The sequence below is a fragment of the Oncorhynchus keta genome, chromosome 26 (assembly GCF_023373465.1).
Source record: "Oncorhynchus keta strain PuntledgeMale-10-30-2019 chromosome 26, Oket_V2, whole genome shotgun sequence".
Lineage (NCBI taxonomy): Eukaryota > Metazoa > Chordata > Actinopteri > Salmoniformes > Salmonidae > Oncorhynchus > Oncorhynchus keta.
In genome coordinates, this window is record NC_068446.1 from 34,129,453 (window position 1) to 34,201,372 (window position 71,920).

General features: G+C 42.8%; 3 protein-coding genes across 9 annotated transcripts; 1 reads left to right on the top strand and 2 right to left on the bottom strand.

Moving 5' to 3' along the window:
* Window positions 1–1,582: 1,582 nt before the first annotated feature.
* On the bottom strand, window positions 1,583–8,689 carry tnnt3a (troponin T type 3a (skeletal, fast); the record flags this gene model as incomplete). The annotated part of the gene is made up of 10 exons (XM_035737757.2): window positions 1,583–1,873; window positions 2,873–2,913; window positions 3,412–3,502; window positions 3,789–3,901; window positions 4,048–4,161; window positions 4,271–4,348; window positions 4,696–4,812; window positions 5,951–5,990; window positions 6,503–6,521; window positions 8,665–8,689. Coding segments are annotated over 10 exons (672 nt in total), but the record flags the coding sequence as incomplete, so codon positions are not given.
* Window positions 8,690–12,820: 4,131 nt separating this feature from the next.
* On the top strand, window positions 12,821–20,621 carry LOC118359287 (uncharacterized). Of its 6 annotated transcripts, none has more exons than XM_052480585.1 (4): window positions 12,821–13,059; window positions 13,629–13,678; window positions 16,458–17,544; window positions 17,605–20,621. In XM_052480585.1, the coding sequence occupies exons 3-4, from the start codon at window positions 16,473–16,475 to the stop codon at window positions 19,893–19,895; spliced, it is 3,363 nt and encodes a 1,120-aa protein (XP_052336545.1). In that variant the 5' UTR covers window positions 12,821–13,059; window positions 13,629–13,678; window positions 16,458–16,472; the 3' UTR covers window positions 19,896–20,621. The 6 variants fall into 6 exon arrangements, with proteins under 6 accessions (XP_052336545.1, XP_052336548.1, XP_052336546.1 ...); XM_052480588.1 differs by having other exon boundaries at window positions 17,665–20,621; XM_052480586.1 differs by having other exon boundaries at window positions 12,822–13,059; window positions 16,458–17,484.
* LOC118359288 (non-muscle caldesmon-like) lies at window positions 14,814–57,158 on the bottom strand. Of its 2 annotated transcripts, XM_035737754.2 has the most exons (14): window positions 56,782–57,158; window positions 47,258–47,410; window positions 36,435–36,867; window positions 36,133–36,278; window positions 34,426–34,678; window positions 33,098–33,235; window positions 32,436–32,468; window positions 29,638–29,681; window positions 27,786–27,867; window positions 26,082–26,219; window positions 22,736–22,834; window positions 21,902–21,991; window positions 21,554–21,671; window positions 14,814–16,215 (listed from the first exon to the last, which is right to left on the bottom strand). In XM_035737754.2, the coding sequence occupies exons 1-14, from the start codon at window positions 56,838–56,840 to the stop codon at window positions 16,193–16,195; spliced, it is 1,809 nt and encodes a 602-aa protein (XP_035593647.1). In that variant the 5' UTR covers window positions 56,841–57,158; the 3' UTR covers window positions 14,814–16,192. The 2 variants fall into 2 exon arrangements, with proteins under 2 accessions (XP_035593647.1, XP_035593649.1); XM_035737756.2 differs by lacking the exon at window positions 32,436–32,468 and having other exon boundaries at window positions 56,782–57,156.
* Window positions 57,159–71,920: the final 14,762 nt, after the last annotated feature.

Genomic DNA, 71,920 nt, shown 5'->3' on the forward strand with positions numbered 1-71,920 from the left:
AAGACACAAAAAAGGAGAGCAACAGCGAATTTAGCAAACAAGGCATTTGTGGTAAGTTCATTGGGGCTGCCATATTTTTGCACCTCTGCTACTGAAGTGCGAATATTGAAAATGGTTAATTGAAATTGATGAAACGGTCATCAGAAATGTAAAATAAAATAGTAAATGGTCAACAGTAAATGGCAAATGGTTAACAGAAAATTAACACTAGGAAAAAGTTACTCATGGGCAATTCCACAGTAACAAAATGATGCTGAGACTCAGATTTTTCATTTTAAGTTAAACTTACAAAAACATATTTACTTGAAGAACAGTACAGATACCAAGTTTGGAACCAGATGCCGGCACAAACACCACAAACAATCATTCTGTTACCAAACTACGTCTACACTGTTCTTCAAGTAAATCTGTTTTACAATTTTCATTTCTTTATGGTTTATAAAACTTTTTTTTATTTTTATCATTCTGCTACCTTGGAATTGCCCTCATTACATGTGCATGGTCACAGAAACACTTCTTTCTGGTTAGTTGTTCGCATGATGAGTAACCTTGCCTGATACCTGAAAAGTTGCAATGGCTATAGGCTTTTAGCGGACTAATCTGCTCTTCTGATGTGCAGTACACCCTTATTATAACCCTGCCAGTCATATTTGAGCCATGGCTCAGATGGGTCTCTGTGAAGAGGAGATCAAAGGATGGTGAATTGTAACTGAGGTGATTCAGTTACCACACATGCATGATGAGTAGGCCTAAACTTGCCTGAGACCTGCAGAGTTGCATTGGCTCCCCGAGGATTCAGCTTAGCAGGTCTATGCTGCGTGTTGGTTACACAAGTCTAAAATCGATGAAAAGAGAGCTGACATGGCTAGTAGGTACTACTACATGGGGGTGCAGAGTTACGCTCCTGCTTCACACCTCCAAGAAGAAATTTGAATACAATTCAAATGGAAATTGAAAAGCGAAAATGCTTAATTGGCTAGTTGGGAAATTAAAACAGACACTTGAAATTCCACTTTGCATTTGCGATGCTTTGTTTACCATTTGGCTTTTTCTGTTGACCATTTACCATTTTTATTTAGATTTTTTTTTTTACAATTTCCAACCATTTTCTATTTTCATTTAAACTTTTCAATGTAATTGTGGCCTATTTAATGCGCAATGATACGATAATAAAAATACATTTATAATTTTCACAATCCTATTTAGAGTTTAAGCATTGCTTTTTCAAACTGGCACTCTCCACCCTCTATAGTTACATACCAGAACATTGTTTTCTCCTTTCAATCTAGGTTACAATATAATTCAATCTAATTGTGATGTCAATTCAAGTGTTTGCATTTTCTCTCAGAATGGTGGGGTGGGATGTTGAAGAAACCTTCATTATAATGCAATATTTCTTCTAACGTAGGGCTAACACGTTCCACAAGTTAATCTAGGTCTACTCTTGCAAACACAACAATATTATGCCTTTTATTAGAGTGGAAATTATTTTTAATATGAACAAATTACTTTAAAGTTACATGGCAAAAAATATTGTTTTTTTTTATTGAGGGTTTGGTTAATAACACATCTACAGACAAAGTTGAAGAGTCACACTTTATTTACAAAAATACTGAGAACCAAACAGTCCAGGGTGAGAAAGCAAGAGGGATAATTCCTACAACAGCAGCTAATGGCTCCGTGCTGTAGACTGAGGCACGTCTTGGATGAATCAGCAAACAGTAAAACTTAGTTGTCTGAGCCATGACTTTAGTGTAAGTGTGTGTTGTTGTTGCTGCATGAGGCCTGTGTCCGGTAGTACAGTGGCTGTCTGGGCTCCAAGCAGCAGCACGGGACCGCTTACTTTCTGCGGACGGTTTTACCCTTCTTAGAGCTGTAATACATCAGAAAGAGAGAGAAACAGAGTAAGACACCCAATGAAGAGACTATCGATGCCCATTTTTATCTGCAAATAAAGACTTATGTTGACTTTAGTTTACTAAATTCACTTGAATCTAAATGACTTTACATCAAAGTAAGTCATGCTGTTCCATTGTTAATATGACATTGGTCTAACTGACAATCATCAACCACATCACATACAATTACATCAGACCACTCAAAACAAATCATGGAGTTTTCATGCGTATCCTTTATGACACACCATGCAGCTGCTGTGTGAGAACATTGATCTTTTGTGTAGGCTTTCTCATCTACTTGTTTTATTATTTTTCTAGTATCATTTTGTTTTACCAAAGAGGGGGGAAATATTTTGAATTAATAAAAGTAGACTATGAGAGATTGGGAATAGTTAGGTTAACTGTCTGTGAGCTGTGTATGTCTTAGTATTGACTCCTCAACTTCCAAGGATAGAGAGTTTAGGAGATGAGGACATGTTGGAGACAATTGGCTATAGTTAGCGAGTTTCTGTCTTCTTTCAGTGGGAATGAACTCTAGACAGAATAACTTACCTGTGGAAACACACCATTTCTAAAGACTTGATTAGTGAACTGGCTTTTAGGACATACATTTTCTGTAACTCAATGATTGAGCATCAGTCAGGTGTCCTATTCTATAGACAGCAACTTTATATCGCTCTGCAACTCTTTTAAAATGACATGGTGGTGTCAGTATACCAGGTGTATTATCCTGTCTATAGCAGAGAATGTTCTCTTCAACCTGAATGAGTGAGATATAATCAATACTCAATAATATTTCATTTTGTGTCTTCCATGGTGTATTTTGTTGTGTCCTTGATCCATCATTGAACCTTTTGCATTGTTTCCATCACCTCCTGTGTGAATGTGCAACTTTTTCACAAAAGTTTCAGACCATGCACCACAGTGGGCCAGGAGAGCCCCCTGAGCTGTGACAACGGTCCAGCTCTACTTACAATTTACTCAGCTCCTCCACTCTCTTACGCAGGGTTGTGACCTGGAGGAGACATCAAAGCAGAGCTGTGTTCATATCTGAGAGGCCGTAACTAAGGCCACCAGGCGGATGGACAGACTCAGAGGCCCAATGTCATCCCTGATTTTACTCAGGTAAGACTTGGAATTTTACAGTGTATCTTACAATTATAATATATAACAGGGTGTCTTACATTAGCAATGTCTGTAAAAACCTACACTCTTAGAAAAAAGGCTTGCAATGGAGACAGCCAAATAACGTTTTTAGGTTCTAGATAGCATATTTGTTTCTAAGAGTGTCAGGAAAAACGGGTCATATTTTGACTGAGCTCGACCTTTTATGAGGTCATGGCTGATACCAGTACCACCCATTCTGCCACAGTGTAATGTATCATGTCCAGACATATCTGCTCTAAGAACAGAGCCCGTCATATTACCAGATGTGCATTGTCCTGTATGTGGTATTACTGGGATAGTGTACAGTATATTTCTATTTTCTTTAACCAGGACATTGGATACATACCTCATACTTCTGCCTCTTCAGCCTCTCCATGTTATCAAACTTCTCAGACTCCAGCGTCTTCATCCATTCATGCAGCTCCTTTGCCTTCTCCCTAGAGCAGAGCATGCAGAATGACTTGATGAGTTAATGTACAAATTCTCTGAGGAGAGTCCATATTCATACCTGTGGTTGAATACTTCATTCTGATTGGCTGAACGGTGTTCTTAGAGTGTGCATTCATATCAGATAACGGGACAGTTGCAAAAATGTTGTACAGCTTGGCTATACCCGCTGTAGGCCCATTTAGCCTTGCAAAAACAACACACTACACACAAAGTATTGTACATAAAGTAAAGCCCAAGTCTGTTACTCGTACTGGGAATTTCCCAGTCTCTTACTTCAGTTTTTCTTCATTCAGATGGTCGATGTTCAGGACCTTGCGTCTGCCTGCCAGGATCTTCTTCTTCTTCTCTCTCTCAGTTTCCTTCTTCCCACCTCTCTTTGAGTCAGCCTGTTACAAATGAATGGCAGCGTTTACAAGATCGATCTGACATGTACACAAATGATTTTTTGTGAAATATATGTTATATACTAGTAAATTATCTTTTATAAATTCATCATGTGAATTCCTGTGAAGACCGGTTGGTCACTGGTCACCTTCTGCAGATGGCTGCTGTAGTTGGAGCCCATGCTGGACAGGGCAGACTTCTTCTTCGCATCCTCATCAGCCTTCTTCTTGGCATCTGCCTCCTCCCTCTTCAGCCTCTCCTCCTGTTTTAGAGATCACAGCACAACGTCAGACATGTCCTATATTGACAGAACGCTGATAGTTGAGGACAACCCAGAGGGGTAAGTAGTGGTACTGGTGGAGGACACAAACCTCACGTCTGGCAGCACGCTCCTTCTCCTTCTCGCTACGGATCCTGTTCTGCTCGGCCCTCTCAGCCCTACGCTTCTCCTGCAGACACACACACACACACACACACACACACACACACACACACACACACACACACACACACACACACACACACACACACACACACACACACACACACACACACACACACACACACACACACACACACACACGGTTGGTTGTTATACCTTTGGCCACCAGTGGGCACTGCAACGTCTTATCGTTTTGTCATGGTTTTATTGACTAGGAACTAAATGTAAGCAAACAGGGATGGACTACCTGAACTTGTCCAAAAATAAAAGTTGTTTTAATTTACGACCTTGTTTATATTTTCAAATACGACCTATGTGTATGCAGAGTCATGTAATTTACTAATTCTCACTCACAATTCTTTCTTTGAGGGCGATGAGCTCCTCCTCCTCCTTCTTTCTATGCTCAAAGTGCGCATCGATCAGGGCCTGCAGCTCAACAAGATCCTTGTTCTGACGCTTCTTCTGAATGTCCTGTAAGGTTGGAAAATAGATCCACTTGTTAAGCACATGAAGAGTTCAAATTTGCAATATGTAACTTTCTGGGGCGACATGACCACGTAGAAATTCACGTAGAAATATGTGTTGTAGATCTGTCATTCTCATTGAAAGCAAGTCTAAGAAGCAATGGATCTGTTCTGTGTGTGCTATTTCTATGCTTCCCGTTCTTAAGTTTAGTTTTTTACTTTCGGTTTTGTACACCAGCTTTAAACAGCTGAAAATACAGTATTTTTGGTATGGAAAATATATTTCACAGCAGTTTAGATGGTACAATGATTCTCTACACTATACTTAGTTGTTTTTGCACATGAACTGAAATTAGGTGAACTATTAGAATTTTAGTGGTGGAGCGATTTCTGCATAGTGCATCTTTAATTCCAAAATGCTATATATCCATTTTCAGAAATGTTGATAAATCAGCTTTTATTGTTTAAAGAAATTTTGAAAGAGATTGGTGTTTTTCTAATCTTGGCATAGGGTTGTTCAATTACAGATATGTATTTGTTTCAAATCTATCACTTGATGAATTCATTTCAGAGACAAATAATCATGTTTTGTTTTGTCAAATGCTATATATGCGCCTCACTGTCAGAGAAATTAGTACTACTGCTAGATTTTACTCAGTCAAATGTAACAAATAACTACATTTTGTGTAAAATGTACAAATTATACTATTGCCACATCAATATATATATTTTTTAAAGATAATAATTCAATACAGAACTGTATGTAAAACATTTACATTTGACATTTTAGTCATTTTGCAGATTCTCTTATCCAGAGTGACTAAAGATAGCTATGTGAGACAACCACATATCACAGTCAAATATGTAGGATACGAACATTCCAATCCAGCTAAACAATGCATATAGCGATTTGCATAAAACCCCATTTTCATCCACATCTAAATCTGAGAACAGTGATATTTTACATACACATGAAGGTATCCATAAGCAAACATTTTTTATGAGAAAAAAAAACACAAATGTGAAAAATTGGTGGATATAGCGTTTTGGAAATAAAATGTTGTCATCTCTGACATTGGCCCTGGTATTTATCCAGCCAGCTGTCTCCAGATAGTCATGATGTATGAAGGACTATAGTTACTTACATCAAAGTCAACTTTCTCGCCATCAGGAATCTTTGGTGCCCTGAGAAGTGTCAATATAAAATAACAGTGAATCTATGGAAAATTTAAAGCATAAAAATAAATAACGTTTATTTTTACGCATGTAATCAAAGTGTAATAATGTGATTTATTAAAAAGGTTATATCATGTAATAATGTTAGGGGTAATGCAACATTGTAAGAGAGCAGAGAACTGAACTGTTTTATGCTGTGTTTTATGTTATGTTGTTTCTTGTTTGTATTCAAATGAATGCACATATTTATAATTTGATATGATGTTGACCTAAAACAAGGACAATGAAATAATAATAAGAATAATAAGAAGATATATCTGAATAAATACATTTCTGGTGGGCTAGGCCTATGTAAAATAAGACAGCTGAACATTTTGACTGCCACAGTTAAGAATATAGTATTTTTTAAGGAGAGATTGAAATGGAATTGGGAATAGGAATGCAGTCTTTCTATGCAGTAATATGTTTCTAGATATATATGTGTACAATGAAATGAGAGGTTACATGAAAAGATAACTTACTTGAACTGTGGCCTGTGGGCTGTATATTAAGAAATGAAGAGGACAAGTACATATTATTGGGTTAGAAATGCACACATCAGCAAATAAAGCAGATGAGTAATTCTCAGGCAAAAAAAGATTCAGGCATTACTTGGATGTTTTTACATTAAATGGAAAATAATGGGTCTGCAGGTAGATATTCCTGATTGTAGCCTGGCTTTTCTTTTGAGGTAGTCAATGTTCGTTAGTGATTTGAAAATCAAAAGAAAAATAACCACAAACGGACAGAAATCTAAATCTCACATATTTACTTAACATAAAAAACTTTGCACACACAGTTGGAGAATATAAACTTGTTTTATATGTGCAAGATTTAATTCTAAAGTGTGGTCTTGTTTCAGAATAAGGAAAGTCCACTTGTATATTTAATGACAATAATAAACTGAAAATATAACTCCCTAAAGACAGGCAAAGTGTTTAACTTTAAAATAAAAATGGTTAAACAGTATAGTGTTGACGGCTTGTCCCACACACAATTTCCACAAGCAAGACAACACATATGTGTTAGAAGATGGACTTTGAAGTTATCGACTTGTTATTTCTCTTGTTATGTGTTTGGTGCACACCATGCTAATATCGAGTGGTTATATAGCAAGGAGGGTTGAACAGTGGGGTCACTGCAGGGTTAAGCAAATGTTAGCATTTCGTATTCTTTCATCCTTTTTCTTAACCCCCCAAACTATACCATTTATAATGGATTTTTTTCCCTATCAGCTCTTAATTTTAATTTTGTTTAGAGTCAGCTAATTTCGCAGTGCTCCTTGATCTGACAGACAGGCATGACAACAGACATTCCCCCAATATAGTGAGACCTCAAACCTGGGATATGGACAATATAAAGCCGGTCCTGTATACCGACCAGAGTGACACAGATAATTCATCTTTAATCAACGGACCTTCCTCTTCATTGAAAGGATAAAAGGATGACAGAATACCACATGCTAACATACCTTCCTCTGCCTCTGGCTCTGGCTCTGGGGCTGCCTCTGCCTCTGGCTCTGGGGCCAATTCTACCTCTTCCTCTATCACTTCTTCTTCAACTACCTCTTCAACTACCTCTTCAACTACTTCTTCAACTACCTCTTCAACTACGTCCTCTGCTACGGCTACACAACATGCCTTGAGTAACCAGGGAGAGGAAGGGGAGTGGATATGTTAATGAATGGAATCATGAGAAAGAGGGTGTGTTCTTTAGAGAAAGAGGAAAGTAGTTCATGGTCGTGAACACCAGGTGGCGCTGCATGATGCATAGACAAAAGCAAGTAGGAGAAAGAGTTAAGTTGTCAATGACTAGATCTGCAGAGGCAATACTAGACATATTATCTTATCCCTCTTCTTAGGGTGGTAGGTAGCATAGTATTGGGCCAGTAACCAAAAGGTCGCTGGTTCGAATACCCGAGCCAACAAGGTGAAAAATCTCCCGATGTGCCCTTGAGCAAGGCACTTAACACACATTTTCTCCAGTGGCTCCATACTACTATGACTGACCCTGTAAAACAACACATTTCACTGCACCCATCCGGTGTATGTGACAATAAAAACATAATCTTATGAACAGGGACCTGATGAAGTGAGGCGTTTGAATGAGGAGGTAGCATTAGTCTGATGAAGTGAGGTAGCATTAGTCTGATGAAGTGAGGTAGCATTAGTCTGATGAAGTGAGACGTTTGAATGAGGAGGTAACATTATTCTGACAAAGTGAGGTAGCATTATTCTGACGAAGTGAGGTAGCATTATTCTAACGAAGTGAGGTAGCATTATTCTGACGAAGTGAGGTAGCATTATTCTGACGAAGTGAGGTAGCATTATTCTGACGAAGTGAGGTAGCATTAGTCTGACGAAGTGAGGTAGCATTATTCAGACGAAGTGAGGTAGCATTAGTCTGACGAAGTGAGGTAGCATTAGTCTGACGAAGTGAGGTAGCATTAGTCTGACGAAGTGAGGTGGCATTATTCAGACGAAGTGAGGTAGCATTAGCGTTATCCAACATGCTACGAGCTACATGAAGATCCAATGAGTTGAATGCACATTCTCAAACACACTGAAGATCAAGAGTGAAACAGTGACAAATTAGTATAGATGACATGACCGTCTTCGTAGTCTGAGCGTCATTGTTTTTTTACCTTCTCCCTCGCCTCCATGGAGAGTTTTGTTTTTTTTTCGGAGAAAGAAAGCAGTAAAACAATAGTGTTACCAAAAGAACCCGGCTGTACCCAATATATCAGTTTATAATATTTAGTATATATAATATACTGTAAATATGGGTACAGTAGGGATCCGTTGTATGCGTACACAATACAGTCCTCCATAGCTAATCAAATGGTATCAAGTTCACAGGCTTTTGAGCAGACAAAACATTTCATGGCCTGGTATAATAGGCTTGATTCATCTACCTCCATAATGAGGAGACACATTATGTATTTGTATTCAGACAGAATATGGACAGACTAGGAGGACAGTATTACTGGGAAAGGTCTACAGAGCTGCAGGGACCTGTTGCTAACAGACTAATAATATATGTATGTGGTCTGACATTTAGAAAATAATTTAAAGGTATGCTTTAATTCAATCTAATTTTTGATGTATAGGATTCATTTACCGCACGGCCTGTTATCAACATTGGCTTCTGAAACCATCCTGAAACTGGAAGTTCAGCTTTACAGATTGAAAAGATCCCTAAGTCACGGCTTTCTCCACATTCACAGTATCATAAACAAAGTCAATATATGCTGTTGTGCTGTAGAGGGCAGTATTGAACACAACTTGAACTCCAAGGAGGGAATCCAAGTTTGTCCATTGCATTGAACTATTCTGCATAGAAGACTGAAATCAGTTAGGCATTGTTTCAAAAACATACAGAACGATTCAGCATACGATTGAACAATTACTGATATAAAATGACTATGATAATGACAAGAGACAATAATGATACGTAGCAATAATAAAGTCATAATGTTACTTACCTTCGCTGTGAAAGGATAGAAGAAGATATTGCACATTTATTCAGGGAGTCAAAACAACATGATGCATGGGAAATCTGGATGAAGTAATCGTGAGGATGAAAACTAATGTGACCAATACTTACACTTCCTCTGTGTCAGACATGATGACAGTGGACTTTGCACCTGAGGTACAAGGGAAGGAAGAGAGACACTTTCACTAAGACGCCAAGGAGGCCACGCTAAAGTCACTAGCAGTATTCACAGCATGGGGTTATGGTCCCAGGCTCTAAAATGTATTCTCCCCTTACCAGAACCCAACCCTAATATAATAACATTTCACCAACATTTTTTAAGAAATTGTGTTACAGGAAAAATGTGCAGGATTTATAAAGGCATGCTTTTGAATCACAACCTTTTGAGAACTGTTTAATAATTAGTGTTAGGAAATGGGATAAGACTGAAATTCAACACACTCACAATTTTGCTTCTCGGACAATAAACGAGACCCCCATACAGATATGTATGCCTCCTTCCTCCCCTCCCTCTCCCCTGGCCCTCAAGTTAACTTCATCTCTTGGTCAAATTCCATGCCTCAACATAGGTGCTAGGAAATGCCTATCTTTAGAAACATGATGCCCTAGCTATTTATCAACATTTTAAAGGCATTCTGTCACTTTCTAGGCCAATTTTAGTAGGCCATTGGCTACCTCCCACTGGGCACACAATTTCAATTAAATTACATTGAACCAACGTGGAATTGACGTTGAATTGACGTCTGTATACAGTGGGCTTTTGCTTCTGATTTTGTTTTTGTTTTGCAACTTATTGTGATCTTGTCAGACAATGTATCATAATCTGATGAAAAATCCCCAAAGTATGCATTTTGAATTGATTAGCATACATTACCAGGATGTTTACATTGCATTAGCCTTATAACTGTTATAACTGTTAAGGCCGCCTTGGAGGCCTCCTCGCACATCATGACTATTCCCACAGACAGCTGCAAATGTCTCTGAGAAACATGTCCAGGATCCGATTTCCAAAGCACAGATCAGGTTCTTTGTCTAGGAATAGTATCAGTAATTCTAATTTAATTTCCTTATGCAGGCTACTCCCTCACATAGGCATTTCAGACACTTTTCTCTGATTCCATGGTGACATATTAACTTGTCATAGATGAAAAACAAAAATGGGGTAAAGCGGAATAATGAAAGGACATTAAACTGTTTGATAATGTAAAAGAAGGAAAGTCAAAGATTGTTTCCTGAAATCCCAATACTATTCTGATACCTAAACATTTCTGGCTTGATTTCACAAATCAGGCTATAGTTCAACGGGCACTGTAACGGTAGTAGTGTCTATGTGTTTATCCTAAGTATGGAAGGCTTAATGTACCACCATGTTATCCTAGTTCATGGGGATCCTGGATAACATAAACTATCAAATGTCACTCCTTTCTCTCTATGACACTATCTCCAACACTGCTGCGACATACACTCAAGCAAACATATCTATTCACCAGATCTCTGTCCAGCTATCTGTTTACCGTCTCACAAAAGACCAGTATAGTGCTAGCAATACTATTCCCAACCCTAACATTGAGGTCGCTTTGAGCATATCTTTAGATTCCCTCCTCTTAGCCTTACCTGTTACTTAAACGGTTGGATCAGCTCCACAACATAGCTACAAGTCTTAGAGGGCCATTTGTAAATCCCAGGTTTAACGATAGCCAGTTGGAGCCAGGCCTCACCCCAAACCCTTTGTAGCACCCAAGACCCTTTCACCGCTTAAGTCACTTTTACCTCTTAATCCATCAACAGCTACCAGCACATAGCAGATACTACAAAAAGAACAACAACAACATACTTTCACACCTATTCTAGCATTTCATGACACAAAACATTGACACTTGTCTCAAGTCATTCTACATGTCCAGTGGCTTTCAAGAATGATCTTCTAAGAAAATCCCACCTATTCAATGTAGCCGACCGTAACTCCAAATGTCAAAGCAAAAAGAGACACCCACCCTCTACTGATCAAGTCAAGATAGAAGCTTTCATAGAAACCTGTATGTTCCCTTCACCTGTCCCTATCCCCCTGGGTGGGTCCTCCTCACCCTTGACCTCAACACGGAGCAGCTGACTGTTTTAAAGCCTGAGTGTTTTAACACAGTGGCAGTGGTTTTGCACGTGTCGATTTAGCTGTTCTTGAAAGGAGACAGCTAGGGGGGCCCTGAGATCTTAAAATTGCACTTGATCTTAATCTTTTTATCTCTCTCTCACTCTCTCCTTCTCTTGTTCTACTCACTCACTCACTCACTCACTCATTAACTCACTCACTCACTCTCTCTCTCTTCCTTCCAACCCCCCTCTCTCTCGCTGTCTCTCTCTCTCTCTTACCTCAGAAAAGCGTACAGAAGAAATGAGCTCCCTGGTGGCCGAGACTGGCTGTAAGGTTCTGCAGAATTACCACCCTGATTATGTCCTTCTGTTATAGTGACACTTGATCCACGGGGGGTCCCTATTGGCCAAGGAGCCGTAAGAGGCGAGGCCGCAGGATGTCTCGGCGTCTTAGACCCGGCACTCAATAAGGAGATGGATGGATTGTGGGGTAGGGAGGGAGGCCTTAAGTTGGGATAGGGACAGCTAAAATACCCCTGTTGCTATATTTGCTGTCATGTTAGGCAAGCAAAAATAACTTAAAAGTTAAACAAGACAGGAACGTCAGTGAGGCAATCAGATGGTGGACTTGTTCCTTTTCCACAGGACAGGGAGCTTAGATAGATACATAAACATAATGTATGTCAATGGCCCGATCAAAGGAGGACAGGATCTGTGGACAGTCAGTGTAACTGTTACTGTACTCAACCCTTGACATTATTTGCTGAATCAACAATCAATGTCTTCAGCAGTTTTAAAATAGACTGACCTGTCGGTCTAATTGCACTTCATAAACAGGCTATGATGGTAAGATATGTGTGGCGGTGTCCATTTCTTGTATTAGTGTGAATTAGATTCACACCAGGGCAAGAACTACCTGTCATGCTGAGAATGTGTCTAATTTGCTAGCTTCACCAGCACCTTATTGAATTGCAAAAATGGGTGCTTGATTGGACTGGTTTAGTACTTGCCTCGTTAAATAAATAAATAAATCAAATTAAAAAGTAGGTGGACCTTTTTTCTACCCTACCCAGCAGCTTTAATTGGCAAACAATTTGATCAGAATTGGTAAAGCTAAACTTCCTGTGCTTGTTGAGATGGCTCGGACTCTCCTGCAGGGGGCGCCACTCTGAAAAAGTATTTTTCAGAGGAGCATCTGTTCGCGGTAGTGAGGGGTGGTGATATCTAAAGTGCTGTGGCCACCCCCTGCCTGGCTGACGGTCGCAGCTAGCGCACTGTCACGACGGGGCACATTCTGAGCAAAAGGCTCAGGTTATATTTTTGGACTGCCATGGAGACTGGCCCTTCCATATGTAGGAAGGGTGTATAGTTGTGCTCAACATGAGCCTCCCGCTCTGATAATCCGGGCCGGGACAAGCAGGCAGCAGCCGGCCGATCCCAAGTAGCAGACACACAGGTAAACACACTGTAATTACGATTTATACTTTTCGAGACAGCTCGTAGTAACGTGTTTATCGTATTGACAAGGGGGGGGTCTTGATACGGGTTAGAGCTTTTACAGCCAGTCCCCAGAAGGATGTACTCTATACTGTAGCCATTGTGGCTAAAGCTATCTGATTTTCAATGTAATGTCAAAGCTTCATCAAATTGGGACGTGGGGCTTAGAGACAGGCATGCACACTGTTGCATGGGTTTTTAATATATTTAGGGTGTTGCATTCCAGGTATCAAAACTGGATCGAGATATCATAATGCTTAAAACGATAATGGTTTAAGATCGAGATATCATAATGCTTAAAACGATAATGGTTTAAGATCGAGATATCATAATGCTTAAAACGATAATGGTTTAAGATTGAGATATCATAATGCTTAAAACGATAATGGTTTAAGTTCTGATACTCCTGCAAGTATATGTTAAACTATGAACTTATGAAAACACAGGGTGTTAGCATGTTAACTGTTGAAATACAAGCTTGTACAAAGTGTTTTAAGTTGAATGTTTTTTTGTTTTTCTCATGGTAAGGGGACTCCCCTGTCGGGAGTGTGTTGGTCAACTGTAAGAAGAATAACCTGGTAAGCTCAATTATGTTATATTTTTAGATCTTTAATGATTATGTGATTAACTCATAAACTAACTGCATGTGCATGTTTTTTAGGGGTTGGGAGATGGTGGACACCAAAAAGCCATTGTGATGCATGGTTTTCTTACTAGGCTATTATTACCCTTTCCTCTTTTGAACTTGCATCTTGGAGGTGCTCCAAATGCCTAACCTACAAGAGCCTTAAAAGGATGACCTCCTCTCATGTTGCAGGTCCAGTTTGTCTTACTGTTGCAGAGTGGGCCCTTTAAAACATGATCAGATGACTGCATTTGAGTTTGACTAGTAGAGGCCAAAAACATACAAACCTACATGGAAAACCAATTTAAGTGAAATACAGAATGCTGTGAGAGAACTATAATATTCTTATTTGTAGGCCTATCACATTCCTTTAAAATCTAAATACAACTATCAAGGTTTAAACTTTTAAAGGTTTACAGGCATCAAGGTTTAAATAGATATGAGTCAAAATCTTCCAATTATAGAATGTGTTTACTTTGCATTAAAAAAAACTCACATCACAATGACATCACTGGGGTCAAATGCTCAATGTTCACTTTCACCCGTAGTTAATGCTTGAACCTGTAGGTTACAGGTTCAGACCTCAGTCAGACCTCACAGTGTCAAAGCAAAAGTATCTAACTGCACTGTAGTTTAAAAGTTTGAAAAGGTGGATTTGTATAGGTCACTTAATTACTGCTCATGTTCAGTATAACCACAGGCACAAGTGTCAGATTGTTATGTGCAGTAGTGATTGGACCCATATATGCTCTCAAGTTCTAGATGATATGCATAAGCTGCACCTTAGGTACCTTCTCATCAGTGATTTACTGTCACCGTGATGCACCCTGCCTGTGCAGGACAGAACCAAGCCTTATAGAAGGGAGCAGGTGATTGGCTGCCCTCCTCTTTGCTCTCAACCTAAAATTAGGCCAAGGAACCTTCCAGTATCAGCTGGGAGGCCTTAATTGCAGGGAGTGTTACATTTGACTGCCCTCCTTCGCTTTCCACTTCACTTCGTCTCCAAGTTGTCCCCTTTGTCCACTGCAGATAGCGTTTGTCGGGCTGCTTAAAATAAAATAAATAAAATCGCTAATAAAGAACAAACGTCATTGTATACAATACTTTATTTCATGTAAGATAAAAAAAATGAAGGTTTAATAACAAGAAAAGCAGAAATGACAATGACGGGTCTCTTAAGATTAAAATGTTACATTGGTAACATAAATAGGGTGGTGGAAAACTCCAGTGTGCAGCACTGAAAACAGAATCATGGTTAAATAGCAGGATAAAATGTTACTGTGTGTGAGATAAAGGGTTATTAATACAACAGACACAATCAATGTTCTGTAACCAGGTGATTCAGTTACCGCAAAATCATTTGGCATTTCAATGCAGTATTTTATGAATGCACAAAAAAAGATGACTCGCTTAAAAGCTTAGAGAATATGCAGCACCCAGTGTAGCCTAGCGTTTAAAATACATTTTATACTGTATATATTTCCACACTATGAGGTTGGAGTAATACTGTGAAAATTATGATAATGCCCTTTTAGTGTAAGAGCGGTTTGAAAAGGCAGTCTGAAATTTCAGCCTGTGTTGGTGGGATGGAGTTTTGGTCTGCCTAGGTGGTAAATTAGTTAATAGACCAGTAAGAAAGAGTTCCAAACCTGTCTGCCATTAAGAGCTCCTTTTCAGTTTTCCCCTCCCACTCGGACCCCTCCCAGACAATCCTAGCTAAATTCTTGCTTGAGATTTTGCTCTTTGCTAAGAAGCTATTTATTTATTTTTGACCATTTTAATTGACAACAATCACAGTAAGGTACTTAATTGTTACCCAGAAATGACTTGATATTGATATAAAACAGCCGTATTGTGCCTTTAACACTATATTCAGGAGATGTTTGGATAATCTCAGGGCTCAGACAACAGCCACAAGAAAAATAAAATATAAACATGATATTACAATTAACGGGCTCAGTGATCAAACTTCCCAAACCAGAACATTTTACAAGAGTTACCATTTCAAATTCAAAGCTTAGGTTTTGGTTTTAGGTCACTTTCTGCATAATTTCCAACATACATGTGCGGTACATGTAAATGCATTCACCTAATGTTTGTCAACGGCATAAAATGAAGAGAAAAAAGATCAAGTAAAAGTATGTTAAAAAAAAACATTCATATATACATACATAAACATATGTGAAAGATACTTTTGACAAGTAAGTCAATACAAGTCTGAAGATTAAATTGAACTGGGGAGTTCAAAGTGAGTACACAGCACAAAACAAAGCAACAACTAACCATTTAAGAAGTTCTCAAAAGTGACCTACTGAATGTGGTAGGAAAGGAATAAACTGTGAATTATATTGTTTTCATAACAAGTGCTACTGGAGGATATCCTCACAGGGTTTGCTGACAAGGTGGCCAAAGTTGTTGAAGTCCATACCATCTTGAATAGAAAGTCTTTGCCACCAACATTTGTATTTCAATATTCACCATGGTATAGGTCTGAAAAAGAAAGAAAAAAGTAGTCAGATGTGTTTGTTTACCAATTATGTGTTGATGATTTTCTTGATGGTCATTGAATAGTTCAGCCACTGATCATTACCATGGGCCGAGGTGGTGGTGGAGAGCAGCTGTAAGGACAAGTTGAATTGATTGAACACTGCCCCTCTTCCTTTAAAACAATAGGCTACTGTATCATTGATAACCAAATAAATATTCCTCACACTGTCCTGTATTTTTTTCAGGGGGTTAAACTGCTCATGGCTGCCAGTTATAGCAATGTCAATGAACCAGGCCTGCTTTTCCAGCAGTACCCTCCAGCTCTACTGCCTAAGCCTGGCAAGGAAAATGCTAGACTCCAGAAACTACTCAAGAAAACGGAGAAAAAAATCAAGAAAAAAGCCGCCCCTGAGATCGCAAAGACACCTGTCCCTTTCCGCTCAAGCCTCTCGCCTGTGAATGAAGCAAGTCCTGACTTGGAGCACAGTGACCACTCAACCCCTCCCAAAACTCCAGAGGCATCCTTCTACACACAGCACCCCAGATTTTCTGTCAGGCCAGTCTATCGTCATGTGGCATCCCCTTACCCGCAGCAACGAGGAGCCACTTTTGGTGGAACAGCAAGGTTCGCCCCACAGCTATATGCTGCTCCAGCCCCCACCTTCCCCCAATATGTGGCCCCACTCTACACATTTACTCCAACACCCCCGTCAGCCGTTCCAGGGCCAGCCTTGCATGAATTGGCACCCAAAACGCCTGAGCAAACGTCCTCTGTGCTTGACGTGACAACGACAGCTGCTACTCAAATTGCTCCTCCAGTCACTGCTTCAGTACCTCATCCACTCAGTGCTCCAGTTGCTCTTGTCACAGTCACTCCTGCTGCCACACAACCTACTCTGCGAATAGCCCCAGTAGTAATACACCGCAAAAGTCCAAGTCCACGTTTTAAAGCTACCGAAGCTGCACTAAAAGCACCCAAATCGATGTTTGATGTCCCTCAAATTAGGGTCTATACTGCATCTATGTCCCCCTTCCATGATTATACTGGATCAAAGACATCTACTGCAGACGCATTATCTCTGAGTATAACACCCACATCAGAAATCACAAGAGCTTTTACACCAACTGCTGAAATCAAAAGGAGTGCAACACCTACATCCGGGGTAAAAAGAGGTTTAACACCTACACCTGGACTCCAAAGGAGTGCAACGCCTACATCCGGGGTAAAAAGAGGTTTAACACCTACACCTGGACTCCAAAGGAGTGCAACGCCTACATCCGGGGTAAAAAGAGGTTTAACACCTACACCTGGACTCCAAAGGAGTGCAACGCCTACATCCGGGGTAAAAAGAGGTTTAACACCTACACCTGGACTCCAAAGGAGTGCAACACCTACATCCGGGGTAAAAAGAGGTTTAACACCTACACCTGGACTCCAAAGGAGTGCAACACCTACATCCGGGGTAAAAAGAGGTTTAACACCTACACCTGGACTCCAAAGGAGTGCAACGCCTACATCCGGGGTAAAAAGAGCTAAAACACCAACTCATGATTTTTTAACACCAAGAACTCCTTTAGGTCGCCCTAAGACACCCTCATTTCATGTGTCCCGTGCCAAAACACCTGTTTTTGAAATATCAAGAACCAACCCACTTTTATTCGCTGTATCACCCATTACTACAGAGGCACAGATATCTAACACACCAACACCTGGTACTAATGCTGCCAGTCAGTCTTTGTCTGACCCTTCAAAATCACCTTCAACTATTCTAGGTGCAAGAACTCTGAATGGGGAAGTGACGTCAAAAGAGACTCCCACAGCTAAATCACCTCCTCAGAACAATTCAAAACCAGAGGCTCCTCGACACGAAAATCCTGTAGTTGAGTCTGCCAGACCAAAGACCCCGACAAATCTATTAGGCTATCAAAGACCCAAGACTCCAACAGGTGTTGCACCCACATTTGGGTACCAAAGGCCCAAGACTCCAACAGATATCACACTGAAATCTGCTGCACCCTCCTATGGGTACCAAAGACCCAAGACTCCAACAATTGTCACATTAAAGCCTACAGCACCCACAGATGGGTACCAAAGACCCAAGACACCAACAAAAGAAACATCAAAACCTACAGCACCCTCAGATGGGTATCCAAGGCCCAAGACTCCCACCAATGAAGGGCATAAACCTATGACTCCAACAATTGAGTATCAAAAACCACAACCACCAGCAGGGTATCAAAGACCAAAGACTCCCACAGCTGGGGTATCATCTATAGGATTTCAAAGGCCCAAGACACCAACATATGAGGATCCTAAACCAACTCATACCTATTATGGGTTGACTCCTGCTGCATATGTTGCCCATGGTGGAATCCAAAGTTTTTCACCTTTATTTGGAATATCCAGGTCTAAGACGCCGACTCAAGAGGAATCTAAAACCCAAGAGCTAGAAGCATCTAAAACACCTACCCAAGAGTTACCTGTAAAATCACATCCTTTGCCCGAGGTGTCAAACCAGGAAGCACCCTTCAAAGAACTGGAAAAATATATTTCAAGTGAGGCCATAGTATCCACGACAGTAGTTAAGCTTCCGCTTCCAACCATTGTTGTTACACAAGCTGAAGAGGTCTCAGAAACAAGAGTATCCACAGCTGTGACCAGCAAAATATCAACTCCCATTGCTGAAATGCCAAAGGTTAAAACTGTGGCAAACACAAGACCATGGGCTAAATCTCCAACACCAGAGGTTAAAACCCCAGTGAAGACACCAACTTATGGAGTTTGCCCAAAACCCAAGACACCCACCCCAGAAACCCAACGCAAGACAATACCTCCTTTCTCAAAAACAGAATCTCCTGTGGCTAAAGCCAGTGTGGTGCAACAGAAAGAGTTGAAGAAATCAACAGAGCCTAAAATGCCAACCAAAGCAACCTCTGAGGCTAAACCAGTAGGGACAAAGCCAACCAATTCTTCTCCACTTGCAAAGACTGCATCTCCTGAGAATCTTTTGTTGCCGGCTAAACCAAAGAATAACCAGGATGCCAAACCTGAAAAGGTGGTATCAGCTCCAACCACATCATTGACAGAGAAGAAGGAAGAGAGGAAAGACTCTTTCCCAGCAGCTGAACCTCTTCTTAAAGTAATCCAAAAGCCAAAGGGCATGATGAAGTCTAAACTCAGTGGTTGGTCACGGCTCAAGAAGCACATGGTAGTGGAAGAAGAACCACCTATGTTCACAGAATCAGATCCTAAGAAAGAAACCGCCAAGGTGACTGAGCAGGAAGGAGGTGAAGCGAAAAAGGATGAAAAGGTGTCATTTAAAGACATGGTGGCAGCCGTAACAGCTGACGATCCTCCCAAGGCAGCGAAGAAGTGGGATTCTCTTCTCTTCGATATGTTCTCCACTAAAGAGAAGATTATGCAGGTGATTGAAGCCAGCAAAAGTGAGGAGGAGAGGAAAGAGCAGCCAAAGGATGCAGGGAAAGAAATCCCATCCTTCGCCCATCGTCTGCCTGTTCTCCTTTTCAGCCCAAAGTTTGATGCCAAAAGGCTAAGAGAGGCTGCGTCAAGGCCACTAACTAAAATTTCGACAGTGTTTGAGATGGGTCTCATAGGGCGTAAAAATAAAGACGAGGAACCAAAAGACTTTAACAGAACAGCTAGAGGGTTCACTTGTCCTTAAACCATGTCTTTTTGGACTGGTAAAGATGAAACTGAGAAGAACATTTTGAAAAATTATATTGTTAAATGTTTTATGTGCACTGGTGTAGAAATGGTAGTCATAATGTACAGTTCCCATCTCTCGGCTTGACACAGGATACAATATTTAAGACAGTCTCATAGAGAATGTGATCTTAACTTTATACTTGATAAATGCACCATGTTGCATTTTGAGCACTGATTGTTTTGTCGTCTGACTATGTTACACATTTGTGTGAATGTCTCTTTCTCTGATAATATGAAAATATTACCTTGACAATCAGAGGATAAGGGACATGTATTGTTGTTTTCAAAGAATTTAGACATCTGGTGAGATTAAAATGTACAAAGATGAAGTTAATCTCTGAGTTATTTTTTTTGTCCACTGTTGAATCCTGATAGGACAATGAGATTATTTTTCAGAAGGGGTACTGAGACTGTAGTGTAATGTACTTAGGTACACCATTTACTAAAAACGATAAACTCTCAGTTATAGTACGTGTCTTGAAATCGCAGATGAGTGTAGAGCCTATAGACTGTATTGATGCAGGTTTTGGGTATCTGAAGAAACTTGACTCCAGGGCATTTAGAGAAATGTTTCCAAAGATGGATGAAAAAGAGAGGAGAGGATGAAAGTAGTAGTGAAGTAGGACTGTATATTTCCCAAAATGGTGCTTTCAAATAGACTAGGTATTCAGGTGATACTTTTTTTAAAAATGTTTGAGTAGCCTGCAGATGCTTATACCAGCTTGGTATCCTTCCCTTTTTTGGACTACCGGTCAGTGAGAGTGTTATTTGAGAAATAGGGTTGCTAACTCCTGTGGGGGACAAGTCAGCTCTATGAAGGATGTGTTTGACTGTTGGTGTGGGTGGATAAGAGGTCAGGGGAAGGGGTTGTGGGATATGGAATGCAGTGACGACAGACGCTAAGACAAATGTATACAGGAAGTCCCTAAGGCCAAATCCTAACTGGAGATCCACAAATCTCCCATCGACATCAATGCAGGATTAACGTGAAAGTAAAATAGACTGAAATATCATGTTTCACACACAGTTTTCAAATACACAGCTTTCAAACGAGGGCTCCGGAAGGGTCAAGAACTGAGAGTGACATTTGACCTTGAGTTTCTATAGGTTCCTCAGCTTGTTGTTGGTGCTTTACGTTTTTCTTTCATGCATGTCTATATTAAAAAGATGAAGAACATTGTCTGTTATTGACAGAGTGATGTTCAACTGCTTTGGAATCTGAGATTTTGCTGCATAAGTTTACAGTAAATGTTATTTTCTATATATTTTTGATAAAACAAAAACTAAAAAAGTTTGAATAGAACATTTTTTATGTTGGTTAATGTTTGACATAGAACGTTCATCTTGAGCTATACAATTAAATAGAGAGAATTAATTCTGTAGTGAAGATAATGGGCAGATCAAGGGCTATTTCCCTTTGGTGTTTGATAGAAGTCATGCTATTTAATTGTAACTGGTATTTTGTAGATTTAAATGTCTTATTTTTATCCGCAGGACCAGCAGAATAAAAAGGTGTTTTTTTGCCTAAGAAAATACGAGTTATTATTGGACTATTATGGTATTTACACTAATGTTTTAAAATGTATAATTGTTGTCTAAACCCAGTCATCTCACCTGTTTTTCCATTCGTGTATTCATCCATATTTTCATCATCATCATCATCAACAGGAATCTTCTCATATTTGCCATGAGCAGTCATCACAAATTTGTACTTTTTACCAGATGCATTGCCCTGAAAAGCATAGACTGATTTAGAACAGTGAGAATTTGCAACAGTATATATTATACACTAAGTTTGAAACAGAATATTCAAATACTGTACGTTTGTATTGATGTGTGTGTGTGTGAGCGTGTGTGTGTGTGTGTGTGAGCATGTGTGTGTGTGTGTGTGTGTGTGTGTGTGTGAGCGTGTGTGTGTGTGTGAGCGTGTGTGTGTGTGTGTGTGTGTGTGAGCACGCTCACCTTTGCCACTGCTCCTGAAATCCCAGGGGATGTTTCTCCAATGATCTCCCACATGTTCTTTTTCTGCATCACGTCACCAGCTTTTACATCCTGGGGAATGAACAGCACCAAACAGCAACTCTTCAAATGCTTTCTGGAGTTTTATATCAAATGGTTTTTGGAGCCATGCAAGATAAGCAACCTTCGATGCTTTGGTTCTGAACCACAGCAGGTTGGTGGTACCTTAATTGGGGAGAACGGGCTCATGGTAATGGCTGGAGTATACGTCAAACACATGGTTAATTGCCACTCCATTCGCTCCGTTCCAGCCATTGTTATAAGCCATCAGCAGCCCCCACTGTTCTGAACCTCCACAATATAACTCTACGCCTCGCTAGATGGCAGCCTTGGATAAGGCCGACTGCACGCACACGTCACTGATTCTCTGCATGCCTGGTGCACAGCTGTACTACAAACACTTACATGTAGAACAGTTCAGAAGGAAAATGGGAAGAAAGGGAAATAGAGCGAAAAGAGCAGTTACTTTAAGGGAAGACGTGAAGACAGTTGAAATAACACGAATGAGGAATGAAAGTAAAGGAAGTAGATACACAGATGCTGTATTTTGATGAAGATGATTCAGTCTCTCTAAAGGGGATGAGACACCCCGTGTAACTTCTTACTACATTGTTGAACCAGAAACCACTTCTGTGAAGGCGATGCCAGTGCTAGAGAATAGTGATGGAGAAGAGGTTGGCGGTAATGTATGAAACTGGTGAAATGCAGAGCCACATACAGTAAATGTATACCCATATACACTATATACTGTACACAACTGTTCTGAGCGAGACTTACAGCTGGTCTTGAGGGGGAGCTCCTGCTGGTGCCATCTGGGTTCCCCTTCACCCACTGGGTGATCATGTCCGCCACGCCCACCTTCAGACTCTCAGCATCCTGCTGGCACACACACACATATTTCCACTCAGGCGCTCAACAAGACAGTTCCATTCCTTAGGCATTCCTTATTTTCTTGTGACAGACTGTTACAGATAAATGTAGCTGTCCAGCACACACACAAGATTTGGGTACAGAGATTAGGAAGCTCTATTTTCATCCATAAGCGTGACTCCCAGGTTATACACCATTAGGCTACAGATGTAGGATCTTAATTTGATCATCCTGTTGCAGGGGAACTTTCCTGCAATGCAGGAAATGTTTAACTTGCAGTGTATTTAAGGTTAAAAAATACTTTTGAAGTTTGTCATTTCGAAAAACGTATCAGCCCCTACAATAATGCCATTAATTATAATCCACATAATAATTCACATTTCCTGTCGCTGCAGGATTATTTTACTGCTGTAGCAAACTGGCTCAAATTAAGATCCTACATCTGTAGTGCAAGACTGCTACTCTGTGGCTGCATCCTCCAGACTGCCAGACTGCCATGAAACTTCTCCCCTGTAATTTACTCTCCATTGTCCTCTCACTCAACTTCTTTCAAACTAGCCTGTCTGGTCCATCAGCCTTTAGGTTTGTTTTCATTAGGGCTACTCCTGCGGTGAAAGCCGTTGACATGGTGCAAGAAAGGGGAAGACATACTGTATCTCTGGGGGCAGATTAGCTGCTACAGATGTAGGATCTTAATTTGATCGCCCTGTTGTAGGATAACTTTCCAGCAATGCAGGAAATGTAAAAGTTGTAGTATATTTGAGGTTTAAAAATGCTTCTGAAGTTTGTAATTTCTACTTTGAAATTTCAGACTTGATTTTCCCTTATGAAAAAAATGTATCAGCCCCTACAATAATGTCCATTAATTTGAATCCACATAATAACTCACATTTCCTGTTGCTGCAAAAAAAAATCCTGCTGTGGCAACCTGGCTCAAATTAGGATCCAACATCTGTACATGCTATGGAATAGCCGGGATGGGGGGAAACCACACATTTGTGGTAGAGTTAAAATAAACAACAGCCATAAGGGCCTCAGATCTATACCGCCGTGGCTCACATGCTGTTTGTTATTCCTCTCGCCCGGGGTCAAGCTGCCATGCCTTTCTGGTTATTTCAAAGAACCCTGGCCTGCACACGGGGAATTGGATAGAGTAATTAAAAACATCGGAGAGAGAGGGGGCTGTGACAAAGGTGTGAGATCAGAACCATACAATAGCATGGAGAGGAGCATTGGGACAGATATAATTAGACATCTGCACAATGTGTAAATGTCTTTTGAAAGAGAGCTACAGTGCCTTGCGAAAGTATTCGGCCCCCTTGAACTTTGCTACCTTTTGCCACATTTCAGGCTTCAAACATAAAGATATAAAACTGTATTTTTTTTCTCACACACACACACACACACACACACACACACACACACACACACACACACACACACACACACACACACACACACACACACACACACACACACACACACACACACACACACACACCTCTCTTTTTTGTGAAGAATCAACAACAAGTGTGACACAATCATGAAGTGGAACGACATTTATTGGATATTTCAAACTTTTTGAACAAATCAAAAACTGAAAAATTGGGCGTGCAAAATTATTCAGCCCCTTTACTTTCAGTGCAGCAAACTCTCTCCAGAAGTTCAGTGAGGATCTCTGAATGATCCAATGTTGACCTAAATGACTAATGATGATAAATACAATCCACCTGTGTGTAATCAAGTCTCCGTATAAATGCACCTGCACTGTGATAGTCTCAGAGGTCCGTTAAAAGCGCAGAGAGCATCATGAAGAACAAGGAACACACCAGGCAGGTCCGAGATACTGTTGTGAAGAAGTTTAAAGCCGGATGTGGATACAAAAAGATTTCCCAAGCTTTAAACATCCCAATGAGCACTGTGCAAGCGATAATATTGAAATGGAAGGAGTATCAGACCACTGCAAATCTACCAAGACCTGGCCGTCCCTCTAAACTTTCAGCTCATACAAGGAGAAGACTGATCAGAGATGCAGCCAAGAGGCCCATGATCACTCTGGATGAACTGCAGAGATCTACAGCTGAGGTGGGAGACTCCATAGGACAACTTGTCCATAGGACAACAATTAGTCGTATATTGCACAAATCTGGCCTTTATGGAAGAGTGGCAAGAAGAAAGCCATTTCTTAAAGATATCCATAAAAAGTGTTGTTTAAAGTTTGCCACAAGCCACCTGGGAGACACACCAATCATGTGGAAGAAGGTGCTCTGGTCAGATGAAACCAAAATTGAACTTTTTGGCAACAATGCAAAACGTTATGTTTGGCGTAAAAGCAACACAGCTCATCACCCTGAACACACCATCCCCACTGTCAAACATGGTGTTGGCAGCATCATGGTTTGGGCCTGCTTTTCTTCAGCAGGGACAGGGAAGATGGTTAAAATTGATGGGAAGAGGGATGGAGCCAAATACAGGACCATTCTGGAAGAAAACCTGATGGAGTCTGCAAAAGACCTGAGACTGGGACGGAGATTTGTCTTCCAACAAGACAATGATCCAAAACATAAAGCAAAATCTACAATGGAATGGTTCAAAAATAAACATATCCAGGTGTTAGAATGGCCAAGTCAAAGTCCAGACCTGAATCCAATCGAGAATCTGTGGAAAGAACTGAAAACTGCTGTTCACAAATGCTCTCCATCCAACCTCACTGAGCTCGAGCTGTTTTGCAAGGAGGAATGGGAAAAAATGTCAGTCTCTCGATGTGCAAAACTGATAGAGACATACCCCAAGCGACTTACAGCTGTAATCGCAGCAAAAGGTGGCGCTACAAAGTATTAACTTAAGGGGGCTGAATAATTTTGCACGCCCAATTGTTCAGTTTTTGATTTGTTAAAAAAGTTTGAAATATCCAATAAATGCCGTTCCACTTCATGATTGTGTCCCACTTGTTGTTGATTCTTCACAAAAAAATACAGTTTTATATCTTTATGTCTGAAGCCTGAAATGTGGCAAAAGTTCGCAAAGTTCAAGGGGGCCGAATACTTTCGCAAGGCACTGTAGGTAGATTTCTGTGTCTCTAGTCTACAGTATAACTCCAGGCAGCTACTGAATGTAAAGAGCATTCATGTTTTGTATCCGTAAGGTTCTATTTATGTTTTTGGGTGATTAATGTCCAGTCGTTGGTGATGGTGCAAATGACTTTGACTTTATTCATTAATGTGTATGTAACGTTATGGGGTTGTTTCCTTGCCTTGGGTGGTGTGCCTTTGGCCAGGCTCTGGTTCCAGGCCTCTCCAGCCTCAAACAAGTTCTTCTTGGAGGACACTGGCTCAGGTGACATGGGGATGTCCGTCAGGCCCTGTTTGGTTGCCTTGACCTCCTGGGAGTACTACACAACAGAACGATACAATATACTTTATTGACCATTTGCATGTCATTTGCATATAACAAAATTCCAGATCAAAAAGCGTATTTATTAAGCTTGTTCACTTAAAAAGTCTAAAAGAAATGTGAGATAATGTCTAGATGCTTTTTATAGCAGAGATCAAGTTTATAAATTGCTTGGCTGGGCTGATGAGACAGTGGAGTGCACAGTCAGATGAAACAGAGTAAATAGGCATTTTAACGTCATGGAGTTAGCCGGTGGTAACTTGTGGAATAGACACTGGCTGGAACGCGGTTTTAACCAATCAGTATTCAGAATTAGACCCACCCTATTGCATAAAAACAGCATAACACAGTTAGACACAATGAGTAACAAAGTCTAAAAACAAAGTAAACATGGCATGCTAGTGATCTGATGATGCAATAGGGACTTCATGGGAGAGCAGTAGGAGGGCCTCACACACACAACTACTCCCATGTACTTATAGTATGACTCAGGCACCACTCAGGAGATGAGAAAGCAAGCTCAGTCTAGCCTCAAGTGCCCATCAATCCTCTCCCAAATTATAGAGTAGACAGGTGGTTTGACGGACTGGGCCTGACTAAGGCCACCTGACTGACTTTGATGTGTGAACACTGATACTGACAGGTTTCCATACAATTGTTGACCGATTTTCACGAAAATATTCTAAAATCCCACCAGAGGGGTGTATCTATCAAACTGACACTGCAGATGAAAGGCTGTGTGTGATGACATAGTGCACATACAAACATTTTTTTGCAGTTTCATTCCCGTGTACCGAATAAAACATACAGGGTAAATGGGTTTCCATCGCATTTTCAACTCTACTGATGGTTTTGTCGGTAGAAAATATTGAATTATGTAGCCCACTCTGGTCTACAGTGCGGGTATAGTCTACAGTCAATCATTGATCATCATGCCCCCAGAATAAGACCCTCAATATTTATTGTAGAGGAGCATCAAGCTCATCACTGTGCACTTTCATGACTGTGAAGCTCATCTGACTCTACAGTAGCTCCAAAAAACTGCATGCTTTCCCAACGAGTCAGAGTGGGACGACCACAAAACACATCATTGCGTGACTCCAAGTTTACTTCGATATGATGGTTATTATATCAATATTTGCGTATAAAGGCATTTCCACAGCCATTTCTCGCATAATTAATTTTACAGACACAAAAAGATCCCACCTTATCTAGCATATTTCGTTTTGTTGACATTTGGAAAGTTTGCAGACAAATTTGCTGTGTCCGTCAGGCCTGTCGTGATATGTTTTATCCAACGTACTTTACTCGCATAAAAAGGTTGGATGGAAACCTGGTTACTTTATTGATATGTCTGATAAGGTTGATATGAGTCTGAGGCTGAGGTATAATATAATTATGTATGTGTGAGACTGACACAGTGTGTAACCTATAGAGAGGCAGAGAAGGTGGCAGAGAAGTCTGGCTGAATAGTCACCAGATGAAAGCCTTCATCACAGCCCCCACCAATGGGGCCTCTGACTGTCGGGACAGAGGGAGGGGCAGAAACAAGGTGGGAGCTAACCTCGATGGCGGTGGTGTATTGCTCCAGCCTGTCATCGATCTTGGCGAGGAGAACAGGGGGCTGTGTCTTCTTGAAGCTGTTGCTGTATCCAAAATAGAGGCGCTCAGTCAGAGGAGAGTGAAATACAACACAGGAGGACAAATGGTTCGGGGAAGAAAAACAATAATGTTTTACTATCTCATCTGACTGGCAACAGGCCTGCAAGTGAGCACGGATCATCCTTTCACTCTCCTATTGAAATATTCTACTGGGGACAGATGTCAGTTCAATGTCTAGTTTTAATTTACATCTGTTTAAGTTGTCAACTTCTATGAATTCAATGTGAAATCAACAAAACATTTCCACCATGATTTTGAATTTAGGTTAATAAAAGTTGGGTGAAAAACAGACAAAATTCTCTCTTGTCGATTACTTTTTCAAATTCTGTCAGTTTTCCACGTTGATTCGTGGGCTGAAATGATGTGGAAACAAAGTTGATTCAATTAGTTTTTGCCCAGTGTGGGGATACACCCCCTTGGTAAAATTAGCCATTTGAATCTGCACTGCAATTAGACAGGGGATGGGATTGCATGGCCTCTTGCAGGGACTTCTGTCAACACTGTCTATCAGGCCTAATATTAGGCTTGTACGCTGACCACAGTGGGACCCAGTGTGAAGGACCCCTACACACACACACACACACACACACACACACACACACACACACACACACACACACACACACACACACACACACACACACACACACACAGCCAGCCAACCAGCCAGCCAGCCAGCCAGCTGCCTAAAATCCACTACACAGAGCTAAAGTCAGATATATACACTAATAACAAAAACAAATATATTGGGTCCATCTGAAAATGATGAGCTTATTCCCTGCATTTCAAAATGGCCCCAAAATCTATTTATATTAGTAAGAGAACTCCCATGAAAGGCATGAGCCATTAGCCTGATAGGGCTGGCTAGTTTGAAAATTAAATAGCTTCTTTAGGCATGGCACAATTGCTTTAACATGATAAACGGCCCACAAATCTTTTGCTCTGCAAAGACGTTCAAATTGGCTTGGCTAAATGATGTCATGCTTTCTAACTGCATGAGAGAAGGCTGTTATAAGTAAAGGGGCGAAGGAAGTCGTCTGTCTGTCACCCATAACTTCTTCTCCAGAATGCTTTGATTTGGTCTAATAGTGTTTTTACACACATCAACATGGGTGCGTAACACCCACATCAAAGGACTGTCACTAGTGATGTCACTAAACTCTCCCTCCGTCCTAGACTAAAACATGAAACACTCAATTCTTCAGATCTCAAACCTGCACCTGGATGATAAAGTCGTTATTACGCCCTGTTTTCATTCACACTCTCCATATTCATTTAACCCGGACCTGGCCTCTACTACTCCAACTGCTCAGAGCTTTTTACCACTGATAACTGACTACTGTGGTCAGACTGCATGGAGCCACACAGCAGTCTCACAGTCCAGAGCTATAGCTCACCAGCTATCAGAGAGAACCCAGCCAGCCCAGGCTCCAGCCCCCACATCTGGTCAGAGTTAACCAAGCCATAAATCACCCAGGTTGACAAAGGTGATGCACTGAGAGAGGTTTAGAGGTCACCACCGGCCCTCTTTTTCTATGTTTACTTTTACACGCCAGCCATTTAGCCGGCATAACTGCTGTTCTGCCATAGATAGCACCTCTCCATCCAGGCTTCCTCAGGGGGTCCAGTGGGACTTTGGTCAACTTCAAGTTGCAACCAAGATTTAGAAAGAAACTGTGAGAGTACAATTTAAACAACATAGGGTGTGGAATTTGTTTGTTTGCTTTGAGAGATTCACTGTGAAAATGTCTCACCTTTTCTTTAGGGATCGGTTCAAGGATTCCGTTCGCTCTGTGATCTGAAAAATATGAAGAGGATTTTGAAGGGTATTGTTTTGGAATTAGAATAGAACAGTGAAGTGTTCCATGACTTCTAGAATTGTCAGACTGGGGATTCTCATGATCAATGTGATGTTAATCACAGCCCTGGATTTAGCCTGACACAGTAAAGATCTCTTCCAAGTCAAACAGAGCAATGTTCTACTGGTCTTTATCAACTGTCTCCATCTGCCTGTATCTGTCCATTTATATTACCAGAGAGAGATTCAAGCTAACTCTGCCTTAATCCAAGGTTTACTGCAGGCATAGTTATAATGAAATCAGGGTGTGGGAAGGCTTCCAAAACCCATTCCTTACCTTGAATCTGTGTATTTACTGCATTACAGACTTAATCATAGTAAAGAAAATATGTTTGGGATTGCAAGTCTTAGGTTAATCATTAATCAACACACTAATATTTGTATGAGAGGGGTTCTAGTTTGAGGCAGGGTCATAATGTCCCGTCCTCTACCCTTGCTTGCCAAAGAGGTCATACTTCAAAGGATCCAGCACCAAGCTCTGGTTCCTCCCACACAGAAGGATCCCTTATGTTACTGTTCACTGTTCAGCCCCCAACCTGAATCAAATAGCACAACATGTCGACCCCAACTCACAGAGCATGTATTTTCTCCTGTCAAACTCTATTCATTCTCTCTCTAAAATTACACACACAATCAGAGGGAATCTCATGACAGCACTCTAAGGACCAAGGCCCAAGGACACCACCACAGCAACCCCGTCACCACATAGCCCTGTACAGTCGGGTTAGAAAGTGAAAATAAGAGATAGTGGATGGAAACGTATTATAAAAGAAATAGTGGGTGGAAACGTAATATTAAAGAGATAGTGGATGGAAACATAATATTATCAGTAGCTGAACTTGTTGCCTGTCAAGGAGACAATAAGGAGACTGAATGCTACATGCAGCGAGTGCATTTACGACAGATGAGAGCTACATGATATATGCATCTGGTTGTAAAAATGTAATTAGCTATTTTAATGATCTGACTGATACATTAAAGTCAGAGTTGAGCCAGGCTCATAAAGCAAGCTCATAGGGTTGGGGTGTTAGAAATGACATCCAGCTCTAAAAGGTTATCTAGGGTCCTTACTGGAATCTCCTGGCAGAACACAAAGCCAGTAACTGTGATTAGGCTACATGTCCTAATGGGATCGGAGTGGATTATAAATCCTGTGGAATGTATCTGACAGGCAACAAGTCTAATGAAATGATACAAGAAGCAGGAGTACAGTACTATACTCAACCCTTGACAACATGCCATGCAGTGTAAATGCTCAAATCCAAACAAATGAACCCACGGAAACACATTTTGAATTATTATTAGTTGTAAAATTAATTTAGCCTTTATTTAACTAGGTAAGTCAGTTAAAGAACAAAGTCTTATTTACAATGACAGCCTACCAGGGAACAGTGGGTTAACTGCCTTGCTCAGTGGCAGAACGACAGATTTTTACCTTGTCAGCTCTGGGATTCAATCTAACCACGAGGCTACCTGCCGCCAGTCTAACTGTATCTGTATTAGAGGATGACCGATTATTGGAGGACCAAAAAAGCCGAATAATGATTAATCGTCCGATTAAAAAAAAAATGTATTTGTAATAATGACAATTACAACAATACTGAATGAACACTTATTTTAACGTAATATAATACAACAATAAAAATCCATTTATTGAATGAAATGAAACATGTTCAATTTGGTTTAAATAATGCAAAAACAAAGTGTTGGAGAAGTAAAAGTGCAATATGTGCCACGTACAAAAGCTAACGTATGAGTTCCTTGCTCAGAACATGAGAACATATGAAAGTTGGTGGTTCCTTTTAACATGAGACTTCAATATTCCCAGGTAAGAGGTTTTAGGTTGTAGTTAATATAGTATTTATTGTACTATTTCTCTCTATACCATTTGTATTTAATTAACCTTTGACTATTGGATGTTCTTATAGGCAATTTAGTATTGCCAGTGTAACAGTATAGCTTCCGTCCCTCTCCTCGCTCCTCCCTGGGCTCGAACCAGGAACACATTGACAACAGCCATCCTCGAAGCATCGTTACACATCGCTCCACAAAAGCTGCGGCCCTTGCAGAGCAAGGGGAATAACTACTCCAAGTCTCAGAGCGAATGACGTTTGAAACACTATTAGCGCGTATCCCACTAACTAGCTAGCCATTTCACATGGGTTACACCAGCCATCAGGCTGATAGGCTTGAAGTCATAAACAACGCTGTGCTAGCGAAGAGCTGCTGGCAAAACGCACGAAAGTGCTGTTTGAATGAATGCTTGCGAGCCTGCTGCTGCCTACCATCGCTCAGTCAAACTGCTTTATCAAATATCAAATCATAGACTTAATTACAACATAATAATAATAATAATTAATGAGCCAAGCGGCCCAAACTGTTGCATATACCCTGACTCTGCGTGCAATGAACGCAAGAGAAGTGACACAATTTAACCTGGTTAATATTGCCTGCTAACCTGGATTTATTTTAGCTAAATATGTAGGTTTAACAATATATACAGTCGTGCAACAATTGTGCTTTTTTCGCAAATGCGCTTTTGTTAAATCATCCCCCAGCGTTGCATCGATTATATGCAATGAAGGACACGCTAGATAAACTAGTAATATCATCAACCATGTGTAGTTATAACTAGTGATTATAATTGATTGATTGTTTTTTATAAGATAAGTTTAATGCTAGCTAGCAACTTACCTTGGCTTCAACTGCATTCGCGTAACAGGCAGGCTCCCCATGGAGTGCAATGAGAGGCAGGTGGTTAGAGCATTGGACTAGTTAACTGTAAGGTTGCAAGATTGAATCCCAGAGTTGACAAGGTAAAAATCTGTTGTTCTGCCCCTGAAGTGCCCCTGAAGGCAGTTAACCCACTGGCTCATAATGTCTGGAATGGAGTGGTATGTAACATAGTATGTATGTAGAGACATGCTGTCAGATCAAATTAACATCATACAGACAGGGACCTGGTGGTATTGACACAAAACAGTGAATACTGATCGACTTCAAAGCTGCACATGTCTCACACACACACACACACACACACAAACACACCCAGTGATCGCAAACCCATATGTAAATGTGTGTGACCTGATCACACTACAAGCATTGTGGTGGAGACTGTGTCAAATTCTGACATTTAAAACACACACATGCAACTTACAGGCTTAAACTGAACACAATGGCTGTAAAGATGGTATAAAGTCACATTTTAGTATTTTTGAACAATTTATTTTTGGGGAAAAATGCTGAAAACAAAGGTATCATTATCATATCATAAGAACCGTACTTGTCATATATGACCATGGGCAATGACGACAAACCGTGGCTACATGGACAGAGGAGACAGACAAGTTAACTACCTTGTAAACGGAGCCTTTGGGACTGAGCGAGCTAAACATCTCATCTCCGTCTACGCTGGAGGTACTGAGGCTCTTCATCCGCTCTGCTGCCTCCATCCTCCTCCTCTCTATGTCCTCCTTCATCCTCCTCTTCTCCTCCTGTACATGAAGACACAATGGTTCGGTTTTGCACAAGAAGAGAAGACAATTGTCTACACTTAGTTAAAAGGGTTCCAAAAGGGTTTCTTCGGCTGTCCACATAGGAGAAAATTGTTTGGTTCCAGGTAGAACCCTTTATCGTTTCAGGTACCCCTTTTGTGGTCAGTGTAGAACCTTCTGTGGAAAGGTTTCCCAATAGAACCTGAAAGGGTTTTACCTGCAACTAAAAGGGTTCTACAAGGAACCAATCAGGGTTATTCAAAAGGTTGTCCTACAGGGACAGCCTGAAAACCCTTTTAGGTTCTAGATAGCACCTTTTTTTCTAAGAGTGTGCCACATGTGACAATAGCTACATTATAATGTATAATAGACTCCTGTTGGAGAGCTTAGAAGAAAAAGGGGTGGCTCATTTAGTGAGTGCTACATTCAGCTGCTGTATATCTTATGGCCGTAGGCTTTACAATTTATTTGTATTTTAATCCCCGCAGGAGGCCTTTTGCCTTTGGTAGGCCATTGCAAGTAAGAATTTGTTCTTAATTAACCTACTTGCCTAGTTTAAATAAAGGTTCAATAAAAAATAACACATAAAATAATAATAGCTGCTTAGCTGATTTAAAGCTCCTTTTGCATGTGCGATGTATGTGTTTAACATAGTGATGGGTCATTTGTGAATGACCAACTCTTTTTAAACAGATCTTTTGGTGGACTTCAGAAATTAAATCGGTGAAAGAGCCAGACAACGATTAACTGTAGATAACTTGTAAAAAATATTCCCTGAAGGACATTCTCACTACAGGAACAATAGATAGTGGGAGAGCACCTCATTCAGGTCCATGCACATTTTAGCAGTGCTTTAAAAAATTATTGTCATTTTATTGGCAGGCGATCTAATAATTTGGTCAGGTAAAAATTAATTTGAACTCACATTTCACGATCGGACATAATGTTAGGCAGATTTTACGGTTTACATTCACAATTTCCTACTTTTTCATGCTTCTAAGTACATTTTTAAGCACTACTGAACAAAGAGCCATTTGGAAGCTAAATGAAGGGCTTTTTTAGGTGAACTGAGCCAAATGATCCGGTTCAATGAAAATACTCGGAATGCCCATCACAATTTAATCTATTTCTGTGTGTGTATCTTAAGGCCGTGGGCATCATAATATGTCTACAAAGTATTTGACCATCACCTCCTCCTTGGCTAGACGCTGTTGCTCCTCCTCTCTGCTCCTGCGCTCCTCTTCCTTCCTGACCTGGCGTCTCTCCTCCCTCCTCCTCTTCAGCTCCTCTAGCTCCTGCTCGGCCTCAGCCTGCTTGTGTTTGAGCTGCTCAAGCTCCTGGTTTTCCTTCTCCGCATGGCTCCGTCGGATCTTCTCCAGCTTGGCCTCTGTCTCCAAGATGGCCTCCTCCTCAGCCTCTGCAGCTGCCATTTGTACCACAGCCCTGGGAGAGATGGAGGGAGATGGAGGATGACTGCATGGAGGAACAAAGGTGGATATACAGTGGGGCAAAAAAGTATTTAGTCAGCCACCAATTGTGCAAGTTCTCCCACTTAAAAAGATAAGAGGCCTGTAATTTTCATCATAGGTACACTTCAACTATGACAGACAAAATGAGAATAAAAATCCAGAAAATCACATTGTAGGATTTTTAATTAATTAATTTGCAAATTATTTGGTCACCTACAAACAAGCAAGATTTCTGGCTCTCACAGACCTGTAACTTCTTCTTTTTAAGAGGCTCCTCTGTCATCCACTCGTTACTTGTATTAATGGCACCTGTTTGAACTTGTTATCAGTATAAAAGACACCTGTCCACAACCTCAAACAGTCACACTCCAAACTCCACTATGGCCAAGACCAAAGAGCTGTCAAAGGACACCAGAAACAAAATTGTAGACCTGCACCAGGCTAGGAAGACTGAATCTGCAATAGGTAAGCAGCTTGGTTTGAAGAAATCAACTGTGGGAGCAATTATTAGGAAATGGAAGTCATACAAGACCACTGATAATCTCCCTCGATCTCGGGCTCCACGCAAGATCTCACACCGTGGGGTCAAAATGATCACAAGAACGGTGAGCAAAAATCCCAGAACCACACGAGGGGACCTATTGAATGACCTGCAGAGAGCTGGGACAAAAGTAACAAAGCCTACCATCAGCAAGGGCATTGAAGATGAAACGTGGCTGGGTCTTTCAGCATGACAATCATCCCAAACACACCACCCGGGCAACGAAGGAGTGGCTTCGTAAGAAGCATTTCAAGGTCCTGGAGTGGCCTAGGCAGTCTCCAGATCTCAACCACATAGAAAATCTTTGATGGGAGTTGAACGTCCGTGTTGCCCAGCAACAGCCCCAAAACATCACTGCTCTAGAGGAGATCTGCATGGAGGAATGGGCCAAAATACCAGCAACAGTGTGTGAAAACCTTATGAAGACTTACAGAAAACGTTTGACCTTTGTCATTGCCAAAAAAGGGTATATAACAAAGTATTGAGATAAACTTTTGTTATTGACCAAATACTTATTTTCCACCATAATTTGCAAATAAATACATAAAAAATCCTACAATGTGGTGTTCTGGATTTTTCCCCCCTCATTTTGTCTGTCATGGTTGAAGTGTACCTATGATGAAAATTACAGGTCTCTCTTATCTTTTTAAGTGGGAGAACTTGCACAATTGGTGGCTGACTAAATACTTTTTTGCCCCACTGTATAGAGGAGGAGTATTTGAAGAGATGTCTCCGTTTCCTAATAGTTTTCACCATCCTGATGGTTTAGAATGTGAAACATCTAGGAGTTACAATGTGAATTGCGATGTGATTTGCTTGCCATGTAACTGAATTTGGAAGCAGGTCTGGTGAGACATATCCATATACCATAATACGCCATTATTTACCTGGGAGCCCTTAATTTGGTTTTGACCATGTATGATGTCACTTTCTCCCCAGCTGTGTCTCCGTTGACGTTGCCATGCTTTGCCTCTGTATGGAGGACGACTTTGGATGTGTACGAGATCTTCACCTCTTTGTGCTTCTCTTTCACCTGGAGTTGCAAAGAACATTTAACATCTCCAAAGTTGACTACTTCAACGACATACATTTTTGAATAATCATATTCATAATTGACATTTTCTTAATTAATCACATATTTGCCTATAATATAAATATATATTTTTTAATCAGTAAAGCTAAAGAGTACCTTCTCCTCAGCATCAGATCTTTGGTCCTCCTCTCTCTTCTTCAGCACTCTCATCTGCTCCTGCCTCTGTTTCTCTGCCTCCACTTCTCCTTCCCTCTCTTCTCTAACCACCTCCTCCTCTCGCTCCCACCCTTTCCTCTCACTTTCCTTTCTTCCCCACTTCTTCTCCACTTCATCCTCCACTTCTGCCTTGTGTCTCTGCTGGCGAGAGGTGGATGTGGTGGGGGTGGCTGAGCCAGAGAGGGTATGTGGTGTGGGGGGCTTTGCGGCACCATTCAGTGGCCTCTGGTCCTGCTCCTCTGTGGCCTGACTGAGCTCCTCCATGCGCTGGGCCTGCTGCCTGCGTCTCTCCAGCCGCTGGGTCCAGTCACTGAAGCCCTCGTCCTCCTCCATAGAGGGATAGCTGCTGCTGGGCTTCAGATCCCTCTCATACCTGGGACACAAAGAGGAACATGGAGAGATAGAACATGTTAGGTCAACATTCAGATGAGCATCATGAGCTCCAAAACCTTTTGTAACACTAAGGTTGTCTTAAGTCCTTTGTTAGGCAATGGACGAAATGGGATCTTAGTACTACCAATGTTTTGGAAGCTCACCGCTAGTCTGAGAGGGAAGTAGACTTTGCTAGCTTCAGTTTATAACATGAAAGAACTATAGGGGTATGTGAATGCAAGGATTGCTTAACCAAGGGGTTCCCAAACTTTTTCACTCGGGGACCCCGTCCAGCATTGGGAAACATCCCGAGCCACCCCTCTGAGCATGCGCAAACACCACGTCTATGTCTATCGGCACAGGCACTGTTCATGACACAAACTGTTCACACCCCTCTTGTTGGTGGAGAGAATATGTTGCAGGTTAAAAGTTTATTTCCTGCAATTCTATACATTCTGTCATGGGGTGCAAAGAACATTTTGCAATTTTAAGCAAATTTTCTTGCAATTCTATACATTTGGCCATTTCTAATGTGTATTCAAGTGATATTTGAGTGAGAAAAAAAGACAACAATATGGGCTAAAAACCTTAATAAAAAAACGTTAGCTGACATAGGCTAGTAGATCTGGACATTTCTGACAAGTTATAAATAGCTCTCTACGGTACTGTTGAAGTCAAACGTTTAAACTCAGTTTTTCCCAATTCCTGACATTTAATCCTAGTAAAAATGCCCTGTCTTAGCTCAGTTAGGATGATTACTTGATTTTAAGAATGTGAAATATCAGAATAATAGTAGAGAGAATTATTTATTTCAGCTTTCATTTCTTTCATCACATTCCCAGTGGCTCAGAAGTTTACATACACTCAATTAGTATTTGTCAGCATTGCCTTGAAATTGTTTAACTTGGGTCAAACGTTTCGGGTAGCCTTCCACAACCTTCCCACAATAAGTTCCTCCTGACAGAGCTGGTGTTACTGAGTCAGGTTTGTAGCCCTCCTTGCTCGCACATGCTTTTTCAGTTCTGCCCACAAATGTTCTATGGGATTAAGGTCAGGGCTTTGTGATGGTCTCTCCAATACTTTGACTGTTCCTTCCTCATGAAGCCATCTATTTTGTGAAGTACACCAGTCCCTCCTGCACCCCCACAATATGATGCTGCCACCCCCGTGCTTCACAGTTGGGATGATGTTCTTCAGCTTGCAAGCCTCTCCATTTTTCCTCAAAACATAACGATGGTCATTATGGCCAAACAGTTCTATTTTTGTTTCATCAGACGAGAGGACATTTCTCCAAAAGGTACAATCTTTGTCCCTATGTGTAGTTGCAAACAGTAGTCTGGCTTTTTTATGGCGTTTTTGGAGCAGTGGCTTCTTCCTTGCTGAGCGGCCTTTCAGGTTATGTCAATATAGGACTTGTTTAACTGTGGATATAGATACTTTTCTATCTGTTTCCTCCAGCATCTTCACAAGGTCCTTTGCTGTTGTTCTGGGATTGATTTGCACTTTTCGCACCAAAGTACGTTCATCTCTAGGAGACAGAAGCGGTATGACGGCTGCCGTTTCAGTTCCTTGCTCAGAACATGAGAACATATGAAAGCTGGTAGTTCCTTTTAACATGAGTCTTCAATATTCCCAGGTAAGAAGTTCTAGGTTGTAGTTATTATAGGAATTATAGGACTATTTCCCTCTATACCATTTGTATTTAATTAACCTTTAACTATTGAATGTTCTTATAGGCACTTTAGTATTGCCAGTGTAACAGTATAGCGTCCATCCCTCTCCTCGCTCCTCCCTGGGCTCGAACCAGCAACACAACGACAATTAGCGCACGCTAACTGGCTAGCCATTTCACTTTGGTTACACGAGCCTCATCTCGGGAGTCACAAACAGCGTAATGCTTGATGCACAACGAAGAGCTGCTGGCAAAACGCACTAATGTGCTGTTTGAATGAATGTTTACGCGCCTGCTTCTGCCTACCACACCTCACTCAGTCAGATACTTGTATGCTCAGTCAGATTATATGCAACACAGGACACGCTAGATAATATCTAGTAATATCATCAACCATGTGTAGTTAATTAGTGATTATGATTGTTTTTTATAAGATACGTTTAATGCTAGCTAGCAACTTACCTTGGCTTACTGCATTCGCATAACAGGCAGCCTCCTTGTGGAGTGCAACGAGAAAGAGGCAGGTCATTATTGCGTTGGACTAGTTAAGGTTGCAAGATTGGATCCCCCGAGCTGACAAAGTGAAAATCTGTCGTTCTGCCCCTGAACAAGGCAGTTAACCCACTGTTCCCACTGTCATTGAAAATAAGAATGTGTTCTTAACTGACTTGCCTAGTGAAATAAAGATTAAATAAAGGTGTAAAAAAAAATATATATATATATATATCGGCAAATCGGCGGCCAAAAATACCAATTTCCGATTGTTATGAAAACTAGAAATCGGCCCTAATTAATCGGCAATTCTGATTAATCGGTCAACCTCTAGTAGAGAGAGGACTACAGCTTCCTAATATGACCACCAAAGAGGTGTTTTGGCTGGTGTGAAACATCCCAAAGTGCCAAACAATGGTTCTGTAGTATGGGTCAACATGGGTTCTACAAAATGGGTCATTATGGGTTCTATAGTATGGGTCATTATGGGTTCTATAGTATGGGTCAACATGGGTTCTATAGTATGGTTCAACATAGGTTCTATAATATGGGTTCTATAGTACAGGTCAACATGGGTTCTATAGTATGGGTCAAAGTTGGTTCTATAGTATGGGTCAATGTTGGTTCTATAATATGGGTCAACATGGGTTCCATAGATGGGTCAACATGGGTTCTATAGTATGGGTCAAAGTTGGTTCTATAGTATGGGTCAATGTTGGTTCTATAGTATGGGTCAACATGGGTTCTATAGTATGGGTCAACATGGGTTTTATAGCATCGGTCAATGTTGGTTCTATAGTATGGGTCAACATGGGTTCTATAGTATGGGTCAACATGGGTTTTATAGCATCGGTCAATGTTGGTTCTATAGTATGTGTCAAACATTAGTTTTATTAGTTGTATTATTATGTACATGGTATACACTGTCCAACTAAATGCTAACATGGGTTTTATTACATGTGTAAAACATGGGTTCTATAGTAAAGTCTACAATATATGTCAACTACAGTGTCGGTGAGAGCGGACGTGGCTCACACACAGCCAACAAAGCCATCTCCCAGCAGCCCAGCGAGTGGAGCTGCTGCTGAGCCTGTCTATGAACATCATCAGGCACAGATCGAAACACACACAACACAGGGAAACAGCTGGAACAGCTTGTAGACTGGCTCTGGTGTTGTTGTTTCTCCTCTACAGCCACTGTCGCAAGCTAACGTGTGTATGTGTGTGTGCGCGTGTGTGTGGTGAGATGGTAGGCGGTTGACACCTGATTTCACCAAATAAACACTTGGGTTGGGAGAGGAGTGGTGAGGAACTGTGGGCTGAAGTAAGAACAACATTAACTGAGATTAGAGCTGGCAGGAACACTGAATCAGCCCTGGGTTCTTTTAGCATAAAAGATACACAGTGATACCAGGGAAGAGAGAGACAGACAGACAAGGGGCTTACGAGGACAACAGGTCTTATAGAGACCCAGATAACCAGAGACAACACAGCTGGACAAATTAACTGGCACCTGGAAGTCGAGAGCAGCAAGCTTCCGTCAACCGACATTAAGTGATTTCTGTAACAAGTGCTTAAGAGCCGGTGATTAACTGCAGGGAATGAGGTGGAGCCTAATGTGGGGACCATGGTAGACAGTATTGTGAGGAACATGGTAGACAGTAATGTGGGGACCATGGTAAACAGTAATGTGGGGACCATGGTAAACAGTAATGTGGGGGCCATTGTAGACAGTATTGTGAGGACCATGGTAGACAGTAATCTGGGGACCATGGTAGACAGTAATCTGGGGACCATGCTAGGCAGTAATGTGGGGACCATGCTAGGCAATAATGTGGGGACCATGATATACAGTAATCTGGGGACCATAGTAGACAGTATTGTGAGGAATATGGTAGACAGTCATCTGGGGACCATGGTAGACAGTATTGTGAGGAATATGGTAGACAGTCATCTGGGGACCATGGTAGTGTCACGCCCTGGTCGAAGTATGTATGTTTGTCTTCATTTATTTGGTCAGGCCAGGGTGTGACATGGGTTTATTTTGTGGTGTGTTTTTGTATTGGGGTTTTAGTAGGTATTGGGATTGTGGCTGAGTAGGGTTGTCTAGGAAAGTCTATGGTTGCCTTGAGGCGGTTCTTCATCAGAGGCAGGTGATTTTCATTGTCTCTGATTGGGAACCATATTTAGGCAGCCATATTCTTTGAGTGTTTCGTGGGTGATTGTTCCTGTCTCTGTGTTAGTGTTCACCAGATAGGCTGTATAGCTTTTCACATTCGGTTTGTTGTTTTTGTATTGTTTGTGTTTTTTCTTTATTAAAGATGTATCGAACTAACCACGCTGCATTTTGGTCCGACTCTCCTTCAACGGAAGAAAGCTGTAACAGAATCAGCCACCACAACGTGGTAACAGGCAACAGCAGCAGCAGGAGCAGCGCGACAAGAATTTCTGGACTTGGGAGGAAATCCTCGACGGGAGAGGACCCTGGGCTAAACCAGGGGAGTGTAGCCGCACCAAGGTGAAGCGAGAGAAGGACTGGACATGGGAGGACGAACTGGACGGTGAAGGACCCTGGGCTCAGCCTGGAGAATATCGCCACCCCAAGGAAGAACTGGAGGCGGCGAAAGCGGAGAGGCACTGGTATGAGGAGGCAGCACGGCGACGCGGACAGAAGACCGAGAGTCAGCCCCAAAAATGTCTTGGGGGGGGCTCAGGGAGAGTGTGGCAGAGTCAGGGTTCAGACCTGAGCCAACTGGGCCGTACGCACTACCCTCTGTAGCGCCTTGTGGTCGGATGCCGAGCAGTTGCCATACCAAGCAGTGATGCAACAGGTTAGGATGCTCTTGATGATGCAGCTGTTGACCATTTGGAGGATTTGAGGACCCAGATGTTTTCAGTCTCCTGAGGGGGAATAGGCGTTGTCATGCCCTTTTCACAACTTTTTGGGGGTGTTTGGACCATCACAGTTTGTTGACGATGTGGACACAAAGGAACTTGAAGCTCTCGACCCGTTCCACTACAGCCCAATCGATGTGAATGGGGGTGTGCTCAGCTCTCCTTTTCCTGTTGTCCACGATCAGCTCCTTTGTCTTGCTCACATTGAGGTAGAGGTTGTTGTCCTGGCACCACACTGCCAGGTCTCTGACCTCCTCCCTGTAGGCTGTGTCATCATTGTCAGTGATCAGGCCTACAACCGTTGTGTCGTCAGGAAACTTAATGATGGTGTTGGAGTTATGTGTAGCCACGCAGTCATGGGTGAACAGGGAGTACAGGAGGGGATTAAGCAGGCACCCCTGAGGGGCCCTCGTGTTGAGGATCAGCGTGGCAGATGTGGGGTTGCCAACCCTTGTCACCTGGGGGCAGCCCGTCAGGAAGTCCAGGATCCATTTGCAGAGGGAGGTGTATAGTCCTTCGCTTAGTGATGAGCTTTGAGGGCACGATGGTGTTGAACGCTGAGCTGTAGTCAACTAACAGCATTCTCATGTAGGTGTTCCTTTTGTCCAGGTGGGAAATCTGTGGATCCTGCAAAGTCTAGTGGGTCTAGGATTTCTTGGATGATGGTGTTGATGTGAGCCATGACCAGCCTTTCAAAGCACTTCATGTCTACAGACATGAGTGCTAAGGGGTGGTAGTCATTTAGACAGGTTACTTTGGCGTTCTTGGGCACAGGGACTATGGCGGTCTGCTTGAAATATGTAGGTACTGTATTACAGACTCAGTCACATTACTGAGTGGTAAAGCCCTATGCTGAGTAAACACAGGCCACTAACAGCTCTCCTCTCCTGTGTTTATAGTTTCTAACTGGAATATTATTAGCGGACAAGTTGACAAAAGGGTGACATATATGTAAGTATGCAGTATGTATGTGACAAGTAACAATGCAAACACTCCCTCCAAATCTATGTCTACTCCACTGGGAAAACAAGCCATTTCAAACAACCTAATTCTGGGATTGTGTTCAGTATTTATTGTCTTGGAGGACTTGGAGATTTTTGGAGCATTTCAAACCAGTCTAGTTTATGTGTGCAGTGAGTAACACACATTTTATCACCTGGCATCAAGTCAACATTCACAGAAATCATTTTCTTACCCTACCATAGGACACTTTGGTTTTCTACCCTTACAGGGCAAGGATTACTATGCCATTACCACGTTTTGAATTAATTTGCTGATGGAAAAAGCTGAAAAATCCTCTTGTCCTACCCACATTTTTTGATGACCACATTACTGAAAGTGCAGCAGTGACCACTGTCCTCCCGTTCCCAGAAGTTGGTCAATATTGACGTGGCTGTGGTCCAGAACAGAAGACAACAGAAGACAGAACAGAAGACATGTCGAGTGCCCATTCATCACATCCTTTCTGTCCTCACTACAACACCTGCCTCTAGACTAACACAGTGTCGTGCTTTCATACAACATGATCACAGGACATTTACTTGTTTACCACAGACTATTTGACTGTTTATGACTGCATCCCTTGTTCTCAATTTCCACCTGAAGACATACCCTAATCTAACTGCCTGTAGCTCAGCCCCAGAGGCAAGGATATGCATATTCCTGGTATCATTTGAATGGAAACATTCTGAAGTTTGTGGAAATGTTAATTGAATGTAGGAAATTATAACACAGTAGATCTGGTAGAAGAAAAGACAAAGAAAGAGCATACGTTTTCTGTTTTTTATTGTTGTAGTATCATCTTTCACATGTACTAGAATAGCCACACAGTCAGATAGGATGGAGATCATTTTGATGGATAACACAAGAGGGCAACTGTAGGTGTGCAAAGTTTCAGACTGATAACTTCAGATATGGGTGAGCTACATGACATTTAGCATGAAGTCACCCAGGTGTCCCACACAAGTTGCCCAAATGTACCCAAGTGGCTGAATTGGTGAAATGACCTATAACTATATACAACAGGGGTAGACCGTTTGGAAATCCTCTACAAAATATTTTGCTGCCTGTGCCATGTCCCATAGCAGTCTCTTTCTGATGTAAAGCAGAGGCAAACTGAACAAGTGGTGCAGGTGATGGGGGACTTCATGCGACACAGACCACAACGACGCCTCCATGCTGTGCCCTTTTGGCCTTGAGGCACAGTCATGCCTGCAGTAATGAACTGTGGCATATGAACACCACTGGAGGCAGGAGTAGAGGGGACATTACAAAAAAAAATATATATATTTATATTTCATAAAACGGCATTAGCACTTACCCGTCCAGAAGTACGTCCTGTCCTTGCAGAAACAGCTCCTCAATGTTTGAATCATAACACTCAAATATTCCTCAAACAAAAAAATCTGTCTCACTTTCCCGATCAATCTCTTCTATAATCTGGTGCAAATCTGTATACTTAGACTTGGACTTCGCTTTTCCTGATTTATTCGCCATGTTGTCTTCAATGAAATCGTTGAAAAAACACTTTCCAAAACGCTGCTGTGCGTAATAAGCGTTACCTGTGGTCAATGGCGAGAATGAACTTTGTTATGCGTGTGTTTACAAACAAGGGATGGTGGTCCAACCCATAACCATCACATACTGGCGTTTACCTCAGCTCATTGGCTATCTACCCAGCTAGATTTCAAGACGATCAGTGGTCATTGGGCAGAAATACAGTCAATCAATGAAGCTTCGATGATATTATTGGTGCGCAATGAAGTCATTGCTCGTTGTCTTCAAATCAGTTCACTTCGGTCAATACTCCCTGCAAAAAAAACAATCAAGTTTGGCTGTGTTGCAAACATCCAGATGATTGCGCTGAAACCAACTATGACTAGATAAACGATTGTTTAGTGTGTGTAATTACGTTGAATGCTCCGTAAAAAGTTGATAGAGATGGAATTCACGACACAAAAGGTTTACAAAATGTTTTGTTTTAGGCTATAAAAATGGATTTTATCAAAGAAAACGGCACTTCATTTGATCACTGGGACCCTCAGGAAGAGGAATAAGAGCAAGATATCAGAATGTAAGTCATAATTTTACCTTCACCTTGTTGATTGCTCCTCTCAAACAAAAGCATGGTAAATCAGAAAACGTAGTTTGATGTCTAAGATTCTAATCTTTTGGAGGGTGTAAGACACTTGCATTTTCAAGAATGTTTAATGTTACAACGTTGTATTTTTAGTTGTCACTCTGAAATGTCCCCTGATGTTGATCCCTGTACGGGGATAGCAGCCATAAGAGGTTTAAACTTCACAGGTTAGTCCGAACATCTGCACCTGGCTGAACAAAACGATGAACCTTCTATCAATTACCAGGTAGAGTAAAGAATTCTATCTTTAACGAAGAACAGATTCGCAGCGCACCTCTCTCTCTCTCTATATATATATATATATTATTATTATTATTATTATTATTATTATTATTATTATTTTATTTTTATTATTTATTTTTATTTTTTTTCTTAACCCTCCGTTCATCAAAACAGTCCTGAAATGAAAGTCTGTTTCATCTTTGCAGGAGCTGGCTGAATGCAATGCTCCCTCCAGGCATTCCAATTATAATTAAGTAGGTTAGCTACTAAAGTAAATTGATGTTTCCAGGTGGTAGTTTATATATATATATTAACATATATTTAATGGACAATTAGGAATAATGAGCAGTAATTGTGGTGGTTGGATTCTTCAGGTGTTTAGTCATGCAGATGTTGTTATGAAGTGGTTAGTTCTGACACCAAAAGCTCTCTGGTAACAAACCACAGGCACCTGTTGGAAAGGAATATTTGTGTAATGGCTCTGAAATGTCATGTTACTGTAATGACTTTGAAAACAAAGAGGAAGGAACCTGGTCTGAATATCGGCTGGCAATTACATTGTTGAGAGAGCAGTACACAGTCAACGACACAGAGATCAAATAACAGCAAACCCCAAACCAGTGTTCACGGTTGTTTTGACGTTTGGTCTTCTGAACTATTATTCGACTGTATCATTTATAATTTATCCCCCTTAGGGATAAAGAGGAAACAGGGAGTCCTTGAAACAGTTTGAAAATGTTACTATGCCTGTTTTATGATCAATCCAAAATTACAGACTACACTGAGTGTAGTGACTTTACCTCATGTCAAGTCACTCATTACGGTTTAAAAACGTGGAGGCATTGTCATGATCTAGGGCTGTTTTTGTTCTTTCTTCTCCCCTTTGGAGAAAGTGTGTCAGTTAAAGGCCATGATAGTAGTAGTTTCCCAAGACGCTCTGTCGTAAACATTCTTCCGAGCTGCTGTAATGAGAAATGCAGCTGTGTGTTCTTCTTTGCATGGAGAGAGTGAATCAACCAGTAAGGTAGAGAGAGAGAGAGAGAATAGAGTGAGAGAATGAGCGTGTGTGTGTGAGAGAGAGAGAGAGAGAGAGAGAGAGAGAGAGAGAGAGAGAGAGAGAGAGAGAGAGAGAGAGAGAGAGAGAGAGAGAGAGAGAGAGAGAGAGAGAGAGAAAAGGAGGCATGTGGAGATTAGTGGAAATATGTGTTTTTTTGTAACCACACATCCTCAGGATAGTGGAGCAAACCCATAAACAACTGAATGTATAGCAAACAAGGGGAAGTAACTATCCCAGTAGAACTCCCTTGGTATTATTACATTTTAGTAATTTAGCAGATACTCTTATCCAGAGCAACTTACATAAGCATTTAGGGTTAATAGCCTTGCTCAAGGGGTACATTGACAGATTCTTCACCTAGTCAGCTCAGTAATTGAACCACTGACCATTCAATTACTGGCCCAACACTCTAAACCACTACACTACCTGGCTCCACAGCCAGGAAATCTGACAAACAGCCCTTCATATAAATCATTATATCAGCTGCTTCAGCACAAGACAAAACATAATAGAAACAAACTGTAGTTTGGATGTGGGAGATGTGACATGAATGAGTGGGTCACAAGGTTGGGCTCCGTTCAAATTGAAGGCAGACAATTTATTAAGAAGTGATTTGAATTTAACATTCAGAAATGTAAATCATTTTGAAATCATTTTGAAATAAATAGTTTCTACTTTTCAGTTCACTGAGAAGACATTGAATATAAATGCAATTTTTTTGATAATTGAATTGTAATTGTAGTTTGTTTCCTGAATTGACTGTCTTCACTTTGAATTCAGAATTCAGCCCAACCCTGTGAGTAATGTTTGGTTGTGGGACAGGGATGATAGGAGATGAGTCATGCCTGATCTACAAGGTTCAATAACACCATTATCATGCTTGATGAGTCATAGTATAGTACTTGGGTACTTACAGGCCATCCTCCGCCAAGGCCCCATTGTCCAGTGAGGGGCCTCCAGGGCCCAAGGTACTGCTGCTGCCCATACTGCGGAAGGACTCCCGGGCCCTCCGCCGACGCTCTCGCTCCACCTCCTCTGCATCCTCCACGCTCCTCTGGGTGGTTATTCTGTGGGGCGAGAGACGGGGTGAAGATATTTGTTTAAAGCTACAGTCTGTGATTTGTCAAATAACAAAATGGGTCACCTCCACTTGAGAGATGAGGCTAAGGAAGAAATATAGTAAGAATTGTAATGACCATTGAACAGCTTTCAAAATCCCAGACTATAGCTTTAGAACCTTACTGAGAAATGCTTTTCACCCCCATGGGTCTTTGAGTTTTTTGTGCCCGACATGGTTGGATCCCATGAGTCATCGTCCTGGGCTCTCCCAAGAAGATGTTTCTAAACAATGGCCTGTTAATTCCTGGAGAAGGGAGATTGCCAGGAGAACATCTGCCTCAGACCTCCTAGCATTCAGCTCGTCACGGATGAGCGATGACATCCCAACAGAACATCGGAAATTCTACTGCATGACTGTGTTTATCTCACTAGTAAACATACACACACACATGTGGTTCTACTCATGTTTGCATTTTACTGCAACAACACATTTATCACAAAAGTGTAAACCACTTTCTCCACGTCAGACCAAACCAAACTCCCCTTGGGATTCAAAAAGGGTTCAAAGTGCATCCTCACTAATGTAGACATTTAAATGTTTCCTGGAAGTGCATGACATCTAGTTTTCTGTATTCATGAAGAGCAGATTCCACAGCACTTATGGACTTGTCGGCTGAACTGTTTATCTGTTTTGTAACAAAGGGGTCATGGTACTAGCCTCAGAGTAAATTTAGGAAGTTCAAGACATCTATTTTTCAATGTAATGAGCAGATAGTTTACAGCACTTACAGACTTGTCTGCTGTACGTCTCTGCTGTGTAGCTAGCGAGGGCCATGGTATGAGCCTATAAGGGTGAATGCAGGAGAACTGCCTGGTCAATAGGTTCCATCTGTGTGTCAGGGTGTCAAATGACAACACTCACATGCATTCAGCTTCTGGGTCAATTAAGGCAGTCCCAGGTCACAAATAGGGCCCTAATGTGTCCCAGGCCCCGGGGCGTTTGTGTTACCACCTGAGGCCTTCTGCTTCAGTGACTCTCCCTTTCACAACACTGCATATATAGGTCCATGAAGGTGGGATGGTCCGTAAAATCACACCCCACACCCCCACCGCTAATCACAGGGTTTTTTGTGAAAGGGAAAGGGGGGGGGGGGTGAAAGGGTCAGAGCACAGCTGGATCTAGGTTACCCAGATACGTTCCACTATTTTCAATGTTGGTTTCCTTCACAATCAGAACTGGTGGCCAGGGGAAAATGAGTTGATAACCAAGTGCCCAACACCACTGACTGACGGATGAACCAGGAAGTATTCTCATGGTTTCACAAAGGCGACTTCACGGACGGGTTTTAAAACTGATGTATAAACTCATTTGATATGTCAATTGAGACACAAAGGATCATTTTTGACTTTGTCTCCTCAAAAATGTTGACACAACACAACCATTGTGGAGACAAGAACGCAGGCACACCATCCCATTTGGTATGGTATTAGAGGATGTGGCAGTCGGACTTAACTTCTTATACCTATCATTCTTTTTCCTTTCATTTGCATTATGGGATTATCTCATTCTTGGCACCAGTCAAACGTCTTGACTCAGATGATGATGTCATTAATCTGTTGGTGACTGGATTATCGATGGCCTTTATTTCTTTGTCATCCTCTTTCACTCACTGTCTAAATCTGTCCTTGTTTAAACCTAATCAAAGAGACCCATTTTCTCACCCCGTTTGTCTTCTGGATCTGCAACCGTGGGAGGTGGGGGGGAATAACAGTGAGGAAAGACACGCCAAAGAATCTGGTTTACATTGGGGCTTATGTTGCCTTTCCTGACAATTGTAACGACATCTAATCTCGACTTCCTCTAAATAATGTTCAAAAGCCGCAGGACCAAAGAGCCAGATTCCGACAGTTAGACTGTTAAGTGGATTTATTTGGGGCTGTTTTCCCCTTTGTAAATTCACACTAGAGCAAGCCTGAGCATGCCACTGTTGTCTCCACACAAAACTGAAAACAAACAGACAACTGCCTCTCCAGACCAGATGGGTCGGTGTTGTGTGTCACAGGGGAGTGTGATTAGCAGAGTTCTTGGAGTGGGAACTGCCAGATGTTTCACCTTTCTGACAGACTTATTTACTTATCAAATCACATTTTATTTATCACATGCACTGAATACAGTGAAATGCTTACTTACAAGCTCTTTCCCAACAATGCAGAGTTAAATAAGAAAGTGAAAAACACATGAGGAAATATACCACACAAGAATGAAGCTATATACAAGGAGTACCAATACCATATCAATGTTCAGGGGTACGAGGTATTTGAGGTAGATATGTACAGTGCCTTCAAGAAGTATTCATACCCCCCAACCCCCCCCCCCCCAAAAAAAATGTTTTTTACAAAGTGGGATTCAAATTTATTGCAATTTTTTGTTAACGATCTACACAAAATACTATGTAATGTCAAAGTGGAAGAGCATTTCTAACATTTGTATAAAATTCATGGAAAATAAACATTCATATATATTCATTAGATAAGTACGCAATAGATTACAGTCACATTGGCAGTGATTACTTGCTGTGAGTTTTTCTGGGAAAGTTTCTGAGAGCTTTGCACACCTGAATTGTACCATATTTGCAAAAATTCTTCAAGCTCTGTCAAATTGGTTGTTGATCATTGCTAGACAGCCATTTTTAAGTCTTGCCATATATTTTCAAGCTGATTTAAGTCAAAACTATAACTAGGTCAGCCAGGAACATTCAATGTCATCTTGGTAAGCAACTCCACTCCAGTGTATATTTGGCCTTGTGTTTTAGGTTGTTGTCCTCCTGGAAGATTCATTTGTCTCCCGGTGTCTGGTGGAAAGCAGACTGAACCAGATTTTCCTCTAGGATTTTACCTGTGCTTTATTTTTATCCGCCCAAATAAACTTATGACAAGCAGAACCATGACATGATGCAGCCACCCCGTGTTTGAAAATATGAAGAGGGGTATTCAGTTTGGATTTGCCACAAACAATGCTTTGTATCAGGACATAAAGTTAATTTCTTTGGCACATTTTTTTCAGGTTTACTTTAGGGCTTTACAGTTTTGGAATATATATCCTGTACAAGCTTCCTTCTTTTCAATTAGGTTAGTATTGTGGAGTAACTACAATACTGTTGGATCCATCCTCAGTTTTCTCCTATCACAGCCATTAAACTCTGTAACTGTTGTAAAGTCACCATGACGAAATCCCTGAGTACCTTCGTCTCCGGCAACTGAGTTAGGAAGGGCGCCTGTATCTTTGTAGTGACTTGGTGTATTGATACACCATCCAAAGTGTAATGAATCACTTTGCCATGCTCAAAGGGATATTCAATATCTGTTTTGTGTGTAGGCCAGTGACACAAAGTCTCAATTGAATCCATTTGAAATTCAGGCTGTAACACAACAAAATGTGGACAAAGTCAAAGGGTGTGAATACTTTCTGAAGGCTCTGTACTGGGCCATCCCCACCACCCTCTGTAGTCAAGGGCGGTGCAGTTGCCATACCAGGCGGTGATGCAGCCAGTCAAGATGCTCTCGATGGTGCAGCTGTAAAACTTCTTGAGGATCTGAGGGACCATACCAAATCTTACTTACTGAGGGATTTTATTCCTCCTAGAGCATAGGCCACCAACAAACTTAACAGAAAAAGGCCACTCCTGGGTTTCAGACTGGAGGTTCAGATATTGGGAGAAGTTTGACGGTCTAAACAGCAGTCAGGGGATCACAAGCAATAACCATGTTTCATGATAATGTACTGTATTTGGTTAGCAAAGTGCGGGTTGCAGACAGCCCGAGTGAAGTTTGCTCTGTAAGTTAATGACATGATCTACCCCAGCAATAAAGCCTTCAAATGCTCTGAGGGTTGGAATGATTATGGAACAAAATGTGAACCCCTCTGGTAGTTCATTCTCCATCTCTGACTCCCTTGTTAGGTTTGACACCTGGCTGTTAAAGATGATTGACTGGCCACCCGGAGATCACAAAGATCAATGGAGTACAGGAAGAGAGGTGACCCCTAATATCTCACTGTGACACACCGGGTTTCCTGCCACACTGTGAAAATTAGAGCCAAAATTATGACCGAGCCATATATTCCTTCTGTTGTGTAGCATTTACATGTACACACACACACACACTTTGCTTGACCATTGTACGTAATACTTGACTAGAGACGCATTAGGTAAGAAAGTAAGTATTTCACAGGAAACCACAGTCATTATTATCTTAAAGTTAGAAAGGTTCAGAACACTTGTTTAGCTCTTCGCTACTCGCTGAACGATTATATAATAACATGGTGTCCTTCCACTATTAAAAGCCAAACAGACAGAAACTGAAGAGAGGGGGCTGTGAAAAATGTCCAGGATGATGTCATGGTTGTCATGAAACAAGTTAGAACAGTTGCTATGTGGACGCCATTACATCAGCCAGACACAATACTATGTTGTTGACGATACTGAGGAGATTACTTTTCCAAGAATCGAGTGAACAAGTCACTAACTGAGAGGAGCTTTTGCCAATTCACACTGCCATGAACTAACTTGAACTACAGATTAAAACCAAGTCAGCTGTAGCCTTATGTGTCTCTACTCAAACGAATGAAAGTCTACTATGAATGCCACATCATCATGACACTTTCCAGTCATTCCAAAATGGCTGGTCATTTTCAGTGAAACGCAACATGTTTATGGCAGACGTTTACACACGGCCACCTGGGGAGGATGAACTATGACCATGGAGGTGACTGCCAGGCAATCTGACTGCATTGCCATCAGAGGAGGCTGGTGAGAGGAGATATAGGAGGCCGGGCTCATTGTAATGGCTGGAATTGAATAAATGGAACGGTATCAAACACATCAAACAGGGAAACCAAGTTTGACTGTTCCATTTATTCCATTCTAGCCATTACAATGACCCTGTCCTCCTATAGCTCATCCCACTAGCCTGCTCTGGCTGCCATGGACACAGGCCTGCCTGGGCTCCCCCTGTAAGCCAGTAGAGTAGACAGTAATCACTAATCGCCATGTTATGGCTCTCGACTGGCCCCCCGTGCAGAGCCCAAATGGAGCACAGCTCATTTACTACAGTCTGGGAACACCAGGCTCCTTTTGGTTTGTTTACCTACGGGGTTTAGTCAAAGCTCATTACACACAGGTAACTGACAAAATAAAGCAAAACACCAACATAAAGTGTCTTAATGCGGCGTTGGTCTCAACTGCATGGAATACCCTGATACAGCTGTTCAATGAGCAGGTCTGGTGAATCGATTTGCACCATCTTATCTCACTGTGTGGGATTTGATGGTTTTAAGTCCATGGTGAGACCGATAGAGATAAAATCCATCCACCACTGAGTCTATCTTATCCTATAGGATCTTAACTGACCAAGGCAGGAGAGATAACTGTCAGAAAGCCAGTCTGTCTATCACCTCTTTCCATTCCTGCTCTAAAGAGAGTGATCTATGGAGAGGGAAACACCTGGGTGTTTGCTTTCCCCTGTTGCCCTCCAAAAGCCGACAACCTTTGGTAAGGCACACGAGGGCAAGGGCAACGGAGAACCTTGGTCAAACATTGTTTACTATATAGGGAACAGGGTGCCATTTGGGACATAGACAGAGTTCATTGCCTTTTCACTCAACTGGCAAAGCCCACCACATTCCCCTGTCTCTTCTCTCTCCCCCCCTATCGTAAAACAGAGAGAACACCTAATCCACCGAGGTCACAGGCTGAGGTGGGTGGATCTGTAGTATTAATGTGCCTGTATTGATCAGAATCAGAATTGCCTTTATTCGTCAGGGACATTTTAATATACCCAGAATTTATCTTTGCGAAATGGTGCTGCCTGCAATAGACAAAATATACATTTACACATAGTCTACATATAGACAATATAGACGCAGGCTAGCATAGGGGTGAACAGGCCAAGGTGGGGTGGGTCTGTAGTATGAGTGTGTGCATTAATGCAGGCTAGCAGAAGGGTGCACAAAACAGACAGACTTGCTCTGCTTGACGCATCCCTGGATGCCTTGTGAATGATCTCATCACAAACCTCTGAGTGATAGAGGATCAGAAAGACAGAAAAGAGAAAAGCTCTGTCTCTTTCTCACTCTCACTCTCTCACCCTCTCTTTCTCACTCCATCTCTCTCACTCTCTTTCTCTCTCCATGTTTCTCCCTGTCTCTCTCTGTCTCTATATATATGTCTCTCTCTGACTTCATTCAAAACAGATCCACCTCACATTCTTTCCTTGACTCATTCTGATGAATGGGTCAACATCAGATACAACGTGTTTAGAGGCCACGGCTTTTTCTGAGATTGTTTCCATTTGTGTTCTGTTTGCTTTTATTGGTATCGACACAGCGCTCTTGGAGGTTTTAATGTGGTTTTCCTGTGAATACCTCCTCTTGGTAGAAGCTGAAGTTTGGGACAGTTTCACTGCTTAGTGTAAGGGTGCTTTTCACCAACAATAAGACTCAAATTTGAGTCAGTATTTCTGACTCACTTAATAGTAAATCTGAGGCAACATAACATTTAATCAAGAGGATGAAGGATCATGAACAAACTGTAAACCATATTTTTGTTACAGTAAACAAATAATACATACTTCCAAGGGTTTGGCATTGTCATATACTTTCTAATGATGGGATGGGACTCACTTGATAAAAAATCTTGGGCAACAGAACATGTAGACAAGCGTGTGAGAGGTTTGGCATTATCTGACACTAAGGTTGGGATGGAGAAGTGTCTGTCTGAAGCTGATGTCATCCATCTCTCTCCACATCTGCACTGAGGATTAGCCCAAGTGTCTCGTGGGAACACAGTTTTGATGCTCCCCCCCCCAGGCCTGGCTGTATAGTATTTATGTTCCCTAAAGACATTGGATAAAGTGCCTTCTACTCACCTCCTAACTTCCCACACCCTCTGAGTGCCTAAGCCTCAACTCTCAGGTGTTTCATAAACCACACCTGCTCTGCTCCACCGGAAATCCTCAAGCCTGTCTTTCTTCTCCCATTGACAAAACTGGAACACTCTGAATAGACAATTCTCAGTGAAGACTGAATTCTGCATTCATTTACTCTCTTTCACTTATTATTGTGTTAATCATGACAGTTGAAGTGTCTTAAGGTCCCTTTCCCAAACAGTGTTCTGTGTTTGATCAATCAGGGAAGGCTCTGGATCGACTGATCCGCTGTTTGGAAATTAGACTCGATAGATTCCATCTATGTTATTTCATGTCTCTCGTATTTTAATTGTGTAATTGCTCCCCCCCTTCATGTTATAGTGATATTTCTATTTCTATTGTTTATTACCATTTTCATTATTTTATTTCACTAGTCTTGCGAGTTGAAGCGGGAAGCCTAAGACTTCCACTGTGCCCTGCAATCACACCTGCAACCCTGACCATGTGACTATTAAACACTCTGAATCTGAATGTTGAGTGATTTCTGGACCTGCACTAAAAGGAGGGTATCGGTTTACAGACCACCTACACTTTACTTTCACTACTGGCTCTCTCCCTCAGAGTAACACTGGGGGATAGGAAATGTCAAATAAAGAGAAATACCTAACATGCCGCCACCCGTAAGCGGCCCCTTTTCACAAGGGAGTGGCCCATGTCACCCCTGTCACCTTTCACACAGTTCACAGCCCCAATTTGCCTCAGTTTCAGTCAGAAGCGAAAGCCTGGGGCACCAATCTCATTATCTCTCCTTCTTTCTTTCTTTCTCTTTCTATCTCTCTCTCTCTCATTCCCTATCTCTGTCCCTCTCTCTCTCTCTCTCTCTCTCTCTCTCTCTTATTCCTATCTCTGTCTCTCTCTCTCTCTCTCATTCCTATCTCTCTCTCTCTCTCTCTCTCTCTCTCTCTCTCTCTCTCTCTTCCTTCTCTCTCTCTCTCTCTCTCTCTCTCTTTTCCTATCTCTCTCTCTCTCTCTCTCTCTCTCTCTCTCTCTCTCTCTCTCTCTCTCTCTCTCTCTCTCTCTCTCATTCCTTCTCTCTCTCTCTCTCTCTCTCTCTCTCTCTCTCTCTCTCTCTCTCTCTTATTCCTCTCTCTCTCTCTCTCTCTCATTCCTATCTCTCTCTCTCTTCCTATCTCTCTCTCTCTCTCTCTTCCTATCTCTCTCTCTCTCTCTCTCTCTCTCTCTCTCTCTCTCTCTCTCTCTCTCTCTCTCTATTCCTATCTCTCTCTCTCTCTCTCTCTCTCTCTCTCTCTCTCTCTCTCTCTCTCTCTCTCTCATTCCTATCTCTCTCTCTCTCTCCCTCTCTCTCTCTCTCTCTCTCTCTTATTCCTATCTCTGTCCCTCTCTCTCTCTCTCTCTCTCTCTCTCTCTCTCTCTTATTCCTATCTCTGTCCCTCTCTCTCTCTCTCTTTCTCCCTCCCTGTCCCCCAGAGTCTTCGAGAGGAAAAACAAACAACCAAGGAGATCTGATGTAAAGGTCTGTCTGTGGTGTCAGAAGCACTGCGTCAGTCCTAGCTGACAAAACTCCACTCCGTGGTGAAGGAAGTTTCTGATGAACTTCACCAACTTCACTGGAGACGAGACTAGTCTTTGTGAAATCTAGCTCTGACGACATCGATTCGCCCAAGGTCAATACTTCACAAATGTTTTATTAGGAAAATGTTTGTCCTCTGAAGTTGCTTGCCTTTCTTTGTTTGCTGAAATCCATATTTTTTCTATAAACGTTAATCAAATACAACCACAGACTGCCCATGTGGCCATTGAATCTCAACAAGGAAACAGTCAGTGGTGGTATTTGATTAACTTCAGTCCCAGTCCCTGTCCAGGTTGTGTTGTCAACAGTGATAAGACCCAGGGCAGTGGACATTGAATTACCCCTCCTGTAATCATAGCAACAGGAGAAAGCCCAGGGTCTGTATACATGAAGCGACTCAGAGTAGGAGTGCAGATTTAGGATCAGGTCCCCCCTCTTAGTCATTATGATATAGAAGGCAAAAGTGTGCTGATCCTAGATCAGCACTCCTACTCTGAGAACATTTGTGGAAGCTGCTGTGGGCTCTACCTCTGACCAACATCTACAGTACACTGATCCATCTCTCTGGTGCTCGATCTGACAAACATGTTCACTAAAGAGTGGCTGGCTAGCCAGAACTGGGGATATATGGCTACATGGTTTAGCATGGTTTAACATACAGTGGTTCCTCAATTAAAAGTTGCGTCATACCACGGTATAGTGTACAATATGCCGTGCTATGGTACGCAATGGACTCTAGCAGGCTACAAACATAGTGCTGTGACTCAATTTACTAGAGTTGAGCACCTTTTTTCTCGAGCATACCTGAAAAACAGCATACTTAACTATCTCTACTCCAAAAACGGGTTTCATGTTTTTACTCACTTCAAGAGGTTCTGCAAACCTTGCTTGCTGGAGTTTCTTCTCAGGATAGCATGTGACATGTCTCCTTTCTCCTCTTCTGACCCTCTTTATCGGAATCAAAATATCACAAGTGTAGCTCCTCTTCCTCCGACAGAATGACAGAACCTCTCTGTCTTTTCCAGTCCTGAGCCCAACGGCCAGTGATGAGGTTTCTATAGGACAGATCTCTGTACTCCTCTTTTGTCCCTCAGACGAGAAGGCACATACACTTTCTGACCTAGCCACACAGACACACACCCCCAGGTCTCCCTCGTCTCTTAGATGCTGGCCCCCACGTAGCCTGTTGAAAATGTGAGGAAAGCTCAGAGCAGCACTCTCTTTCCTCTCACAGAGACAGACTTTAGTTACTGCCCCCCTCACCCTCCTCCTCTCTCCCTCTCTCCTCCTCCTCTTCCTCTCTGCTACATGTGGTTCTTATTGAGTGCTCAGACCGTAGCCCAATATCTTTTTTCCTCCCTTACCCGTTCTGCAGGATCATGTGGCTTTCCCTGGGGGAGATGTAAGATGATACCCCCACCCAACGTCCTCCAATCCAGACCCCTAATACCCCCTGTCCCTCTGTCTGTCCCCCGGGCCCATCCACTCCCTACATCTCAATCTTCATTCAGATTAGAAAAGATTAAGAAAACAATTGAGATATATGTGTTTGGGAACAAACAACACTTCATGGTCCTACACATATATTAAATGCTTGTCCTGTTCACACTACCTCAAATGACTAATAATCAGTAAAAAAATTATTGAGTAGGTTCAGTTTTATTTACCAATCATAAAGTAGTAAAAACATTTTGAATGAACACATTTCGTTTATCAAATATGATTTATTTAGAGGCATGTGGCATTTGGAGAAGTACTGTGTGTCACTTTGGTGGTCCTACTGTTTATGTTCCTTTCCAGCCTGTCTGGAAGGTAGAAAATACATGACAAAGTTCAGTTTTCTTGGAAAACTATCAGGGAATATTGTGAACATGCAACAACAGGTCATTGGGGAGTCTCCTGTGTATTAAGTGTGTGTGACAAATGACAAGCATAGCGCCAGCAGACAAGTGGTAGCATAGCGTCAGCAGACAAGTGGTAGCATAGCGCCAGCAGACAAGTGGTAGCATAGCGTCAGCAGACAAGTGGTAGCATAGCGCCAGCAGACAAGTGGTAGCATAGCGCCAGCAGACAAGTGGTAGCATAGCGCCAGCAGACAAGTGGTAGCATAGCGTCAGCAGACAAGTGGTAGCATAGCGTCAGCAGACAAGTGGTAGCATAGCACCAGCAGACAAGTGGTAGCATAGCACCAGCAGACAAGTGGTAGCATAGCGTCAGCAGACAAGTGGTAGCATAGCGTCAGCAGACAAGTGGTAGCATAGCGTCAGCAGACAAGTGGTAGCATAGCGTCAGCAGACAAGTGGTAGCATAGCACCAGCAGACAAGTGGTAGCATAGCGTCAGCAGACAAGTGGTAGCATAGCGTCAGCAGACAAGTGGTAGCATAGCGTCAGCAGACAAGTGGTAGCATAGCGTCAGCAGACAAGTGGTAGCATAGCATCAGCAGACAAGTGGTAGCATAGCGCCAGCAGACAAGTGGTAGCATAGCGTCAGCAGACAAGTGGTAGCATAGCGCCAGCAGACAAGTGGTAGCATAGCGTCAGCAGACAAGTGGTAGCATAGCGTCAGCAGACAAGTGGTAGCATAGCGCCAGCAGACAAGTGGTAGCATAGCGTCAGCAGACAAGTGGTAGCATAGCGCCAGCAGACAAGTGGTAGCATAGCGCCAGCAGACAAGTGGTAGCATAGCGCCAGCAGACAAGTGGTAGCATAGCGCCAGCAGACAAGTGGTAGCATAGCGCCAGCAGACAAGTGGTAGCATAGCGTCAGCAGACAAGTGGTAGCATAGCGTCAGCAGACAAGTGGTAGCATAGCGTCAGCAGACAAGTGGTAGCATAGCGTCAGCAGACAAGTGGTAGCATAGCGTCAGCAGACAAGTGGTAGCATAGCGTCAGCAGACAAGTGGTAGCATAGCACCAGCAGACAAGTGGTAGCATAGCGTCAGCAGACAAGTGGTAGCATAGCGTCAGCAGACAAGTGGTAGCATAGCGTCAGCAGACAAGTGGTAGCATAGCACCAGCAGACAAGTGGTAGCATAGCGTCAGCAGACAAGTGGTAGCATAGCGTCAGCAGACAAGTGGTAGCATAGCGTCAGCAGACAAGTGGTAGCATAGCGTCAGCAGACAAGTGGTAGCATAGCATCAGCAGACAAGTGGTAGCATAGCGCCAGCAGACAAGTGGTAGCATAGCGTCAGCAGACAAGTGGTAGCATAGCGCCAGCAGACAAGTGGTAGCATAGCGTCAGCAGACAAGTGGTAGCATAGCGTCAGCAGACAAGTGGTAGCATAGCGCCAGCAGACAAGTGGTAGCATAGCGTCAGCAGACAAGTGGTAGCATAGCGCCAGCAGACAAGTGGTAGCATAGCGCCAGCAGACAAGTGGTAGCATAGCGCCAGCAGACAAGTGGTAGCATAGCGCCAGCAGACAAGTGGTAGCATAGCGCCAGCAGACAAGTGGTAGCATAGCGTCAGCAGACAAGTGGTAGCATAGCGTCAGCAGACAAGTGGTAGCATAGCGTCAGCAGACAAGTGGTAGCATAGCACCAGCAGACAAGTGGTAGCATAGCGTCAGCAGACAAGTGGTAGCATAACGTCAGTCTTACACTATTCAAACTTTATAACATGATTTATAGTTCCTATATGGACTTTCCGTTTTATGAGAACGTGCACTTTTTTCAGGCCCCAACGGAAGAACAATCACAACCCACTCAACACACACAGACAAACACACTTTCCTTTTCTGTTCAGCCTCTCATGTACTCCCCCCGCCAAAGTACACTGTCACCAGGGCGACGGCATAGTCACTGGCGTTACCATGGCGAAGCTGCCCACCACTCACGCCTCCTGTGCTGCTGAGACTCTCTCTGTGACACGTCGGACAAAGGGAGTACTCAGCCTGTCAGAGCCCGACGTAGATTGGCCCTCCCACCGTCCCACCCCCCTCATCAGGAGAAGCTGCTCACAGCAGCAGGGGAACAGCAGTGGACATGTAGAACAACCCAGACCAAATCAAATACTTTATGGCACCCTCACTGACCTGAACACTGGTTGTATTTAAACCTGGGTTTAACACCCTCACTGACCTGGACACTGGTTGTATTTAAACCTGGGTTTAACACCCTCACTGACCTGAACACTGGTTGTATTTAAACCTGGGTTTAACACCCTCACTGACCTGAACACTGGTTGTATTTAAACCTGGGTTTAACACCCTCACTGACCTGGACACTGGTTGTATTTAAACCTGGGTTTAACACCCTCACTGACCTGAACACTGGTTGTATTTAAACCTGGGTTTAACACCCTCACTGACCTGAACACTGGTTGTATTTAAACCTGGGTTTAACACCCTCACTGACCTGAACACTGGTTGTATCTAAACCTGGGTTTAACACCCTCACTGACCTGAACACTGGTTGTATTTAAACCTGGGTTTAACACCCTCACTGACCTGAACACTGGTTGTATTTAAACCTGGGTTTAACACCCTCACTGACCTGAACACTGGTTGTATTTAAACCTGGGTTTAACACCCTCACTGACCTGAACACTGGTTGTATTTAAACCTGGGTTTAACACCCTCACTGACCTGAACACTGGTTGTATCTAAACCTGGGTTTAACACCCTCACTGACCTGAACACTGGTTGTATTTAAACCTGGGTTTAACATCCTCACTGACCTGAACACTGGTTGTATTTAAACCTGGGTTTAACACCCTCACTGACCTGAACACTGGTTGTATTTAAACCTGGGTTTAACACCCTCACTGACCTGAACACTGGTTGTATTTAAACCTGGGTTTAACACCCTCACTGACCTGAACACTGGTTGTATCTAAACCTGGGTTTAACACCCTCACTGACCTGAACACTGGTTGTATTTAAACCTGGGTTTAACACCCTCACTGACCTGAACACTGGTTGTATTTAAACCTGGGTTTAACACCCTCACTGACCTGAACACTGGTTGTATTTAAACCTGGGTTTAACACCCTCACTGACCTGAACACTGGTTGTATTTAAACCTGGGTTTAACACCCTCACTGACCTGAACACTGGTTGTATTTAAACCTGGGTTTAACACCCTCACTGACCTGAACACTGGTTGTATCTAAACCTGGGTTTAACACCCTCACTGACCTGAACACTGGTTGTATTTAAACCTGGGTTTAACATCCTCACTGACCTGAACACTGGTTGTATCTAAACCTGGGTTTAACATCCTCACTGACCTGAACACTGGTTGTATCTAAACCTGGGTTTAACACCCTCACTGACCTGACCACTGGTTGTATCTAAACCTGGGTTTAACACCCTCACTGACCTGACCACTGGTTGTATCTAAACCTGGGTTTAACACCCTCACTGACCTGAACACTGGTTGTATTTAAACCTGGGTTTAACACCCTCACTGACCTGAACACTGGTTGTATCTAAACCTGGGTTTAACACCCTCACTGACCTGAACACTGGTTGTATCTAAACCTGGGTTTAACACCCTCACTGACCTGAACACTGGTTGTATCTAAACCTGGGTTTAACACCCTCACTGACCTGACCACTGGTTGTATCTAAACCTGGGTTTAACACCCTCACTGACCTGAACACTGGTTGTATCTAAACCTGGGTTCAAATACTATTTGAAATAATAATAATTGTAAGTACTTTATCTCGGCTTGAGTAAGTTTCCCTGGCTTGATCAACCAATAGAATAGTCCCAAAATGTGAAACTCAGCCCATCTGGCATTGTGGGCACGCTATAGCAAATGTTCAAAGTATCCCTCTGGTTGTATCCCGCTTGTCCAATCCCGCTGGTCGCATTCCGCTGGTTGTATCCCGCTGGTTGTATCCCACTGGTCTTATCCCACTGGTCTTATCCCGGTGGCCGAATCCGACTGGTCGTATCCCACTGGTCGTATCCCACTGGTCGTATCCCACTGGTCTTATCCCACTGGTCTTATCCCACTGGTCTTATCCCACTGGTCTTATCCCACTGGTCGTATCCCACTGGTCGTATCCCACTGGTCGTATCCCACTGGTCTTATCCCACTGGTCGTATCCCACTGGTCGTATCCCACTGGTCTTATGCCACTGGTCTTATCCCACTGGTCTTATCCAACTGGCGCATCCCACTGACCACATCCCACTGGTCTTATCCCACTGGTCTTATCCCACTGGTCGTATCCCACTGGTCGCATACCACTGGTCTTATCCCACTGGTCGTATCCCACTGGTCTTATCCCACTGGTCGTATCCCACTGGTCTTATCACACTGGTCGTATCACACTGGTCGTATCCCACTGGTCTTATCCCACTGGTCGTATCCCACTGGTCGTATCCCACTGGTCGCATACCACTGGTCTTATCCCACTGGTCGTATCCCACTGGTCTTATCCCACTGGTCGTATCCCACTGGTCTTATCCCACTGGTCTTATCCCACTGGTCGTATCCCACTGGTCTTATCCCACTGATCGTATCCCACTGGTCTTATCCCACTGGTCGTATCCCTTTGGTCGTATCCCACTGGTCTTATGCCACTGGTCTTATCCCACTGGTCGTATCCCACTGGTCGTATCCCACTGGTCTTATGCCACTGGTCTTATCCCACTGATCGTATCCCACTGGTCTTATCCCACTGGTTGTATCCCACTGGTCTTATGCCACTGGTCTTATGCCACTGGTCGTATCCCACTGGTCATATCCCACTGGTCTTATGCCACTGGTCGTATCCCACTGGTCATATCCCACTGGTCATATCCCACTGGTCTTATCCCACTGGTCTTATCCCACTGATCGTATCCCACTGGTCTTATCCCACTGGTCTTATCCCACTGGTAGTATCCCACTGGTCTTATCCCACTGGTCGTATCCCACTGGTCTTATCCCACTGGTCTTATCCCACTGGTCGTATGCCACTGATCGTATCCCACTGGTCTTATCCCACTGGTCTTATCCCACTGGTCGTATCCCACTGGTCTTATGCCACTGGTCTTATGCCACTGGTCGTATCCCACTGGTCGTATCCCACTGGTCTTATCCCACTGGTCTTATCCCACTGGTCGTATCCCACTGGTCTTATGTCACTGGTCTTATCCCACTGGTCGTATGCCACTGGTCGTATCCCACTGGTCATATCCCACGGGTCATATCCCAGACACACAGAATAAACAGTCCCGTAAGTGTAAGACACTACCTGGCCATGACACTGGGACATCTATAGCTGCTAGTCTGACCAGCTTTTCCCCCTCATTTTTAAAAAGGCTTTTGTGTTATTAGTTTCCGTTACAACACCATAATTGCTGAATAATTATACAGTAGTGTAACTAAGTCACTACTCCGTCTCTACTGTTAACTTTCTACACGGTCAAGTACTGGCGCCCGAAGTGAGTAGTGACTGAGAAAAGATGACATTACATTCTACTGTAGTGTTCCTTTATAATGGAATAATATTATCCATTGTTCTTTTCAAAAGGTTATATTTAACACATTCTCAAGTCTCAGCAAGTTGTGTACCGTTTTTGACCCACCGTACAGTGGATCACTTATCAGAGAGAAGGCCAAATGCCAGCCAACTCCACAGTATGATACCACCGGTGTGGTTGATCTACAGCTGCAGGGCCAGGGATTGACACACACACACACACACACACACACACACACACACACACACACACACACACACACACACACACACACACACACACACACACACACACACACACACACACACACACACACACACACACACACACACACACACACGATCTGATCCACACTCAGAACAGAACCCTGTCATTGTGCATTCCTCCCCTGACATTTAATACAGGCCATGGCAGCGATCCCATCTGAGGCCATTATGAAGACACGAAGGAGGAGGTGGATCATCATCAGACACTGCTTTGTGCCTGTGTGTCTGTGTCTGCATGTCTACGTGTTTACTTGTCTTTGTGTCTACGTGTCTTTGTGTCTATGTGTCTTTGTGTCTACGTGTCTATGTGTCTTTGTGTCTACGTGTCTATGTGTCTTTGTGTCTACGTGTCTGCGTGTCTACGTGTCTACGTGTCTTTGTGTCTGCGTGTCTTTGTGTCTACGTGTCTACGTGTCTTTGTGTCTACGTGTCTATGTGTCTTTGTGTCTACGTGTCTGCGTGTCTACGTGTCTACGTGTCTTTGTGTCTGCGTGTCTTTGTGTCTTTGTGTCTACGTGTCTTTCTGTCTGCGTGTCTTTCTGTCTACGTGTCTTTGTGTCTATGTGTCTTTGTGTCTACGTGTCTGCGTGTCTACGTGTCTTTCTGTCTACGTGTCTTTGTGTCTATGTGTCTTTCTGTCTACGTGTCTTTGTGTCTATGTGTCTTTGTGTCTACGTGTCTGCGTGTCTACGTGTCTTTGTGTCTGCGTGTCTTTCTGTCTACGTGTCTTTGTCTGCGTGTCTTTCTGTCTACGTGTCTTTGTGTCTTCGTGTCTTTGTGTCTACGTGTCTGCGTGTCTGCGTGTCTGCGTGTCTGCGTGTCTACGTGTCTTTGTGTCTGCGTGTCTTTCTGTCTACGTGTCTGCGTGTCTTTCTGTCTACGTGTCTACGTGTCTTTCTGTCTACGTGTCTTTGTGTCTACGTGTCTTTGTGTCTACGTGTCTTTGTGTCTACGTATCTACGTGTCTACGTGTCTACGTGTCTACGTGTCTACGTGTCTACGTATCTACGTGTCTACGTGTCTACGTGTCTACGTGTCTACGTGTCTACGTGTCTGCGTGTCTACGTGTCTTTCTGTCTACGTGTCTGCGTGTCTGCGTGTCTACGTGTCTTTGTGTCTGCGTGTCTTTCTGTCTACGTGTCTGCGTGTCTTTCTGTCTACGTGTCTACGTGTCTTTCTGTCTACGTGTCTTTGTGTCTACGTGTCTACGTGTCTACGTGTCTACGTGTCTACGTGTCTTTGTGTCTACGTGTCTACGTGTCTACGTGTCTACGTGTCTACGTGTCTTTCTGTCTACGTGTCTTTGTGTCTACGTGTCTACGTATCTACGTGTCTACGTGTCTACGTGTCTGCGTGTCTACGTGTCTTTCTGTCTACGTGTCTGCGTGTCTGCGTGTCTGCGTGTCTGCGTGTCTGCGTGTCTGCGTGTCTTTGTGTCTACGTGTCTATGTGTCTACGTGTCTATGTGTCTATGTGTCTACGTGTCTACGTGTCTACGTGTCTTTGTGTCTGCGTGTCTTTCTGTCTACGTGTCTACGTGTCTTTTTGTCTGCGTGTCTTTCTGTCTACGTGTCTTTGTGTCTACGTGTCTGCGTGTCTTTCTGTCTGCGTGTCTTTGTGTCTATGTGTCTTTGTGTCTATGTGTCTGCGTGTCTGCGTGTCTGCGTGTCTACGTGTCTTTGTGTCTACGTGTCTTTGTGTCTGCGTGTCTTTCTGTCTACGTGTCTTTGTGTCTATGTGTCTTTGTGTCTACGTGTCTTTGTGTCTTTGTGTCTTTGTCTGTGTCTTTGTGTCTTTGTGTCTACGTGTCTTTGTGTCTATGTGTCTTTGTGTCTACGTGTCTTTGTGTCTTTGTGTCTTTGTGTCTACGTGTCTTTGTGTCTATGTGTCTTTGTGTCTACGTGTCTACGTGTCTACGTGTCTTTCTGTCTACGTGTCTTTGTGTCTACGTGTCTACGTATCTACGTGTCTACGTGTCTACGTGTCTGCGTGTCTTTGTGTCTACGTGTCTACGTGTCTACGTGTCTACGTGTCTTTGTGTCTACGTGTCTACGTGTCTACGTGTCTACGTGTCTACGTGTCTTTCTGTCTACGTGTCTGCGTGTCTCTCTGTCTACGTGTCTACGTGTCTACGTGTCTACGTGTCTGCGTGTCTGCGTGTCTGCGTGTCTGCGTGTCTGCGTGTCTGCGTGTCTACGTGTCTTTGTGTCTTTGTGTCTTTGTGTCTTTGTGTCTGCGTGTCTACGTGTCTTTGTGTCTACGTGTCTTTGTGTCTACGTGTCTTTGTGTCTACGTGTCTTTGTGTCTGCGTGTCTTTCTGTCTACGTGTCTTTGTGTCTATGTGTCTTTGTGTCTACGTGTCTTTGTGTCTTTGTGTCTACGTGTCTTTGTGTCTTTGTGTCTATGTGTCTTTGTGTCTACGTGTCTTTGTGTCTATGTGTCTTTGTGTCTATGTGTCTTTGTGTCTTTGTGTCTATGTGTCTTTGTGTCTACGTGTCTTTGTGTCTATGCGTCTTTGTGTCTACGTGTCTGCGTGTCTACGTGTCTACGTGTCTTTGTGTCTGCGTGTCTTTGTGTCTACGTGTCTACGTGTCTTTCTGTCTGCGTGTCTTTCTGTCTACGTGTCTTTGTGTCTATGTGTCTTTGTGTCTGCGTGTCTTTCTGTCTACGTGTCTTTGTCTGCGTGTCTTTCTGTCTATGTGTCTTTGTGGCTATGTGTCTTTGTGTCTATGTGTCTTTGTGTCTACGTGTCTATGTGTCTTTGTGTCTACGTGTCTTTGTGTCTATGTGTCTTTGTGTCTACGTGTCTGCGTGTCTACGTGTCTACGTGTCTTTGTCTGCATGTCTTTGTGTCTACGTGTCTACGTGTCTTTCTGTCTGCGTGTCTTTCTGTCTACGTGTCTTTGTGTCTATGTGTCTTTGTGTCTACGTGTCTGCGTGTCTACGTGTCTGCGTGTCTACGTGTCTTTGTGTCTTTGTGTCTGCGTGTCTTTCTGTCTACGTGTCTTTGTCTGCGTGTCTTTCTGTCTACGTGTCTTTGTGGCTATGTGTCTTTGTGGCTATGTGTCTTCGTGTCTTCGTGTCTGCGTGTCTGCGTGTCTACGTGTCTTTGTGTCTGCGTGTCTTTCTGTCTACGTGTCTGCGTGTCTTTCTGTCTACGTGTCTTTGTGTCTACGTGTCTTTGTGTCTACGTGTCTACGTGTCTACGTGTCTTTCTGTCTACGTGTCTGCGTGTCTTTCTGTCTACGTGTCTCTGTGTCTTTGTGTCTTTGTGTCTACGTGTCTTTGTGTCTGCGTGTCTTACGTGTCTTTGTGTCTTTGTGTCTACGTGTCTTTGTGTCTGCGTGTCTTTGTGTCTGCGTGTCTGCGTGTCTTTGTGTCTGCGTGTCTTTGTGTCTGCGTGTCTTTGTGTCTGCGTGTCTTTGTGTCTGCGTGTCTTAGTGTCTGCGTGTCTTTGTGTCTGCGTGTCTTTGTGTCTTTGTGTCTGCGTGTCTTTGTGTCTGCGTGTCTTTGTGTCTGCGTGTCTTTGTGTCTACGTGTCTTTGTGTCTTTGTGTCTGCGTGTCTTTGTGTCTGCGTGTCTTTGTGTCTGCGTGTCTTTGTGTCTGCGTGTCTTTGTCTTTGTGTCTGCGTGTCTTTGTGTCTTTGTGTCTACGTGTCTTTGTGTCTACGTGTCTTTGTGTCTGCGTGTCTTTGTGTCTTTGTGTCTGCGTGTCTTTGTGTCTGCGTGTCTTTGTGTCTGTGTCTTCGTGTCTGTGTCTTTGTGTCTTTGTGTCTGCGTGTCTTTGTGTCTACGTGTCTTTGTGTCTACGTGTCTTTGTGTCTACGTGTCTTTGTGTCTGCGTGTCTTTGTGTCTGCGTGTCTTTGTGTCTGTGTCTACGTGTCTTTGTGTCTTTGTGTCTGCGTGTCTTTGTGTCTGCGTGTCTTTGTGTCTGCGTGTCTTTGTGTCTGCGTGTCTTTGTGTCTGTGTCTACGTGTCTTTGTGTCTTTGTGTCTGCGTGTCTTTGTGTCTGCGTGTCTGCGTGTCTTTGTGTCTGCGTGTCTTTGTGTCTGCGTGTCTTTGTGTCTGCGTGTCTTTGTGTCTGCGTGTCTTTGTGTCTGCGTGTCTTTGTGTCTGCGTGTCTTTGTGTCTGTGTCTACGTGTCTTTGTGTCTTTGTGTCTGCGTGTCTTTGTGTCTGCGTGTCTTTGTGTCTGCGTGTCTTTGTGTCTGCGTGTCTTTGTGTCTGTGTCTACGTGTCTTTGTGTCTGCGTGTCTTTGTGTCTGCGTGTCTTTGTGTCTGTGTCTACGTGTCTTTGTGTCTTTGTGTCTGCGTGTCTTTGTGTCTGCGTGTCTTTGTGTCTGTGTCTGCGTGTGTCTGCGTGTCTTTGTGTCTGTGTCTACGTGTCTTTGTGTCTTTGTGTCTTTCTGTCTACGTGTCTTTGTGTCTGCGTGTCTTTGTGTCTGCGTGTCTTTGTGTCTGCGTGTCTTTGTGTCTGCGTGTCTTTGTGTCTGCGTGTCTTTGTGTCTGTGTCTACGTGTCTTTGTGTCTACGTGTCTTTGTGTCTACGTGTCTTTGTGTCTGCGTGTCTTTGTGTCTGCGTGTCTACGTGTCTTTGTGTCTACGTGTCTTTGTGTCTGCGTGTCTTTGTGTCTACGTGTCTTTGTCTTTGTGTCTACGTGTCTTTGTGTCTACGTGTCTTTGTGTCTGCGTGTCTTTGTGTCTGCGTGTCTTTGTGTCTGCGTGTCTTTGTGTCTGCGTGTCTTTGTGTCTGCGTGTCTTTGTGTCTGTGTGTCTGCGTGTCTTTGTGTCTTTGTGTCTGCGTGTCTTTGTGTCTACGTGTCTTTGTGTCTACGTGTCTTTGTGTCTACGTGTCTTTGTGTCTGCGTGTCTTTGTGTCTACGTGTCTTTGTGTCTACGTGTCTTTGTGTCTACGTGTCTTTGTGTCTTTGTGTCTACGTGTCTACGTGTCTACGTGTCTTTGTGTCTTTGTGTCTTTGTGTCTTTGTGTCTATGTCTTTGTGTCTAAGTGTCTTTGTGTCTAAGTGTCTTTGTGTCTGCGTGTCTTTGTGTCTGCGTGTCTTTGTGTCTGTGTGTCTTTGTGTCTGTGTCTACGTGTCTTTGTGTCTTTGTGTCTGCGTGTCTTTGTGTCTGAGTGTCTTTGTGTCTGAGTGTCTTTGTGTCTACGTGTCTTTGTGTCTACGTGTCTTTGTGTCTACGTGTCTTTGTGTCTACGTGTCTTTGTGTCTACGTGTCTACGTGTCTACGTGTCTACGTGTCTTTGTGTCTACGTGTCTTTGTGTCTGCGTGTCTTTGTGTCTGCGTGTCTTTGTGTCTGCGTGTCTTTGTGTCTACGTGTCTTTGTGTCTACGTGTCTTTGTGTCTACGTGTCTTTGTGTCTACGTGTCTTTGTGTCTACGTGTCTTTGTGTCTACGTGTCTACGTGTCTACGTGTCTTTGTGTCTACGTGTCTTTGTGTCTACGTGTCTTTGTGTCTACGTGTCTTTGTGTCTACGTGTCTTTGTGTCTACGTGTCTTTGTGTCTACGTGTCTTCGTGTCTACGCGTCTTTGTGTCTTTGTGTCTGCGTGTCTTTGTGTCTGCTGTCTTTGTGTCTTTGTGTCTTTGTGTCTTTGTGTCTTTGTGTCTGCGTGTCTGCGTGTCTTTGTGTCTACGTGTCTACGTGTCTGCGTGTCTTTGCGTGTCTTTGTGTCTGCGTGTCTTTGTGTCTTTGTGTCTTTGTGTCTTTGTGTCTTTGTGTCTTTGTGTCTTTGTGTCTTGTCTACTTTGTGTCTACGTGTCTTTGTGTCTACGTGTCTTTGTGTCTACGTGTCTTTGTGTCTGTCGTGTCTTTGTGTCTACGTGTCTTTGTGTCTTTGTGTCTACCTGTCTACGTGTCTACGTGTCTACGTGTCTTTGTGTCTATGTGTCTTTGTGTCTACGTGTCTTTGTGTCTGCGTGTCTTTGTGTCTACGTGTCTACGTGTCTACGTGTCTACGTGTCTACGTGTCTTTGTGTCTACGTGTCTTTGTGTCTACGTGTCTTTGTGTCTACGTGTCTTTGTGTCTACGTGTCTTTGTGTCTACGTGTCTTTGTGTCTACGTGTCTTTGTGTCTACGTGTCTTTGTGTCTACGTGTCTTTGTGTCTACGTGTCTCCGTGTCTGCGTGTCTTTGTGTCTTTGTGTCATACGTGTCTTGTCTACGTGTCTGTCTTTGTGTCGTGTCTTTGTGTCTGCGTGTCTTTGTGTCTACGTGTCTCCGTGTCTCCGTGTCTTTGTCGTGTCTTTGTGTCTACGTGTCTGTGTCGTGTCTTTGTGTCTATGTGTCTGCGTGTCTTTGTGTCTGTGTTTACTTGTGTGTCTTTGTGTCTTGTCTCCGTGTCTACGTGTCTTTGTGTCTGTCTACGTGTCTGCGTGTCTTTGTGTCTACGTGTCTTTGTGTCTTTGTGTCTACGTGTTTACTTGCCTGCGTGTCTTTGTGTCTTTGTCTACGTGTCTACGTGTCTACGTGTCTGCGTGTCTTTGTGTCTACGTGTCTTTGTGTCTTTGTGTCTACGTGTCTTTGTGTCTTTGTGTCTTTGTGTCTACGTGTCTTTGTGTCTTTGTGTCTACGTGTCTTTGTGTCTATGTGTCTTTGTGTCTATGTGTCTTTGTGTCTTTGTGTCTACGTGTCTTTGTGTCTACGTGTCTTTGTGTCTATGTGTCTTTGTGTCTATGTGTCTTTGTGTCTTTGTGTCTGCGTGTCTTTGTGTCTACGTGTTTACTTGCCTGCGTGTCTTTGTGTCTACGTGTCTTTGTGTCTCCGTGTTTTTTGCCTGTCGTGTCTTTGTGTCTACGTGTCTTTGTGTCTGTGTCTTTGTGTCTGCGTGTCTTTGTGTCTTTGTGTCTACGTGTCTTTGTGTCTACGTGTCTTTGTGTCTACGTGTCTACGTGTCTTTGTGTCTACGTGTCTTCGTGTCTACGTGTCTTTGTGTCTACGTGTCTACGTGTCTACGTGTCTACGTGTCTACGTGTCTACGTGTCTTTGTGTCTGTGTCTGCGTGTCTTTGTGTCTTTGTGTCTTTGTGTCTACGTGTCTACGTGTCTATGTGTCTACGTGTCTACGTGTCTACGTGTCTGCGTGTCTTTGTGTCTACGTGTCTTTGTGTCTACGTGTCTTTGTGTCTACGTGTCTTTGTGTCTACGTGTCTTTGTGTCTACGTGTCTTTGTGTCTACGTGTCTTTGTGTCTGCGTGTCTGCGTGTCTTTATGTCTACGTGTCTTTGTGTCTTTGTGTCTACGTGTCTACGTGTCTACGTGTCTGTGTCTTTGTGTCTGCGTGTCTGCGTGTCTTTGTGTCTACGTCTCTTTGTGTCTTTGTGTCTTTGTCTACGTGTCTACGTGTCTTTGTGTCTACGTGTCTTTGTGTCTACGTGTCTACGTGTCTACGTGTCTACGTGTCTTTGTCTTTGTGTCTACGTGTCTTTGTGTCTCCGTGTCTTTGTGTCTGCGTGTCTGCGTGTCTTTGTGTCTACGTGTCTGCGTGTCTTTGTGTCTACGTGTTTACTTGCCTGCGTGTCTTTGTGTCTACGTGTTTACGTGTCTACGTGTCTTTGTGTCTTTGTGTCTTTGTCTACGTGTCTACGTGTCTTTGTGTCTACGTGTCTTTGTGTCTACGTGTCTACGTGTCTACGTGTCTTTGTCTTTGTGTCTACGTGTCTACGTGTCTCCGTGTCTTTGTGTCTGCGTGTCTGCGTGTCTTTGTGTCTACGTGTCTGCGTGTCTTTGTGTCTACGTGTTTACTTGCCTGCGTGTCTTTGTGTCTACGTGTCTACGTGTCTACGTGTCTTTGTCTTTGTGTCTACGTGTCTACGTGTCTCCGTGTCTTTGTGTCTGCGTGTCTTTGTGTCTACGTGTCTTTCTGTCTACGTGTCTTTGTGTCTTTGTGTCTGCGTGTCTTTGTGTCTGCGTGTCTTTGTGTCTACGTGTCTCCGTGTCTCCGTGTCTTTGTGTCTGCGTGTCTGCGTGTCTTTGTGTCTGCGTGTCTGCGTGTCTTTGTGTCTGCGTGTCTTTGTGTCTGCGTGTCTTTGTGTCTCTTTGTGTCTTTGTGTCTACGTGTCTTTGTGTCTACGTGTCTACGTGTCTCCGTGTCTTTGTGTCTGCGTGTCTTTGTGTCTACGTGTTTACTTGCCTGCGTGTCTTTGTGTCTGCGTGTCTTTGTGTCTGCGTGTCTTTGTGTCTGCGTGTCTTTGTGTCTACGTGTCTTTGTGTCTACGTGTCTACGTGTCTCCGTGTCTTTGTGTCTTTGTGTCTTTGTGTCTACGTGTCTACGTGTCTCCGTGTCTTTGTGTCTGCGTGTCT

Coding starts and splice junctions, on each gene's coding strand:
- LOC118359287 (XM_052480584.1), top strand. CDS start 16,473: ATGGCTGCCAGTTATAGCAATGTCAATGAACCAGGCCTGCTTTTCCAG.
- LOC118359288 (XM_035737754.2), bottom strand. CDS start 56,840: ATGTCACATGCTATCCTGAGAAGAAACTCCAGCAAGCAAGGTTTGCAG. Junction 47,411..56,781: donor GGTTTGCAGAACCTCTTGAA/GTGAGTAAAAAC, acceptor CTCGCCCCACAG/AATAACCACCCAGAGGAGCG. Junction 36,868..47,257: donor GCCTTGGCGGAGGATGGCCT/GTAAGTACCCAA, acceptor TTTGTGTCCCAG/GTATGAGAGGGATCTGAAGC.